Source organism: Papio anubis, chromosome 4 (genome assembly GCF_008728515.1).
Source record: "Papio anubis isolate 15944 chromosome 4, Panubis1.0, whole genome shotgun sequence".
Classification (NCBI taxonomy): Eukaryota; Metazoa; Chordata; class Mammalia; order Primates; family Cercopithecidae; genus Papio; species Papio anubis.
The window spans coordinates 9,666,302-9,728,616 of NC_044979.1; the positions used below are offsets into that span (position 1 = coordinate 9,666,302).

The 62,315-nt window shown below is 49.5% G+C and overlaps 2 protein-coding genes across 4 annotated transcripts in view; both read right to left on the minus strand.

Annotated features, from left to right (window-relative positions):
* Positions 1-15,120, minus strand: part of LOC101005227 (zinc finger protein 212) — a 16,972-nt gene extending 1,852 nt beyond the window's left edge. The window contains exons 1-5 of one of the 3 annotated variants that reach the window (XM_031665047.1): positions 14,961-15,120; positions 3,794-4,183; positions 3,535-3,661; positions 1,301-1,390; positions 1-203 (exon numbers count right to left, since the gene is read on the minus strand). The exon at positions 1-203 is cut by the window's left edge and continues 1,852 nt beyond it. In XM_031665047.1, the coding sequence (XP_031520907.1) occupies positions 1-203; positions 1,301-1,390; positions 3,535-3,661; positions 3,794-4,183; positions 14,961-14,984 (834 nt within the window). In that variant the 5' untranslated portion in view covers positions 14,985-15,120. Of the gene's footprint in view, positions 207-1,300; positions 1,391-3,534; positions 3,662-3,793; positions 4,184-14,960 lie in introns of all 3 variants that reach the window. The other 2 variants (XM_009204133.4, XM_003896821.4) reach the window with 2 other exon arrangements.
* A 14,921-nt stretch (positions 15,121-30,041) lies between these two features.
* Positions 30,042-60,628, minus strand: LOC101004874 (zinc finger protein 282). Its single transcript, XM_003896820.5, has 8 exons — positions 60,316-60,628; positions 57,320-57,739; positions 49,524-49,650; positions 48,861-48,980; positions 46,128-46,247; positions 43,717-43,830; positions 42,380-42,493; positions 30,042-32,399 (listed from the first exon to the last, which is right to left on the minus strand). Exons 1-8 carry the CDS (start codon positions 60,478-60,480, stop codon positions 31,564-31,566), a joined length of 2,016 nt encoding a protein of 671 aa, XP_003896869.1. The 5' UTR covers positions 60,481-60,628; the 3' UTR covers positions 30,042-31,563.
* Between the last annotated feature and the right edge of the window lie 1,687 nt (positions 60,629-62,315).

Genomic DNA, 62,315 nt, shown 5'->3' on the forward strand with positions numbered 1-62,315 from the left:
AGGATCTCTACCACCAACAGGCTCCCGTAGAGTCGAGTCCCCAGGACCTGTTTCCAGGAGGACAGAACTGCCCTGACCACCCCAGAGCTCAGTCTGCTCCGGGCTCAGGAAAGCCTGCTCTTCAGCAATGCATGAGAACTCTCCAGGAAGATCCGCAGGGCCTTCCTGCGTATACTGTAGCTCCTGTTTGATCATGACCCCACCTGCTGCAAAGTGGAAGAAGACCAACAAAAAAGATCACATTCTAGTACCTTTGGTTTCTTCAGGACCAAACAAACATCTGTCAATTTCAGAAGCACCCCAGGAATAAGTGAATTAGGACAACATGGAGGAGGATGACACTGGCTAGGTTCCAAGACTTGTATAAAACTATTCATGTATAGCTTTTCCAATGTTGATTGGAAATATCAATGTATTACTCTTATAAAATACTGTAAACTATAGTTCTCCAAGCTTGTCTACAAATTTATATTTAATCTCTGGGAAAAATGACAGAATACACCGTAACAACTATACTAAATTAAGAGTGTTAAAATAACACATCTGAAGGATTAAAGACAAACTAAACCTACAGCTTAAAAATTCATGTCCAGCTCTGTTCTTCCTCCATAACCTCCCAAATTACCTAGTGACAAGTGCTTTTCCTGCACTGCCTTCCCTCCTGAAGCTCTGACATGCCCACACTCAATCTCCGGCAGGTTTTGACTACCGCCTAGTATGGTACTCTATTCTGTAGGGCATGAAGAAGAGTGATTGATGTGGCCGCTAGTCTTTTTTTTTTTTTTTTTTTTTTTTTTTTTTTTTGAAGCCAGTCTGGCGCTGTGTCACCAGGCTGGAGTGCAGTGGCAGCGATCTCGGCTCACTGCAAGCTCGCCTCCCAGGTTCAAGCCATTCTCCTGCCTCAGCCTCCGAGTAGCTGGGACTGCAAAGAGCCGCCACCTGCGCAGCCGGCTAGTTTTTTGTATTTTGGTAGAGCTGAGGGGTTTCACCATGTGTTAGCCAGGATGGTCTCGATCTCTGACCTGCGTGATCCAGCCGCCTCTCGGCCTCCCAAAGTGCTGGGATTACAGGCTTGAGCCACCGCGCCTGGCCTGATGTGGCTGCTAGTCTTAAAGACCCCACAGGATGGTAGGAGTTGAGGCACATGTAACAGCTGAACTAACAACAATCATAAAGGAGTCTAGAACAAGCAAAGCCAGATGAGTTTACCAAGTCAGCACCTGGCAGGTCAGCCATGGGAAAGCTCACTCTAGGCTGCAGAGGGCTATGGAAGGGAACAGAATATTCCAGAGCCACTCACCTGGGTGGGCACCACCAGGACCTTCCTCTTCCAAGTCACCCAGCATCTCTGTACCCAACTCCGCTTCTCCCTCTGTCTGGCCAAGGACCTCTGGGTGGGGAAACAGCACGGTGTGAGTCCAGGAGAGAGCAAAAGCTCACTGCACACTGATCAGCTGCCAATGACCAAGGTGACCAATGGCAGGGAGAAAACACTAAAGCTTCAACAGATTCAAAGGCTACTGCTCATGTCAGTTTCCCCTAGCAGTTTGGGACAATTATAAAATTCTGGCCAATCCTAACGACTGACTTGGCTAGCTGCTACCTCCAGTGCTCCTCCATCAGAGGGCCTGTGGCTCAGGCAGGCAGGTTACAGAGCTACCACTGCCCCTGATGGCACCACCACCCACCTCTGCCTCTCCAAGTGTGTGCAGTTTAAGTCTTGCCAATGCTTCCTTTTGGGGGATCTAATTTCATCCTTGCTAAGGCACTGCAAGGTAAGATGGACACTGGGACAGACAAGGAAACAGTCCCAATGAGAGCATGTGACCCAACCAAGCTTACAAGGTCACTTTTCTGGCCCATTTTCTATTTTCTTTACCTCTTACTCTGCTCCAGGCACTTGACACTCCTCCACGTACCTAGGTTTTAAAAGACTTTGTCTACCAAACAAAACGCATTTATTATGTAATAGGTAACATTTTGCATATAAAGACTTATACCTATTAAGTAGCACTTCTAATCAACAAGCAAAAATCATTGAGACCACAATGACCAGCTATAATTCTGGCCAAACACCAAGAAAATGCTTTTGGTCAGCCTGTGCTGCCTGCCTCATCCAAGGTAACATAGGGTTGTCAAATCATCTTTTTTCTTTTCTTTTAAGCAAAGGAGATTTCACTATGTTGCCCAGGCTGGTTTCAAACTCCTAGCCTCAAGCTATCCTCCCACCTTGGCTTCCCAGTGTTGGGATTACAGATGTGAGCTACCATACCCATCTCAAATAGTCTTAAATATTTTTTTTTTTTTTTTTTGAGACGGAGTCTCGCTCTGTCGCCCAGGCTGGAGTGCAGTGGCGCGATCTCGGCTCATTGCAAGCTCCACCTCCCGGGCTCACGCCATTCTCCCGCCTCAGCCTCTGAGTAGCTGGGACTACAGGCGCCCGCCACTACGCCCGGCTAGTTTTTTGTATTTTTAGTAGAGACGGGGTTTCACCATGTTAGCCAGGATGGTCTCGATCTCCTGACCTCGTGATCCACCCGCCTCGGCCTCCCAAAGTGCTGGGATTACAGGCTTGAGCCACCGCGCCCGGCCAAATAGTCTTAAATATTAAAAACAGCATGGGAGGCCACGTGCGGAGGCTCACGCCTGTAATCCCTTTGGGAGGCCGATGCAGGTGGATCACTTAAGCCCAAGAGTTCAAGACCAACCTGGGCAATATAGTAAGACCCACGTCTCTAAATAAAATTTAAAAATTAGCCAGGCGCAGTGGCATGTGCCTGTAATCCCAGCTACTTGGAAAACTGAGGTGGGAGAATCATTTGAGCCCAAGCTGTCAAGGCTGCAGTGAACCGACATCATACCACTGCACTCCAGCGTAGGTGACAGAGTCTCAAAAAAAAAAAAAAAAAAAAAAAAAAGATAAAACAGGCCTGGCACAGTGGCTTACACCTGTAATACCAGCACTTGGCAGGGCCAAGGCGGGCAGATCACGAGGTCAGGAGTTCAAGAGCAGCCTGGCCAACACGGTAAAACCCTGTTTCTACTAAAAATACAAAAATTAACTGGGCATGGTGGTGGGCACCTGTAATCTCAGCTACTTGGGAGGCTGAAGCAGGAGAATCACTTGTACCCGGGAGGCAGTGAGCCAAGATCGCGCCACTGCACTCCAGCCTGGGCAACAGAGCTAGACTCTATCTCAAAAAAAAAAAAAAAAAAGATAAAACAAAACAAATCAAAAAACAACATGAGGAACCCTAGCCATATCACACTGTAGGGTATGAGACATTTTATTTATTAGAAAATACTATCAAGAACAGACCATGTGACCACAGAAAAGAAACACGAAAGGCACAACGCCGAGAGCTTTCCAAAAGTCTCTGTAAATGGGAGGACCTAGAGACTTGCATTTCTCCACCCGCGCAAGCCAACAGACCCACAGCCACAAGAGCCACAGGTGTAGTCTGAATTACAAGCTACCGGCCAGGAATTGTAGTATGTCTGAGACAGAATTCTAGGGAGAAAACTGCTACTCACTCAGAGAGACCAGTGTCTCATAGTTACTCTCCATCACATTTCTGTAGAGCTCCTTCTGCCAGTCCTCCAGATTCTCCCATTCCTGCTCGGTGAAACAGACGCCATCATTCTCCAGTGACCTGGACACCTGGAATCACCAATGGCACACCGTGAGTGCCTCTACTCACAGCTATGACAGAAAAGCCAGCAACTGAGGTGCTTACATATTAAAGGGCTGGCTCCCCCTTCTCTTCTAACTTTTAATCCTCAATGAGACTACCTTGGGGGCCTCCCCCTTGCTGCCCGGGGGCAGCCGCAGGATCCAGAAGTTCCTGTTGCGCAGCAGGTTCTCCACGTTCTCCAGCCGCCTCTGCAGCAGCCCGTACTCCTGCAGCAGGGTCCCTAGCACGGCCCACTTGCCCTCTAGCTGGTTCCCAAACTCCACGGCCATCTTCTCACAGTCAGCCAGCTTCTTCTCAGCTGTCCCCGTGCGTCCCTCCAGGCTCTGTAGCCGGGCAGCCTGGGACTCCATCTTCTTCTCCACAGCCTGAATAGCAGCCACCACCGTCCAGAGTGAGATCTCGGTGGTCTGAAAATAGGAGCTTTTCTCTGTTGCTTGTGAAGAAAGTGTGGAAGAAGTTAAAGGTGTGGAGCGTCGTTTTCTCCTGTGCTGAAAGATCAAAGACACAGAGTCAGAAAATGTCACTTCCAAACATCAAATAAAGAAAGCAATGTTCAAGTCTATCAGTGCTTAGAGTTACCTAGTTTCTTTTAATTTAAAAAAAAAAAAAAAAAGGCCGGGCGTGGTGGCTCTCGCCTGTAATCCCAGCACTTTGGGAGGCCGAGGCAGGTGGATCACGAGGTCAGCAGATGGAGACCATCCTCGCTAACATGGTGAAACCCCATCTCTACTAAAAACACAAAAAAATTAGCTGGGCGTTGTGGCAGGCACCTGTAGTCCCAGCTACTCAGGAGACTGAGGCAGGAGAATGGCATGAGCCCGGGAGGCAGAGTTTGCAGTGCACCAAGATCACGCCACTGCACTCCAGCCTGGATGATAGAGCGAGACCCCGTCTCAAAAAAAAAAAAAAAAAAGTCTTTTATTGATACTAAAAATTATATGTAGATATTGCATTAATAATGTTGGGAAATGCTGAAGAATAGAAAGAAAATATTACACAAAATATTCTCACACAGAAATAAGCTGTTAGGGCTGGCCGCAGTGGCTCACAACTATAATCCCAACACTTTGGGAGGCCAAGGCAGCTGAATCACTTTAGCTCAGGAGTTTGACACCAGCCTGGCCAACAAGGCAAACCCTGTCTCTAAGAAAAAGTTCAAAAAATTAGCCGGGCGTGGGCCAGGAGCAGGCCGGGCGCGGTGGCTCACGACTGTAATCCCAGCACTTTGGGAGGCCGAGGCAGGCAGATCACAAGGTCAGGAGATCAAGATCAGCCCGGCTAACAAGGTGAAACCTTGTCTCTACTAAAAATACAAAAAATTAGCCGGGCGTGGTGGCAGGCGCCTATAGTCCCAGCTACTCGGGAGGCTGAGGCATGAGAATGGCATGAACCCAGGAGGCAGAGCTTGCAGCTTGCAGTGAGCTGACATCGTGCCACTGCACTCCAGCCTGGGCAACAGAGCAAGACTCCGTCTCAAAAAAAAAAAAAAAAAAAAATTAGCCGGGCATGGTGATGCATGGCTGTAGTCCCAGGTACTTGGGGCACTGAGGTGGGAGGATGGCTTGAGCCCAGGAGGTTGAGGCTACAGTGAGCCAAGATCGTGCCACTGCACTCCAGCCTGAGTAACAGAGTGAGACCCTGTCTCAAAACAGGAAGGAAAGAAGGGAGGGAGAGAGAAAGGGAGGGAAGGAAGCTGTTTGAATTTTGGTGTATTTCCTGTAGGCTTTTTTTCATCTTTTATTTTTTTCAACAAAAGTGAAATTACAGTGTGCATGTTTTGTTACCTATGTTTTACGCTTAGCATATTCGCTGAGACTCCTGTATCGGTGTTCATTTTAAACCTATTTTTATTTAACGTTTTGGACTATATGATAAAAGATGTCATTTACATCTTATCTTGCCTCCACATCCCTGCCAGACTTCATAGTTGATCATGTCACCCCTGTTTGAAAACTTTCAATGGCTCCCCACAAGAAAGACAAAATTCCTTAGCAGGACCTACGAGATCTAATCCATTCATCTTTGCACTCTAGCAGCTGGGATGGTGAATAAATCCTTAAAAAATATTTACTGAAATGATGTGACTAAGTCTACTGACATTTTCCCTATAATTTTCACTTTAATGAGCTGTCTCTGACAGTAGGAAAATCGCTGTCGTAGAAGCTAAAATTACTGAAATCAACATTCGGGAAGTCTTCCCCAAGCTGTCCCTCTACTGTCTCCCTGCACGTTCGCTTCAGTCCTAACTCCCTCTGCAAACTTCATGTTCTTTCATGGCTGCTTTTCAAACCACAGTGAGTCCACCAAGACACTGAGAGGAAGTATCTCGGAAAGAACTGCTGGGGCCAGGGTTCGTGGTCCAGAGAACATGGGACAAAAGGAAACTGGCGCAGAACTGAACATTTAAGTTTGGCCATGACCTACTCTAGTTACTCAAGTCAGTTAATTCATCATGGAACACAAGAGACAAAAGCTTAAATACATCCTCCCGCAAAAGATTAAAAGAAAAGTTCAAGGTAAAAACAACTACAAGTGAAACAAAACAAAATATTAAACTAGATATATACATGCCATCATGTTTGTTTTGCTTCTACTTTAAGTCTATGAGTCTCCTCTTTCTGTGGCCCAGCATTCTGTGCTTAGTAGCACGTTTTCCAGACAGGAACATAGGTGAGAATCTGTGCAAAGGAATACGCCCCCTCCTCTTCCACATAGTAAGAGGTTGAAAAGAATGATTAAACTAAGTTTCTTCTTGTCTTCTGTTTTGAATTATCTAACATGATGGGAACAATTCACATGTTCACGAACCAGTGAATGGATGAAAAAATTGTGATCCATCCAATGTCATGGGTTGAACTGTGTCTCCTCAAAATAATATAGTAAAGCCCTAATCCTCAGCACCTCAGGATGTGATCTTACTTGGAAATAAGGTATTTTCAAGGGTAATCAGGTTAAAATGAGGTCATTGGGATGGGCCTTAATCCAATGACTGATGTCCCTAAAACAGAGGACCTTTAGACACAGAGAGACACACACACAGGGAGAAGATGTCTACTATGGTTTGTCCTCACCAAAACCCATGCTGAAATTTTATTCCCAATGTGGCAGTGTTGGGAGGTGAAGTCTCGTGGGAGGTGTTTGGATCATGAGGGCACATCCCTCATAAATAAATTAATGCGCTCCCACAGGGGTGAGTTGTCATTGGCAGGGATGGATTAGTTCCCACTAGAGTGGGTTGTTGAACAGTCTGACTTCTTCGGTCTCTCCCTTGCCTCCTCTGTCACCATGTGATCTCTACACACACCTGCTGCCCTTCCACTTTCTGCCACGAGTTTAAGCAGCTTGAGGCCCAGCTGCCCAGTCTTGAACTTTCCAGCCACCAGAATTATGAGCCAACTAAACCTCTTTTCTTCATGAATTACCTAACTTCATGTATTCTGTTACACCAATACATAATGGGCCATGTCAAGATTAAGGCAGAGACTGGAGTTATGCTGCCACAAACCAAGAAAACACATGGGACCACCAGAAGCCAGGAGAGAAACACAAACCTCTTAAGGAACCAACCCTGCAAACATCTTGATTTCAGACTCCTAACCTCCAGAACTGTGAGACAATACATTTCTGTTATTTAAGCTTCCCAGTTTGTTATACCAGCCCTACGAAACAAATACACTATATAAGACACTTCATTATATACCGTATTAGATATTTAGTGTATTTTTCCTATATAGCTTAGTAGACTACTAAGCCTGCTACTTAGTAGTAGACTACCACTTCGACTACTAAGTCTACTACTATGTAATAAAAAGGAACCAAAATCACTGACATGTGTTACAACATGCTAAGTGATGGGAATCAGACACAGGTCAGGCATGGTGGCTCATACCTACAATCCCAACACTTTGGGAGGCTAAGGTAGATCACTTGAGCCCAGGAGTTCGAGATCAGCCTGGGCAACAAAGTGAGACCCCACCTCCACAAATTTTTTAAAATGACCAGGCGTGGTGGCATGTGCCTGTACTCCCAGCTACTTGGGAGGCTGAGGATGGGAGGATCACTTGAGCCCTGGAGTTCAAGGTTGCAGTGAACCATGATTGCACTATTGCACTGCAGCCTGAGTGGCAGAGTGAGACCACCTAAAAAAAAAAAAAAAAAAAAAGAAGGGCCGGGCACCGTGGCTCACACCTATAATCCCAACACTTTGGGAGGCCGAAGCGGCCGGATCACCTGAGGTTGGAAGTTTGAGACCAGCCTGACCAACATGGAGAAACCCTATGTCTACTAAAAATACAAAATGACCCAGGCAGGGTGGCGCATGCCTGTAATCCCAGCTTCTCGGGAGGCTGAGGCAGGAGAATCACTTGAACCTGGGAGGTGGAGGTTACGGTGAGTCGAGATCGCACCATTGCACTACAGCCTGGGCAACAAGAGCAAAACTACAAAAAAAAAAAAAAAAAAAAAAGAATTCAGACACAAAAGGCTACATCTGTGTTTCATTTACATGTTTGGAAAAAAGCAAATTATAAGGATAGAAATCAGATCAGTGGCTGCCAAGGGCTAGGGATTGTAGCCTATTAGAATGTCAAAGCAGGAGAATATTATATACATATTTCCATCATCCAAGAAAGTTCCCTCATATCCCTTTATAATCAGTCTTTTTTTTTTTTTTTGAGATGGAGTCTCGCTGTCGCCCAGGCTGGAGAGCAGTGGCGCTATCTCGGCTCACTGCAAGCTCCGCCTCCCGGGTTCATGCCACTCTCCTGCCTCAGCCTCTTGAGTAGCTGGGACTACAGGTGCCCGCCACCACGCCTGGCTAATTTTTTGTGTTTTTAGTAGAGATGGGGTTTCACCGTGTTAGCCAGGATGGTCTCGATCTGCTGACCTCGTGATCTGCCCAACTCAGCCTCCCAAAGTGCTGGGATTATAGGCGTGAGCCACTGCACCCGGCCAATGAATTTCAATTCATAAACATAGTATGCAAATCCTTTTTTTTTTTTTTCCTGAGATGGAGTCTCTCGCTCTGTCACCCAGGCTGCAGGCTGGAGTGCAGTGGCATGATCTCAGCTTACTGCAACCTCCGTCTCAGGTTCAAGTGATTCTCCTGCCTCAGCCTCCCAAGTAGCTGGGAATACAAGTGTGAGCCACCACATCTGGTTAATTTTTCTGTATTTTTAGTAGAGACAGGGTTTCACCATGTTGCCCAGGCTAGTCTCGAGCTCCTGACCTCAAATGATCCACCCCGCCTCAGCCTCCCAAAGTGCTAGGATTATAGGAATGGGCCACCATGCCCAATCTTTTGAGACTCCATTTTAATATCTTTCAATGTTTTAACATATTCCCTAGGTATCTATTCCAATCATCAACTCCTGTATGAAAAATAATCCCCAAATTTAGTGGCTTAAGACATCATCATCTACTTTACACATGAATCTGCAACAAAAGGAGGGTGGCACATGGATGTTTGTCTCTGCTCCACTCTCTGTCTCTTGGGGCAAATCACAGGCAGCCAGGTGCTAGAATCCCTTGAGAAATCCCAAGCCACATGAAGACGGTGCATGAAGTGTTCTGTGCCATGGTCTCACCTGCGATCTCAGTCTACACACCAGCATCAACCAACAGACATGGAATGCACACATTTTCATTCCCAACAGGTTTTTATGTTTGCCTCCTCTCTTTTGTTTTGTCTCTACACTTTGATATTACATACTGATAGATATATGGATAAAAAAATGATCATTTCTGGCCAGGCACAGTGGCTCACACCTGTAATTCCAGCCTCTTGGGAGGCCGAGGTGGGCGGATCACGAGGCCAGGAGATAGAGACCATCCTGGCTAACATGGTGAAACCCCATCTCTACTAAAAATACAAAAAAATTAGACAGGCGTGGTGGTGGGCGCCTGTAGTCCCAGCTACTTGGGAGGCTGAGGCAGGAGAATGGCGTGAACCCGGGAGGTGGAGCTTGCAGTGAGCCGAGATCACACCACTGCACTCCAGCCTGGGAAACAGAGTGAGGCTCTGTCTCAGAAAAAAGGTAAAAATAAAAATAATCATTTCTGTACCTGTGCTTCCAATATAATAGCCACTAGTCACACGTGGCTGGTTAAGATTAAATAAAATTAGCCGGGCACAGTGGCTCATGACTGTAAGTCCAACCCTTTGGGAAGCCAAAACAGCCAGATGACTTGAGGTCAGGAGTTCGAGACCAGCCTGGCCAATATGATGAAACCCTGTCTCTACTAAAAATACAAAAATTAGCCGGGTGTGGTGGCACATAACTGTAATCCCAGCTACTCGGGAAGCTGAGGCAGAAGAATCACTTGAACCTGGGAGGCAGAGGTTGCAGTGAGCCGAGATCGCACCACTCTACTCCTGTCTGGGTGACAGAGTGAGAGTCTGTCTCAAAAAAAAAATTAAATTAAATTAATAAATAAAATTTAAAACTCAGTTCCTCAATCATACTAGCTAACATTTCAAGTGTTCAAAAGCCACATGTGACTAGTGGCTACTGTATTAAACAGTGCAGAACAGAACATTTCTATCATCTTGGAAAGTTCTACTGGATACACTACACCTTTATAATTCTTTTCTATTTGATAAAATACTAAGGTTGTATTAAAATCTCCTATTATAACAGTGAATCTTTCTTGTAGTTCTGTCAGTTTCGTTTTATATATTTTTAGGCTATGTAATTAGGTGCATACAGGTTTAGCAATTTTGTATCTAGCTGGTAAATTGAGTCTTTTACCATTACAAAAGTAGTAGTAGCCTTCTATCTCTAGAGATACTAAATATATTTAAGTCAACTTTCTTTTTTTTTTTTTTGAGACAGAGTTTCGCTCTTGTTGCCCAGGCTGGAGTGCAATGGCAAGATCTCGGCTCACCGCAACCTCTGCCACCCGGGTTCAAGCGATTCTCCTGCTTCAGCCTCCCGAGGAGCTGGGATTACAGGCCACGCCTGGCTAATTTTTTTGTATTTTTAGTAGAGACGAGGTTTCTCCATGCTGGTCAGGCTGCTCTCAAACTCCCGACCACAGGTGATCCGCCCACCTCAGCCTCCCAAAGTGCTGGGATTAAGGCGTGAGCCACCACGCCCAGCCAACTTTCTTTTGACTAGTATTTGCTTGGCATATTTTTTCAAGTCCTTTTATATTTATTTCTATATCCTTATCTTTTAGGGTTTTTTTGAGACACAGTCTCACTCTGTCACCCAGGCTGGAGTGCAGTGGTGAGATCTCAGCTCACTGCAACCTTCGCCTCCCAGGTTCAAGCGATTCTCCTGCCTCAGCCTCCTCAGTAGCTGGGATTACAGGCGCGAGTCACTATGCCCAGCTAATTTTTTTTTTTTTTGGAGACCGAGTCTCGCACTGTCGCCCAGGCTGGAGTGCAGTGGCACAATCTCAGCTCACTGCAACCTTCACCTCCCAGGTTCAAGTGATTCTCCTGCCTCAGCAACCTCCGCCTCCTGGGTTCATGCCATTCTCCTGCCTCAGTCTCCCGAGAAGCTGAGACTACAGGCACCCACCACCATGCCCGGCTAATTTTTTGTATTTTTAGTAGAGATGGGATTTCACTGTGTTAACCAGGATGGTCTCAATCTCCTGACCTCATGATCCACCCACCTTGGCCTCCCAAAGTGCTGGGATTACAGACGTGAGCCACCGTGCCCGGCCAGTTGTATCTCTTTTAAACCATCTAGTTGGATTTTTCCCCCATCCTGACAATCTATGCCTTTTAACTTGAACATTTCATTCATTTACATTTATTGTAATTGTTCATTAGTTTTTATTATCTTTTTTGTGCTGTGTATCCCATCTTTCTTCTCTATTTTCTTGTCTTCTTTTAATTTTTTCTTATTCTATTATCACCCTTGCTAATCTGTAAATTATACAACCAATTTCTAGTTGCTTAGCAAGTATCCTAGAAATTCTGGGAAATATACATAGAAGGCCCTTTAACAAAGCCCTTTAAACAGTTTAATTCTGATCATCTCTTCCTCACATTTACACCAATGCCATCATGTATTTTAATTGTTTTTAACACAACAAGAAACTGTTACTGTTTTATTAAGTCACCATTTGTTTAGGTTTAACCATTTCCATGCATCATCACATCTTCTTACATTTTCAGACTTTCTATTTGGGATAATTTTCATTTTACCTGAGGTATGTATTTTAGAATTTACTAAGAGTGCATTGGTAGCAAATTGTCATTTTTAATTTGTCTAAAAATGTCTTCATTATATCTTTGTTTCTGAAATATATTTTTGCTGCATATAAAACTATGGGATTATAGTTATTTTCTTTCAGCCTACTGACATCATTTTCCTGTTGTCTGGCTTCCATGGTTGCTCTTGAGAAGCTGGCCCCCATTAATTTTGCTGTACTTCATTTCAAGGTAGGTTTTTTTTTTTTTTTTTGGTTGCTTTTAAGAAATTCCTCTGCCTTAGGCTGGGTGCAGTGGCTCATGCCTGTAATCCCAGCACTTTGGGAGGCTGAGACAGGTGGATCACCCGAAGTCAGGAGTTCAGAGACCAGCCTGGCCAACATGGTGAAATCCCATCTCTATAAAAATACAAAATTAGCCAGGCACGGTGACGCCTGCCGTAATCCCAGCTACTCTTGAGGCTGAGGCAGGAAAATCGCTTAGAACCTGGGAGGCAGAGGTTTCAGGGAGCTGAGATTGCTCCACTGCATGCCAGCCAGAGCGAGAGAGCAAGACTCTCTCAAATAAAAAAAAGAAAAAGAAAAAAAGAAAAGAAAAGAAACTACGGACGGGCATGGTGGTTCACGCCTGTAATCTCAGTGCCAAGGTTTAACAATTTTCTTTGCAATCATCTGAAGGTCAGACCTTACTTTCAGTTCACCCTTACACAGAATGTTGCCCTTTGAAGTCTCTGTTTCATGGGACTGGGTTAGGGAGCGTCTCAGACTTTCCACCTTAGGCTCTGAGATTTGTGTTCTATTTTGCAGGTCCCTTGAATCATAAACACCAAAGATGAATGTTCAGCCAATGCCCTCAAAGTTGGCTTCAGAACTCTTAATCACTTTCCATTTCCCTCTTTCGCTTAAGTTTTGGGGCTCCAAGTATTCTTTACTAAAATACATTTCAAATGCATTTATGTGCAGGGTTTTCCAGCATTTTTAGTTGTTTCATCAGGGCACCTATAATTGGTCTGTCAAACGACAGACACAGAATCCTCACCTGAAGAGATGTCTGAGAAGAGAAACAGGCTCAAGAACAATTTGAATAAGTTCTACAACGACAAATTCATGTTATTTAAGGCATAGTTTGGGATTGTGGTGGATTTTTTTTTTTTTTTTTTTTTTTTTGGAGACCGAGTCTCCCTCTGTCACCCAGGCTGGAATGCAGTGGCGCGATCTCGGCTCACTGCAAGCTCCGCTCCCCCGGTTCACGCCATTCTCGTGCCTCAGCCTCTCGAGTAGCTGGGACTACAGGCGCCCGCCACCACGCCCGGCTAATTTTTTGTGTTTTTAGTGGAGACGGGGTTTCACCGTGTGAGCCAGGATGCTCTCGATCTCCTGACCTCGTGATCTACCCGCCTCGGCCTCCCAAAATGCTGGGATTACAGGCGTGAGCCACTGCGCCCGGCCTTTTTTTTTTTTTTTGAGACGGAGTCTCGCTCTGTCACCCAGGTTGCAGTGCAGTAGCACGATCTCAGCTCACTGCAACCTCCACGCCTCCCGGGTTCAAGCGATTCTTCTGCCTCAGCCTCCCAAGTAGCTGGGTCCACTGGCACGCACCACCACGCCCGGCTAATTTTTGTATTTTTAGTACAGATGGGGTTTCACCCTATTGGCCAGGCTGGTCTTGAACTCCTGACCTCGTGATCCTCCCGCCTCGGCCTCCCGAAGTGCTGGGATTACAGGCGTGAGCCACTGTGCCTGGCCTGTGGTTTCTTTAAGGCTTCTTCCTAACAAGGTCTACTGATGACATGTAAGTAACTGTGGAGTGACCTGGCAAGAAGAACTGTGGCAGAGTCCTCTTGCCGGACTCAAACACTAACTAGATCTTGTGGAAAAGCCGAGTCTTTGACTGGCTCAGCCTAGCTTACAGAAGTCAGACGAGGTTAATAATGTAAACATTTGTGTCTTGTCTTCCCAATTCAACTGTTAACTTCCTTGAAAGCAAATACTGTGTTCTCTAAGTCTTCCAATCCCTCCCTTCTTAGTTCTTAACGCACTTTCTACAAGAATCAAATATAGTGCACCCTGCTCATGGTCAAATTTTCCCACAGAATCTCCTTAGCCCTCCATTCTCACAAAGATCTAACATGATTCTCAAAGTGTTTCTGGACCAAGGAACACTTCATTAAAAATCAATTCAATTCCAGCTGCCCTTTCCGTTGCAAACCCTCCAGTGTTGTTAAATTAACCACTACTTTGGAATAGTATGAGAATGTCGGAGCTGGAAGGAACCTTAGAGCCTTAAAGATTATCTAGCAACTACTCCTACACTCTCGATTTACAGTTAAGAAAACGAAAGAGACCCAGAGAGGTGAACACAGTTGCCTAAAATTACCCAAATGGATAGCTGAGAGCTAAGTTACGGCTGAACTCGTTTCGTGACTCCACACAAATAGGATTTTCCTCACACCAAGCTCCATATCTTGACATTCCCAGAATGGGGATGGTCGATGGGGGGCGGGGGGACGGTGAAGGAGAGAGTTTGGATAGCTCTACAAACTAAACACAAAATGCAGCAACTACACTGTAGATAACACCTGTCCCCAAGAAGCAGCAGCCCAGGCTGACTTCAACCTGTGGCTGCAACCCCAAGACAGAAATCTGCAGCACGGGAGAAACGGGCAACACACAGGACCAAGGAGGAGGTGGTCGCAGACAGGCAAGTCCTGGGGTCTCCGGGGCAGTGGGAGAGCTCACTCGTAGCGACGGAGACCGTTTCCATCCTGCGTTTCCGCTCCAACCTGGGAACAGGCTCTTTTAGCACGAAAGAGAAAATGTGTGGGCAGGGTCACACATCCACCAACCTAAAACAACCTTCGGAGAAGTTTCTAGGCAAGGGCGCACGGCGCCAAGGCTCCGACCCCGCTGCAGAAGGAAGCGGAGGGAAAAAAGGGCAGAGCACTGGGGTCGCGAGGAGGAGGGTTCCCGTTCACCCGCGCGAGGTGCAGCCCCGGGAAACCAAGACCCCGGCGGCGTCCAAACCGCGAAGCCCCGCCCCGGGCAGGGGACTCCGCCATCCCCAACGCGCCCTGGAGCCCGCGCGCCGGGGCCTCTTACCCGAGCAGGCGCCGACTCCGCCATGGCTCCAGTCGCCCCTCAACACCTGGACCAAGCCTCAGAGCCCCCGGCTGCGTTCCTGTCTGCACAGCGCCCCGGAGCCTGCTGGAAACCGCCGCCGCCGCCGTGTTGATGCCAGGTGCATTCTGGGAGCGTCGACCTCCCTGGCGCAAGACAGGCTCCAGCCGCTCTTCCTCACTGCGCAGGCTTTCCATAGTGCCCCCGTGCGGCGGGAGGGAGAACGCCGCTTGGCACTCTCGGCCAGAGTGTGGGCACCAGGAGAGCTCGGTTACTCAAAAGTCAAGACCGGGCCGGGCGCGGTGGCTCAAGCCTGTAATCCCAGCACTTTGGGAGGCCGAGACGGGCAGATCACGAGGTCAGGAGATCGAGACCATCCTGGCTAAAACGGTGAAACCCCGTCTCTACTAAAAAAAAAAATACAAAAATAAAAACTAGCCGGGCGAGGCGGCGGGCGCCTGTAGTCCCAGCTACCCGGGAGGCTGAGTCAGGAGAATGGCCTGAACCCAGGAGGCGGAGCTTGCAGTGAGCTGAGATCCCACCACTGCACTCCAGCCTGGGCGGCAGAGCAAGACTCCGTCTCAAAAAAAAAAAAAAAAAAGATCAAGACTGGGTTCCGCGTTTCAGGCATAAGCCACGGGACCCTGCTGTCTTCTGTATGTCCAGCTCTCTGCTAAATGTTTTGAGGGATTCAAAAATGTGTAAAAGTCAGACTTTTTGCTGAGGAAAGAACATGTAACGTTGTTGGAGAAAAGAAATATGGTTCAAAAAGGCAAGTGATTTTATTCCAAAAGTTCGCCTGTTATTGGGCTTTTTAGAAACTGGGAACAGTTTCCACAGCAACAGTGTGGAGTGTGGAGTCAGGCCCAGGCCAGCCCTCTGTAGCCTGTTAATTATGGTAACCATGTGCCTTGGAAAGTCCAAGACAACCCTGATTTCAAATATTTTCAGTCCTCATACTATATGTAAGACGATGTGTTCGGAATTTTTGTTAGAAAGTACAGCCATATTACCATTTCATCGCCAGGTACTTTATCGCCAATACCAGCAACACTACTGCAACCATACCTGCCTAATTTATACCATTGTCTCTCTGGAGACAAGCAATGAACTTCCACTTCACGTGATAGGCGTGAAGTTGTTTCCTCTGAGAACGAAACTCTTTTTTGAGATGGAATTTAGCTCCTGTTGCCCACGTTGGAGTGCAATGGCACAATCTCGGCTCACTGCAACCTCCACCTCCCGGGTTCAAGCAATTCTCCTGCCTCAGCTTCCTGAGTAGCTGGGATTACAGGCATGTGCCACCACGCCTAGCTAATTTTGTATTTTTAGTAGAGACAGGGTTTCTCCATGTTGGCCAGGCTGGTCTCAAACTCCCGACCTCAGGTGATCCGCCCACCTCAGCCTCCCAAAGCGCTGGGATTACAGGTGTGAGCCACCACACCCAGCGGAGAACAAAACTTTTAAGATCATGACTAGCTCCTTCCTCACATGCAGGGCTCAGTTCAGATTCTACATCCTCAGAGAGACATCTCCAGACCCCCCTTTCTACAGCCCCACGCCATCCTCCATCTCAATACTCAGTCTCATTACCCTGCTGGAAATTGTTCATACTATTTATCACCATCTGAAGTAATCTCATTTTTTCACTCATTTATATATTAATTATCTATATCTCTTCCACTGAAATGTCTCTCTGCTATATCCTCCATTTGTTGTAGATAGAAGTATTCGTATTTGTAAATGATTGAATGATGAATCAGAGTGGAAGGATATGAAATGTCATCTCAAACACAGGCATTATTTCCAGGGCAACTAGATCGACAGGCACTTCATTGGATCATTAATAAATCTAGAGAAAGAATGGGCCAGGCTGAAGAAACCAATCAGTCAGGGAGATTCTGTCCAGAGGGTCTGACCTGATCTCTCAGACCAACAAACTCTTGGTGTCAGATACAGAAAAAAAAAATGTGTCATGGGTGAGGTGGCTCATGCCTGTAATCCCAGCATTTTGGGAGGGCGAGGCAGGAGGATCACTGGAGTTTGAGACCAACCTGAGCGACATAGGCAGACCCTGTCTCTACAAAATTAAAATCAAAATTAAAATGAGCCAGGAGTAGTGGTACACACCTGTAGTCGCAGCTACTCAAGAGGCTGAGGTGGAAGGATCGTTTGAACCCAGTAGTTTGAGGCTGCAGTGAGCCATGATTGCACCACTGCACTCCAGCGTAGGCAACAGACCAAGACCTTGTCTTTAAAAATAAAATAAAAATGTTATCCTCCACAGGCACAATATCAGGACATAGGATGCTGAGGTCATTAAACAGTTCAGTCGTAGAACTCATTCCCTCTACTCTGTTTCTATACTCACGAGGCAACCTTCTGACAATGCATGTTGCCAGGTAGCTTCTGGGAGGCAACATGCAGGTGAGGCTAATGCTTATGTCCACACTGCAGCTTATACGTCAGTCTCTTGAAACTGAGCATGATTCAGCATCCCAGACTCTGAGCCTGCAAGTCTGGAAAAAGGCTCAGTTCAAATTTCCAGCCTGCAAAGGAGGCAGCACCAGGCACCAGGGTTGCAATGCCCTGGGCTGGTGGAGATGGTGTGGCGCCTGCAGTCCCCTGGGCTGGTGAAGACAGTGGGGTACAGCAATTTGCTAAGTGGGGCTGGGGAGTGAGACCGTCTGGGTCCCTAGCCCAGCACTGCCACTATATTAGTCAGGGTTCTCTAGAGAGACTAATAGGATATATATATATATATATAAAATATATATATATAAAATATTTTATAAAGGGGAGTTTATTAAGTATTAACTCACATGCTCACAAGGCTCCACAACAGACCGACCGTCTGGAAACTGAGGAGCAAGGAGAGCCAGTCCGAGTCCCAAAACTGAAGAACCTGGAGTCTGATGTTTGTTGATGTTTGAGGGTGGGAAGGGTCCAGCACCGGAGAAAGATGTAGGCTGGGAGCCTAGGCCAGTCTATTCTTTTTACATTTTTCTGCCTACTTTATATTCTAGCTGTGCTGGCAGCTGATTAGATGGTGCCCACCCAGATTAAGGATGGGTCTGCCTTTCCCAGCCCACGGACTCAAATGTTAATCTTTGAGTAACACCCTCACAGACACACCCAGGATCAATGCTTTGCATCTTTCAATCCAACCAAGTTGATTCAGTATTCACGATCACAGCCACTTACTAGATACGAACTTTGGTCAGGTCTTTAACTTCTTAGTACTTGTTTCCTCATTATTATTGGTGAATAGAAAACAGTACTTAGCTCACAGAGTTGTGTGAATTAAATGAGTGAATTCAAGTCAAGTACTTAGAACAGTACCTGGCACAGAGGAAGAGATCAAGAAGTACTCATGATCGTTATTGTTGTTTAGTCCCAGATCCTTCATTTACTAAGTGCTGTGGCTCATGCTCACTCTGCCCTAGTATCCTTGTCTTCCGCTGAGAATGTGAACACCTCATCCTAAGGTTGTTGATGGAACAACAACCTTGTTATGTAAAGTGCTTATGTAGTCAAGTGCCCGGCATACAGCAAGCACTTGATAACAGGCAATTTCTTCTCTCTGCTTTACTTTTGCAAGGCCTAAGCCTTGTATTGCAATGAATTCAGCAGGATAAATGTGGCTTTGTTGTGTCTCTTAGAAGCTACCCGTTAGTTTTTTCCCACTGACATTCAAATCTTGACATATGCTGTTTTAAAAAACTTTTTTTTTTTGAGACAGAATCTTGCTCTCTCCGAGGCTAGAGTGTAATGCCGCAATCTCGACTCACTGCAACCTCCGCCTCCCAGGTCAAGCAATTCTCCTGCCTCAGCCTCCCAAGTAGCCAGGATTACAGGTGTGTGCCACCACGCCAACCTAATTGTTGTATTTTTAGTAGAGAAGGGGTTTCATCATGTTGGCCAGGCTGATCTCAAACTCCTGACCTCAAGTGATCTGCCCACCTTGGCCTCCCAAAGTGCTGGGATTATAGGTGTGAGCCACTGCGCCCAGTCCGTTTTAAAAAACTGTGTGTGTGTGTGTGTGTGTGTGTGTGTGTGTGTGTGTGTGTGTGTGTGTGTTTTGAGACAAAGTCTCGCTCTGTTACCCAGGCTGGAGTGCAGTAGCACGATCTCAGCTTACTGCAAGCTCCACCTCCTGGGTTCACGCCATTCTCCTGCCTCAGCCTCTTGAGTAGCTGGGACTACAGGCACCTGCCAGGCACCTGCCACCATGCCCGGCTAAGTTTTTTTTGTTTGTTTGTTTGTTTGTATTTTTAGTAGAGATAGGGTTTCACCGTGTTAGCCCGGATGGTCTTGATCTCCTGACCTCGTGATCCACCTGCCTCAGCCTCCCAAAGTGTTGGGATTACAGGTGTGAGCCACCATGCCCTGCTTAAAAAACTTTTAAATGAAGTTCACCGTTATTCCCATTAGTGGCAGTGGTATCTCAAGAATCAAGAAAACAGACATTTAGTACTTGTAGCTTATGATCTCTACATTTGTAGAATATGAATGCAACATGCAGAGCTGAAAATTACCTTAGACATCATCTCACCCCCAGACCCTCATTTTTAGTGAAAGAAAAAAGTATTATCTGAACAAATAACATACACTGTTAAAATAATGTTTTAATAATATTTATCTTGGCCAGGTGCAGTGGCTCATGCCTGTAATCCCAGCACTTTGGAAGGCTGAGGTGGGAGGATTGTTTGAAGCCAGGAGTTGGAGACCAGCCTGGGCAACATAATGGGACCCCATCTCTACAAAAAATTAAAAAAAAAAAATAGCTAGGCATGGTGGCACGTGCCTGCAGTCCCAGCTACTCTGGAGGCTGAGGTAAGAGCATCACTTGAGCCCAGGAGGTCGAGGTTGCAGTGAGTTGTGATCACGTCACTGCATTCCAGCCTGAGTGACAGAATGAGGTTCTGTTTCATAAAAAAAAAAAAAAAAATTATCTTATCCTTTAAATTTGTATCATGTGTATGATTTATAGCATACATATTAGCCTATATAAGTACATATATGTATGCCTGTTTTTTTCTCAAAAAAGTTTATAATCCATGGCTTCATTCCACTCATTAAGACTCTTTCTGGGCCGGGCATGGTGGCTCATGCCTGTAATCCCAGCACTTTGGGAGGCCGAGGGGGGCGGATCATGAGGTCAGGAGATCGAGACCATCCTGGCTAACACGGTGAAACTCCATCTCTACTAAAAATACAAAATAATTAGCCAGGTGTGGTGGTGGGCGCCTGTAGTCCCAGCTACTAGGGAGGCAAAGGCAGGAGAATGTTGTGAACCCAGGAGGCGGAGCTTGCAGTGAGCCGAGATCGGGCCACTGCACCTCCAGCCTGGGCAACAAAGCAAGACTCTGTCTCAAAAAAAAAAAAAGGCTCTTTCTGTCCCACTGCCATTACCATCCTGCAAGTCCCTACATGGCGTGAACCATGTGGTTTTTTTTTGGGTTTTTTTGGGGTTTTTTTTTTTTTTTTTTTTTTTTGAGACTGAGTCTCGCTGTGTTGCCTGGGCTGGAATGCAGTGGTGCAATCTCGGCTCACTGCAACCTCTGCCTCTAGGGTTCAAGCAATTCTCCTGTCTTAGCCTCCCGAGTAGCTGGGGTTACAGGCATGCCCCACCACACCTGGCTAATTTTTGTATTTTTAGTAGAGACAGGGTTTCACCATGTGGGCCAGGCTGGTCACAAACTCCTGACCTCAAGTGGTCCAACCGCCTCAGCCTCCCAAAGTGCTGGGATTACAGGCGTGAGCCACCGCGCCCGGCCAAACCATGTCTTTTGTATTCCTTCCCTCACACTGATAATCCTATGGAGAGCATGCCCTGCTAGACTGCAGGTCAGTGAGAATCCTGGAACAAACACGCCTTGGCTCAAGGTGCCTCCCCTGCTGTTTATGTGTCCGTGGTGCGAACCCACGAACTTCTTCAGCCCAGCATGTCTCCTTTCTTCCTTGAGCATCGCACCTCCTGCACTTTGGGAAATGCGCCTTCCTAGGTCCTACCCATGTAATTCAAATGTGTGTTGCCATCTTCTTGCATAGCAACTCCAGCCTGGTCTCAGTAACTGCTTGAAGGGTGAGCACTTGACTCAAGCCAGCCCAATCATAGCACCCTGTGGGCCCAGTCATAGCACAGTCATTAAGCCAGGGTGGGATGTGTCTTGAGCTGGACCAATCCAAGTTTTCCCCTGGGATCCTTCTAACTGAGTTGAGGGAAAAAGCTAATTTCCTCTCTGGTGAATTATAACTATATGAGTCAGGAATAATCTTGTCCTCCATTTTTTTCTTTATAAATTTTTTTGAGACAGAGTCTCACTCCATCACTCAGGTTGGAGTGCGGTAGCGCGATCTTGGCTCACTGCAACCTCTGTGTCCCGGTTTCAAGTGATTCTTGTGCCTCAGCCTGCCGAGTAGCTGGGATTACAGGCATGCGCCACCATGCCTGGCTAATTTTTGTATTTTTAGTAGAGATGGGGTTTCACCATGTTAGCTATGCTGGTCTCAAATTCCTGACCTCAAGTGATCCACCTACCTTAGCCTCCCAAAGTGCTGGGATTATAGGCATGAGCCACCGCGCCCAGCCATCCTCCATTTTTTTAGAGTAAGTTGGTTTGAAAGAATGATCCCAATACAGTGAAAGGAGCAGAAATGACAGACACATTTTTGTCAGTATCCAAGACTTGTTCTTCATCAGTTCCTTTGAGTCTGTGAATGATTCCAGGTTCCTTCCAGAATATTCCCTTTTCTTCCTGGTTGGTCAGTCAGCTTCTGTTGATTGCAACCAGAAGCACACTGACTAGTGAAGGAATGGTGGCTCTCTGTATACCCAAACCGAATGGGAAGTCCCAGAGGGCAAGGAGTGCCTCCCATCCTGTCTTTGTGTCTTTCTCAGCCGGACAGTTTCTTGGACTTAGAGATACTTCTAAAAGCTCTGTGGGAAGTCAGGGGAGGGTGTGGCCTAGAGTGGTGAAGCAGTCTTCAGGGACAAAGTGGGACCAGAGCTGGGGCTTGAGAGACCAGGACTTGGACACAGATCCCCTGGCCCAGGACCCCTGGAGAACAAAACTGGGAAAAAACAGGGCATGGCTTGGAAGTGGTCAGGAGACAAGCCTGTAATATCAGCACCTTGGGAGGCTGACATAGGAGGATCCCTTGAGCCCAGGAGTTAGAGGCCAGTCTGGGCAACATAGGGAGACCTCCTCTCTACGTAAAATTTAAAAATTTGCCAGGCATGGTGGCACACACCTGTGGTCCCAGTTACTTGGGAGGCTGAGGTGGGAGGCTTGCTTGGGCCTGGAAGGTCGAGGCTGCAGTGAGCTGTGATTGCACCACTGCAGCCCTCCAGCCTGGGTGACAGAGCAAAACCCTATAGATACATAGATAGTAGATAGATAGATGGATAGATAGATACATACATACATACATACATAGAGCAAAACCCTATACAGAAAGAGAAAGAAAAGAAAGAAAAGAAAAGAAAGAAAGAAAGAATAAATGAAGGAAAAAGAAGGAAAGAAAAGAAAGAAAAAACAGAAAGAGGAAGGAAGGGAGGGAGGGAGGGAGGAGGGAGAGAGGGAGGGAGGAGGGAGAGAGGGAAGGAGGGAGGAAGGGCTGAGCACAGCCGGGCAAGTTTGGGTAGCAGGCAATAGAGCAGACAGAGCTTCCACTGACAGGCTAAATGTCTGTATTGCTATCATGGGGCAGTGTAAAGAAAGAAATGCTCCTTTAAAAACTAAAGGCAGTCACCAGGTGCGGTGGCTCATGCCTATAATCCCAGCACTTTGGGAGGTCGAGGCAGGTGGATCACAAGGTCAGGAGATCAAGACCATCCTGGCTAACATGGTGAAACCCCGTCTCTACTAAAAGTACCAAAAAAATAATAATAATAATAATTAGCTGGGCATGGTGGCGGGCGCCTGTAGTCCCAGCTACTTGGGAGGCTGAGGCAGGAGAATGCCATGAACCCAGGAGGCAGAGCTTGTAGTGAGCCGAGATCGCGCCACTGCACTCCAGCCTGGGCGACAGAGCAAGACTCCGTCTCAAAAAAATAAATAAATAAATAAAAACTAAAGGCGGTCATTAGGGACCTAATGAAATAAATTAGGTTCAGTCAATGAAAACTACAAAGCTGGCAGCTGGGCACGGTGGCTCACGCCTGTAATCCCAGCACTTTAGGAGGCCAAGGCGGGTGGATCACAAGGTCAGGAGATCGAGACCATCCTGGCTAACACAGTGAAACCCTGTCTCTACTAAAAATACAAAAATTAGCTGGGCATGGTGGCGGGTGCCTGTAATCCCAGCTACTTGAGAGACTGAGACAGGAGAATCGCTTGAACCTGAGAGGCAGAGGTTGCAGTGAGCTGAGATTGTGCCATTGCACTCCAGCCTGAGTGATAAGGCAAGAAAAAAAAATAAAAATAAAATAGGGTGGCAGCCGGGCGCAATGACTCACGCCTGTAATCCCAGCACTTTGGGATGCCGAGGCAGCCTGATTGCTTGAGCTCAGGAGTTCGAGACCAGCCTGGCCGACATGGTGAAACCCCATCTCTACTAAAAATACAAAAAACTAGCTGGGTGTGATGGCGGGCACCTGTAATCCCAGCTATGTGGGAGGCTGAGGCAGGAGAATCACTTGAACCCAGGAGATGGAGGTTACAGTGAGCTGAGATTGCATCATTGGACTTCAGCCTGGGCAACAGCGAAACTCCGTCTCGAATATATATATATATATATACGCGTGTGTGTGTGTGTCTATATATACACATATATATATATATATATACACACACAAAAATTAGCCAGGCGTGGTGGCACACTCTTGTAGTCCCAGCTACTTGGGAGGCTGAGGCAGGAGAATTGCTTGAACCTGGGCGACGTAGGTTGCAGTGAGCTGAGATCATACCACTCCACTCCAGCCTGGGCGACAGAGTGAAACTCCATCTCAAAAGAAAAAAGAGAACCACTTCTCATCCCCAAATCCTTGAAGTGTGGGGCAGGGGCACTGGCTTTGACACTATATGTAGGATGGGGTCTGAAGCAGCCATTTTTCAGTTAAAGGATATTGACACCATTGGAATGAAAGGTGTGGGGACACCCAGATAGTCAACACTGGCTTACACCTCTAATACCAGATACAGGACTTGAATCTTGAATGGGAGACATCAAGGTAGTCTTTTTTTTTTTTTTTGAGACAGAGTTTCACTCTTGTTGCCCAGGCTAGAGTGCAATGGCATGATCTGGGCTCACCACAACCTCCACCTCCCAGCTGCAAGCTATTCTCCAGCCTCAGCCTCCCGAGTGGCTGAGATTATAGGCATGCACCACCATACCTGGCTAATTTTGTATTTGTAGTAGAGACAGGATTTCTCCATGTCGATTAGGCTGGTCTCGAACTCCTGACCTCAGGTGATCCACCCACCTTGGCCTCCCAAAGTGCTGGAATTATAGGTGTGAGCCACCGCACTCAGCCCAAAGGTAGTCTTTTATAACAGAGAGTCTTATGATAAACCTATAGAAATTATCATGCTTTATTATTTGAGGGGTATATAATTATCTGAGGGGTGATGTGGATTTAAAATATGTCTAGGCCAGGCACAGTGGCTCACACCTGTAATCCCAGCACTTTGAGAGGCCAAGGCAGGAGGATCGCTTGAGCCCAGGAGCTCAAGGCTGCAATGGCTCATGATCCCACCATTGCCCTCCAGAGTGAGCAGCAGAGCGAGACCCTATCTCAAAAAATAACACATTAAATTAAATTAAATTATGTCTAAAGAAGTTTGAACAGAGGTTCCCAACCTTTGGGATACAGTGCCAGCATCTCACGAGCAGAGTGATTCTTCTGGAAGGAGACATCTGGAACCCTTATCAGGGTGGGCTAGGGGCTGTGTATGATTCTGAACAGATATTTAGGATCTCTCATCTCAAGAATTACCAGTTTAGAGATATGCCTCCCTAGCCAGGCGCCGTGGCTCATACCTGTAATCTCAGCACTGTAGGAGGCTGAGGTGAGTAGACCACACGAGGCCAGGAGTTCGAGACCAGCCTGGCCAATATGGAGGAAACTCCATCTCTACTAAAAATACAAAAAGTAGCCGAGCTGGGTGGTGCACATCTGTAATCCCAGCTACTCAGGAGGCTGAGTCAGGAGAATCGCTTGAATCTGGGGGCAGAGGTTGCAGTGAGCCAAGATCGTGCCACTGCGCTCCACCCTGGGCGACAGAGAAAGAGCCTGCCTCAAAAAGAAAGAAAGAAAGAAAAAGAATATGCCTCCCTAATGACTCCCTAGGAGTCAGTGGGGGGTGGAATGACAGCCACACCTCCCCCAAACTGTCCTGTGCTCTTCCAAAACAGGGTTCTGGGCCTCTAGGATGCTCTATTCCATGTTTTTACAGTAACAGCTGGATGGACCAATGCTGTGAAATTATAGGCACAGGCTGGCTCATCCTGAGCCTGGTATGAAGTTTCCTACTTTTCCCCTTTACTCCCTGCCAACACCCAATACCCAGGGCCCAGATGTCAGAGAGCCGGTCATGGTGCCCAAATCCTTGATCATAACTGCCTTTACCTGTGTGTTTTCGGGTGTTTTTCATTTTTGATGGTGTCTGACTTAAACCAACCTTCTCGAGACTTCCATTTCATCCTCTCTGGCCTCCTTTCAGCGCTATGCATTCCTGTTCCTGAGGAGTTCCAAAGGGGCTGCAGCTCTGTGGGGCCCAGACCACCAGCAGCTGGTCCACGGCCTCTGGCTATGCCAGTCTCCTGCCTTACAATCCCAATTCCTGTCTCCCCAGTGTATTTCACCTTCGTCCCACATTGCCTCCTCCCTCCTTTCCTTCTGCCCCATCCAATTCATCCTCCAATCCCTGACTTCTCCATGAAGTCTCATCTCATGCTTATCGTATCAGGAGCTCCGACTCCTCCCATCAACTCTGCTGTCAAGCAAATTGTACTGCCTTAGGTTGCCAGTTTCCTGTTCATGTCTGTCGCTCAACTCCAATCACTTGTACCCCCTATGGTGCCCATCCTGGCTAGACATGTGCTAAATACTAAAGAGGTAATTAAGTGAACAAAATGCAGAGGACAGCATCCTGAGTGTCACTATCTTTGATCAGCTCTGGGGTTAGAGCTCCCTATGGGACTCTCCTAGGGCCTGTGCTAGTGGCCGGGGTGACTCATAGCATAGCTAAGGGGCACTAGTGCAGTAGGATCCCCCAGCCCAGGATCCAGGAAACCAGAGACTTAGCCTTGGCCATCACTAGCTCAGTATGGCTTCTATAGACCAGTATTTTCCCAACTTCTCAGTGGGATGTCCTGTGGCGAGTCTTCCGGAAGATCAGGCGTGTATTTCTCAAGCCCCCACCCTCATGTAGTCATATGCTTTCTAGTAGTGCTGTTCTCACAAATACCTTCTCTCCTGTTAGACGTTGGGCTCCGAGAGGGCAAGGACTAGGTCTTACACTTCTTTATTCCCTAATAGGTGTTCATGAAACAATAACAACGCAGCCACCCATCCATCCTCAATCTCATTCTCCTAACACCCTGCCTTCCCCTTTCCATAAAGTAAGGCACAAACTGAAGCCATGAGCATGAAGGTACCTGAGCTGTCCACCCACCTCAGGATCTGTTCCACCTCTCTGAACTTTTTGGAGCAGCAACCTTTGCAGAGCACTGCTTGTACCCGATCATCTGGTACAGTGCTGAGGAAGGAATGCTACAATCCAGATGTCCCTGTTAGAACTTCCTAGGCTGATGGGGACAGAGAGCCCAGAAAAGCATATCCTGAAATGAGGAAGGAATTTGAATGCCTGAGAAGTTGAACACAGGTCTGTAAGGGCACAGATGCAGCTCTCATACTTCCAGGAAGTCTGTTGGGAAAGAGTTTCACTCTTTATTGGGTCCTCTTTTCTTTTTCTTTTTTTTTTTAACTATTCGAATTTTTATTGCATGTATTGTGTTTTTTGTTTTTTGGTTTTTTTTTGGAGACAGAGTCTCACTCTGTCACCCAGGCTGGAGTGCAGTGGCACAATCTTGGCTCACTGCAAACCCTATCTCCCAGGTTCAAGCGATTCTCCTGCCTCAGCCTCCTGAGTAGTTGGGATTACAGTTGTGTGCCATCACACCTGGCTAATCTTTGTGTTTTTAGTAGAGACGGAGTTTCACCATGTTGGCCAGCCTGGTATCGAACTCCTGACCTCAAGTGATCCACCTGCCTCGGCCTCCCAAAGTGCTGGGATTACAGGCGTGAGCCCCCATGTCCAGCCTGCATTGATTTTTAAATTAAAAGTCAATTTAAAAAACAGGCTGGGCTGGGCGAAGTGGTTCACACCTGTAATCCCAGCACTTTGGGAGGCCAAGGCAGACAGATTGCCTGAGCTCAGGAGTTCGAGACCAGCCTGGGCAACTCAGTGAAGCCCCATCTCTACTAAAAACACAAAAGTTAGCCGGGCATGGGAGGCTGAGGCAGGAGAATCACTTGAACCCGGGAAGCGGAGGTTGCAGTGAGCTGAAATGGCATCACTGCACTCCAGCCTGGGCAACAGAGTGAGACTCCATCTAAAAAATAAATAAACAAAAGACAGACCGAGTGCAGCAGTTCACACCTATAATCTCAGCACTTTGGGAGGCTGAGGAGAGAGGGTTGCTTGAGCTCAGGAGTTCAAGCCCAGCCTGGGCAACATAGCAAAACCCTATCTCTACAAAAAGTAAAATAAATAAACAAATAAATAAAGCCAGGTGTGGTGATGCATGCATGCCTATAGTCCCAGCTACCCGGGAGGCTGAGGCAACAGACTGCTTGAGCCCAGCAGTTCATGGCTGCAGTGAGACATGATTGAATCACTGCACTTCAGCCTGGACAACAGAGTGAAATCCCGTCTCTCTCTGTCACCCAGGCTGGAGTACAGTGCTGCCATTTGGGCTCACTGCAACCTGCACCTCCCGGGTTCAAATGATTCTCCTGCCTCAACCTCCCAAGTAGCTAGGACTACAGGCGCACGCCACCACGCCCGGGTAATTTTTTGTATTTTAGCAGAGATGGGGCTTCACTGAGTTGCCCAGGCTGGTCTCGAACTCCTGAGCTCAGGCAATCTGTCTGCCTTGGCCTCCCAAAGTGCTGGGATTACAGGCGTGAGCCACCACACCCGGCCTTTCTGTTTTTAAAAATTGTTTCTTGGCCGGGCGCGGTGGCTCAAGCCTGTAATCCCAGCATTTTGGGAGGCCGAGACGGGCAGATCACAAGGTCAGGAGATTGAGACCATTCTGGCTAACACGGTGAAACCCCGTCTCTACTAAAAAATACAAAAAACGGCCGGGCGCGGTGGCTCAAGCCTGTAATCCCAGCACTTTGGGAGGCCGAGACGGGTGGATCACGAGGTCAGGAGATCGAGACCATTCTGGCTAACATGGTGAAACCCCGTCTCTACTAAAAACAATACAAAAAACTAGCCGGGCGAGGTGGCGGGCGCCTGTAGTCCCATCTACTCGGGAGGCTGAGGCAGGAGAATGGCGTAAACCCGGAAGGCGGAGCCTGCAGTGAGCTGAGATCCGGCCACTGCACTCCAGCCTGGGCGACAGAGCGAGACTCCGTCTCAAAAAACAAAACAAAACAAAACAAAAAACAAAAAACTAGCCGGGCAAGGTGGCGGGCGCCTGTAGTCCCAGCTACTCGGGAGGCTGAGGCAGGAGTATGGTGTAAACCCAGGAGGCGGAGCTTGCAGTGAGCTGAGATGGCACCACTGCACTCCAGCCTGGGCGACAGAGCGAGACTCCGTCTCAAAAAAAAAAAAAAAAATTGTTTCTTTATTCTAGAGACAGGGGTCTCGCTATGTTGGCAGGGTGGTCTCAAACTCCTGGTCTCAAGCAATCCTCCCACCTCAGCCTCCCAAAGTGCTTGGATTACATGAATGAGCCAGCACGCCCAACCAGATTGCTTCGGCTCTGGAGGTCCAGACTGCAGTAAGCCAATATTGCACCACTGCACTCAGCCTGAATGGCAGAGAAAGACCTTGTCTCTAAATACATACATAAACTACATTTCCTCAGAAGGAAAATAAAAATCCACCCCCAAAGCAAGGCCCCAGTCCTGCTTCAGGATGTGGACTCCAGAGTCTTCACTGAGGATCTTTGCTGCCTGGGAGCCAGCAGAGGCCAACATCCTGAGTGTCACCATCTCCAATCAGTTCTGGGGATGAGGCTCACTATAGGGCTCTCCAGCAACCTGTGCCAGGGCTTGGGGCGACTCATGGTGTAGCTGAGGAGTACCTGGTGACGTGGCATCCACCAACCTAGGATACAGGAAAGCAGAGAGGCTTGGCTTTCACTAGTTCAGTCACTAGGCCTCCTTGGGAATCTGCCCCTTGAAGGTAAAATAAAGGGGTCAGACAGCCTCGTGCTCAGGTGTTTTTGTTTTGTTTTCGAGACGGAGTCTTGCTCTGTCGCCCAGGTGGGAGTGCAGTGGTGCGATCTCAGCTCACTGCAACCTCTGCCTCCTGGGTTCAAGCGATTCTCCTGCCTCAGTTTCCTGAGTAGCTGGGATTACAGGCACGCACCATCACGCCCGGCTAATTTTTGTATTTTTGGTAGAGACGGGGTTTCACCATTTGGGTCAGGCTGGTCTCAAATACCTGACCTCGTGATCCGCCCGCCACGGCCTCCCAAGGTGCTGGGATTACAGGTGTGAGCCACCGCGCCCGGCCAGATGTTTTAAACCCATATCTCAACAATGACGCCTCCCCTCTCCTCACACTCCTGGCAACCAAAAAGCATTCTGACCTTTCCATGATCTAGATTAGGAAAATCCTTTCTGCATATGCTTTTGAAAAGTGGCACACTACCCCATCCCCCAGCAACTGATCACTGGAGGGTCCCCTTCTACTCTAAAAAAACTCTACTGAACCCTGTCTAATTTCTCGTCTCAATTTGCTTTCTTAATATTTGTCTCCTTCTAAAAGCAGAATGAAGACCAAAAAAAATACCCCATTGAATTGGATTCCAGTTCATTGAGGCTTTACTGTAGGCAAGCTGGAGAACCCCCAGCTCTGTGAACATGCAGTCTGCAATCTGGATACCTTTTATTTAATGTCAAGAATTCCCTTTGCACGGCAAAAAGGGGTCTGAGGAAAGCGGAGCAGCGTAGATGAGGGTGAGGGCGGAAGCAGGGCGCTCACCAAAGTGGTGCTGGGTGCCGGCTGCCCACTGTGCTCCCGGCTGGGAAGAATGCCAGACTCACGGCAGGGGCAGGGAAAGTCATTTTTGACACAAACAAGGGTCCTGGGGCATGCCACCCCACCCGGTGCCAGGCCATGCAAGACGCTGAAATGGAGACTGTGGCCCCTCGGGACACTGCCCAGAGCCATGGAGCAGGTGCACCAACGTGAAGGGGAGTCCTCTGGGCGCTTCCCGAGGCGCCTGCAGGGTATGGAGCATAGCAGGGTCTGTATCCATGTCCGTGAACACGGGCAGTAACAGATAGCACCAATTGGGAGGCCCAGGGCAGGAGAGCCTGAGGCTCAGACTCTAGCACCCACTTGCCCGGCGCTCCTGGGAAGAGGCTCTTGGCTGCTCTCTCAGCAAAAGCCTCTCCTTCGCCTCTCTGCCCTGGGAAAACTGAACGAATCATCACGGTGAGGTCTGACCTGGGGCCCTAGCTGCCTCTGGGGGACCAGGCCACTGTTGTGCAGTGACAAGATGCTGCTGCACGAGATTGAGGGGCTGGGGGCGGGAGGGACAGGTTGGGGCCGAGGGGGCACCAGGAGCTCCCATGGAGAAAGAACCCTCTGGATGCACAACCTGGGGCGTTTCGTAGCCAATCTGTTCCCCGCTCCCAGGAACCCCAGGAGCTGGCCTCCCGTCGCTTCTGGTTTTGTCTGTGGGTGAGAGAGAGGAACGGAAGAGAGACCAGGAGGGCCAGGCCGGCAGCTTACTGGGCAGTGGAGGTAGGCAGTGAGCGTGGCGGGGCCACGCACGCCCCTTCCCGTGTGATTGGGTGAACCGTCTCACCTGCCTCTTACTTTCCTCAGTCACCAGGAAAATCCTACCCCGCTTATCTTAGAGGGATAGGCCAAGGGTGAAATGGATAACGGATAGAAAACACTTAAAAAACTATAAAGCGCTATTGAAACGCGAGGCAGTGTTGTCATCATGGTGTTACCCTTAGCACATCCCTCGGCCTTCGCTTTTTTTCAGGGTGTCTCCTAACCTTGGGACCTGATTTCCTGATCTCGGAAGGGCTTCGGGACTCCCTGGTGGCTTCCCCTGATGACCATCTGTGGCCCAGTGGTCCCAGGGCACCCGAGGGGGTGTGAGGGCGGTGCCCGAGGACGCTTGGCTCCTCGCGGTCCCCCTGGCCCTTCCCCGGCCACTGGGTCCACCCTAGAGACGAGCTGGGCGTCCATTCAGACCAGATAGATCTGGAGGACCCCTGCCCCACCCCGGGGGACCCCCAACCGGAGTGCAATGCCTGTTGCCGATTTCCAGACGGTGGCCAAGGACACCGGGCAGGGTGATTGGTGCTCAGACCGCCCTCGGGTCGCCTCCCAGCCCACTCTGTCCGGCCCTGCCCTCCCCCAGCCGGGCCCTAGTCTCGCTCGGGTGGCGGCGGGAGTGGCCGTGGGGCGCCTGGGCCCGGGCCGCCGCTGTGCACGCGCAGGTGGTCCTTGAGCGACTCCTTGTAGCGGAAGCTCTTGCCGCACTCGCCGCACGTGTAGGGACGCTCGCCCGTGTGGATGCGCTGGTGCTTGAGCAGGTTCTGCTTGCGGATGAAGCTCTTGCCACACAGTGCACACTGGAAAGGCCGCTCGCCCGTGTGCAGCCGCTGGTGGTTCTGCAGGTGCTCCTTGCGGCTGTAGGTCTTCTCGCACTCGGAGCACTTGTAGGGCCGCTCGCCGCGGTGCGTCATCTGGTGGCGGATGAGGCCCGAGTGGCAGTTGAAGCTCTTCTCGCACTCGGCGCACTCATAGGGCCGCTCCTTGGTGTGGCTGCGGTGGTGGATGATGAGGCTCTTGCGCACGCCAAAGCTCTTGCCGCACTCGGGGCACGAGTAGGGCTTGCTGCGGGCACCATGCAGGAGGAGGCTCCGCCGCAGCCCGCCAGGGCAGCAGCTGCCGCAGCCGCCGCCTACCCCCGTCCCCACCTCCGCGCCGCCGCCCCCACCGCCCCCATCGCCCCCGCCACCCCCAGTGCTGCGGTCCCCACCCAGCGGCGCCTCGCCCGAGCCACGCTCCCCAGGCAGCGCCTGGAAGCCGTCGTCTAGCAGCCCTCGGCTCGGGGGGCCACCCGGGTTCTCGGCCACCGCGATCGGGGGCAGGCTCTGCGGCTGTGGCTGCGACTGCGGCTGTGGCTGCGGTGGCTGGGGCTGGGGCTGGGGCTGTGGCGGGGCTGGGGGTGGGTTCTTCACCATCAGCAGGCTGTCACCTGGGGAGAGAGGAAGAAGTAACATGCTGACAGGGGCTCTCGACCAGGACCCCACACTGCTCCCCAACAGGGTCCAGGGAGCGTGCTATCTGAGCCTCAGTTCCACTAACTATGAGGGATTGCACAGGGTGCTGGGCCACGATCTACATGGCCCTTCGACCTTCCCGAAGCCACCCTGCTGTGGAGCCCAGAAACGGGTCAAGCAGGTGGCACACGGCAAGGACAGGAAGTCCCTCCAGAACGCTGAGGACTAAGGGGTAGGGACCTGCTGTCCAGAAATCATTTTGGAAGATAGAATTGCTCAGAAAAAACAAGGCTTACTTGCAGTCTGGTGGACGATGTTTTTTGTTTTTTTTTCCAGACAGGGTCTGGCTCTGTCGCCCAGGCTGTAGTGCACTGGAGAGATCATGGCTCACTGCAGCCTTGGCCTCCTGCGCTCAACTGATCCTCCCACCTCAGCCTCCCAAGGAGCTGGGACCATAAGCATGTGCCACCAGGCCCAGCTAATTAAAAAAACAATTTTTTTCCACCAGGCGCAGTGGCTCATGCCTATAATCCCAGCATTTTGGGAGACCAAGGTGGGCAGATCACCTGAGTTTGGGAGTTGGAGACCAGCCTGACCAACATGGAGAAACCTTGTCTCTACTAAAAATACGAAATTAGCTGGGAGTGGTGGCGCATGCATGTAATCCCAGCTGAGGCTGAGGCAGGAGAAACGCTTGAAGCAGGGAGGCGGAGGTTGCGGGGAGCCTAGATCTTGCCATGCACTCCAGCCTGGGCAACAAGAGCGAAACTCCATCTCTCAAAAAAGTAAATAAAATAACATAAAATAACATAAAATAAAATAAAATAACATAAAATAAAATAAAGTAAAATAAAATAAAATGTTAAAAGGCTCAGGCACGGTGGCTCACACCTGTAATCCCAGCACTTTGGGAGGCTGAGGGGGGTGGATCATGAGGTCAAGAAATCGAGACCATCCTGGCCAATATGGTGAAATGCCGTCTCTACTAAAAATACAAAAATTAGCTGGGTGTGGTGGTACACACCTGTAGTCCCAGCTACTTGGGAGGCTGAGGCAGGAGAATCACTTGAATCCAGGAGGCAGAGGTTGCAGTGAGCTGAGATACCGCCACTGCACTCCAGCCCAGCGACAGAGTGAGACTCTGTCTCAAAAAAAATAAAAATACAAATAAAAAATACAAATTTTTTTGTTGTTGTTGAGACAGGGTCTCACTATGTTGCCCAGGCTGGTCTCCAACTCCTGGGATCAAGCAATCCTCCCACCTTGGCCTCCCAAAATGCTGGGATTACAGATGTGAGCCAGCACAGACACTGACAATGCTCACTTTTATCTCAGGACAATCTCTCAATGGGAAGGAAAGAATTTTATCCAAGGTGAAAACCATCTAGAGACCCACAGAATGGAATGCAGGGAGCTGGAAACATAAGCATCAGACGGGTTGGCAATCATGTTTCCACTAAGCATGCGGGGCATCTGATTTGGGCAGGTGTGGGCAGCTGGGACATGTGAGTCCCACCCTGGCACCTGACCCACCTGGACCTTGGCAGCACAGTGACAGGCCCTCCTTGCACCCATGGCAGTGGCCACCCAGCCTACCACCCCAGGAGATGCGGTTCTTACCCCCTTTCCTCCCAGTGCACAGTTCTTTTTTTTTTTTGAGACGGAGTCTCGCTGTGCTCCCAGGCTGGAGTGCAGTGGCGTGATCTCGGCTCACTGCAAGCTCCGCCTCCCGGGTTCATGCCATTCTCCTGCCTCAGCCTCCCAAGTAGCTGAGACTACAGGCGCCCGCCACCTCGCCCGGCTAGTTTTTTGTATTTTTAGTAGAGACGGGGTTTCACCATGTTAGCCAGGATAGTCTCGATCTCCTGACCTCGTGATCCACCCGCCTCGGCCTCCCAAAGTGCTGGGATTACAGGCTTGAGCCACCGCGCCCGGCCAGTGCACAGTTCTTGTGCCTTGGGGGGCAGTGGGAGACAAAGCCCAGGCTCTGAGCATCAGAATGGTGACGTCAGGCCCAGTCCTTCCCCCTCCCACCACCCCCCACCCTCCCCACCCGGTGGTTCTTATGCCTCACACTCCATCACCTCCCTGGTCTTCAGTTTGAATTCCTTTCTCCCTAGAGGAGCCCTGCTCCCCAATTTAGGGGAAGGCTGTGGAAGATCTCTGAAGAAAGGGATTGTTCCCACCTCTTCTCAGCATTCTTTTCTCTTCTCCGTGCTCACACCCCTCTGCCCAGGGCCCAACTGCTCCCCGGAGGCCGCTTCTCAGGCCGTATCTGCCATGTTTCCATCCAGCCCTCCTGTATTCGTTGGTGTTTGACTGAGATCTGTCCTTACATGATACTCTTAAATAGACTGGGCCCGCCCTCCCTCTCTGTCTCAATCAAAATTGACCTGGCAGAGAACCATCTCTGCAGGACACTGGCCAGGTGCAGAGGCCAAAAGAATTCTCTTCACCTCAGTGCAGGATGCCTGGGAAGGGTCATCCCAGCTCCAGAGCATCCCGGGAGATCGCTGTGGCCTCTGTGGCCATGGCACTGAGGGTCTTTGCTTCTCTGTCTACCCAGTCCTGCTACTCTCACTCCTTCCCAGGTGTTATTCCTAGAGGACTTGCAAAGAAACCATATGCACATAAACTCCCAGGGGCTGTCTCCCAGGAAGCCAACCTAAGACAGTCCTACTCTGACCATTCTTCCAACCCAGTGTGAGCCTCAATCCACGTTCTCACCATCCCGCCATGCCCTCCACCTCCAGCCTTTTTCTGTCTTCCTGACCCAACTTGGCTCTCCAGGCCCAGCAGCCCAGGTACTTGCTAGGGCACCGTGACTGCCTTTGCTCCTCTATTGTGCTTGCCTGGAGAACTCCAGTCCTGTGACTGCACCCAGGCAGCTGAAAAACTGCACAAGCTGGTCAGGCACAGTGGCTCATGCCCGTAATCCTGACACATTGGGAGGCCAAGGCAGGAGGATTGCTTGAGCCCAGGAGTTTGAGAGACAGCCTAGGCAACCTAGGGAGACCCTATCTCTATAAAAAAACATTTAAAAATTAGGCACTGTGACACACGCCTATGGTCCCAACTACTCAGAAGACTGATGCGAGAAGATTATTTAAACCTGGGAGGTCGAGGCTGCGGTGAGCCGTGATCGTGCCACTGTACTCCAGCCTGGGTGACAGAGTGAAACCCTGTCTCAAAAAAAAAAAAAAAAAAAACCTTGAGGGGCCTCCACACAGCCCAGCATCCTGGCCCACATCTCTAGTGGGTTTTACTTTTCCACTGTGAAACGATTACATCATCCTTCCTCCTCTACCCCACCCCACCCCCACTCCCCGCCCCATGCATGGCCATGAGGGCTTTTCCTTTCCAGTCACTGGCTGGTAAGTGATTCACATGAAAGCATGTAACCTAGTTATGGTCAGTGGGGTATGGGAAGTTTGCTGGGAGGCTTCTGGAAGGATTTCCTCACTCCTTAGAGTGTGCAGGAAAAGATGGGCTTTCCTGTGCACTCATGTCTGGATGTGACGCTTGGGACAGCGGCAGCTGCCATGCTACCAGCCTGGGGATGAAGCCACACCGAGGATGGTCAGGCAAGGAGTTGGAAAGAACCTAGGTCCTTGAAAACATGCTGAGTCTTTGAATCAACTAAGCCTGAACCTGACCTACCTTAGGACTTCTAGTTACGTAACAGAAGACATTTCTTTATTATTTAAGGCAGTTTGAATCAGGGTTCTAAAGTAGTTGGGAGCATCTGACCTGAGACAATGGTCTAGTTATCTCCCACCTTAAAAGAACCCCCTCCCTAGACCCACATGGCCCCTGCCCTAGCTCCTCACATGTCATTTCCGTTCCTTTTTATAGCAAGACTCATCAAGAGTCACTGTGCTTGCCCTTACCACTTCTTCACCTCCCATTCTTTTAAATGATTCCAATCAGGCACACACCCTTGCCATTCCACTGAAAAACTTTTTCGTTTTTGAGACCAAGTCTTGTTCTGTTGCCAAGGCTGGAGTGCAGTGATATAATCTCTGCTCACTGCAACCTCCGCCTCCCAGGTTCAAGCAATTCTCCTGCCTCAGCCTCCCAAGTAGCTGGGATTACAGGTGGCTGCCACCATGCCTCGCTAATTTTTGCATTTTTAGTAGAGACAGGGTCTCTCCATGTTGGCCAGGCTGGTCTCGAACTCCCGACCTCAAATGATCCACCTGCCTCGGCCTCCCAAAGTGCTAAAATTACAGGTGTGAGCCACCACACCCAAAAACTTCTGTGACAATCACCAACAATTTCCAAGCTGCCAAATCCACCAGCCTCTTCCCTGTCCTGCATACGCAGCCACTCATGGGCGTCTCACGGAGTTAACCCGCCCTGAGAGATTCTCTTCTCCCAGCCTCTGTAACACCTTGCTCCTCTGGTTTTCTGCCAGGCTCAGAGCTAAGATCTCTTTAATTCTTTGCTTACACTGTCCCTAGAACTCATACAGTCCTCAACAACTTAAGCGTAATAACTTGACTGGCCTTTGTCCCCGGTTCCTGGGAAAAAGCCTCTAAATCTTTGGGTTTCCCGAGTGACAGGGGTGTCTTTGTTATTCATGGTGGTCTCTTAGAGAGTTTAAGCTTAGGAGATGACAAAGGATGGGGCTGCCATGCCAAAAAGACCAAGCATGTGATTAAAGGGTTAGGATTTGAGGCCCAACCTCTGGGGAGGGAAAGGGGCTGGAGACTGAGCTGAACCTCATGGCTAATGAGTCAATCAATCATGCCTATATAAAGAAGCTCCAACAGGAACTCGGAACGCCACAGTTCAGTGAACTTCCCTGGTTGGCAATGCTCTGCATATTTTCACACATTGACATGCTGGGAGGGTGACACATCCTGACTCTACAGGGAGGGAACAATTGAAAATTCATGCTTAGGACCATCCCAGACCTTGCCTTATGGGTCTCCTTTTGGCTAGTTCTGATTTGAAACCTTTTGCTGTAATAAAACTATAATGATATATATAGCACTTTCCTGAGTTCTATGAGCCATTCTAGCAAATTATGAGGGGGTGATGGGAAACCCAGAATTTATAGCCAGCTGGTCAGAAGTGAGGGTGGCCTAGAACCCCCAAATTTATGCCTGGTATGTGAAGAGAGAACAGTCTTGTGGAGGCCTGAGCCCTCAACCTGTGAGGTTTGGCCAACTCCAGGTCGCTGATGTTGGAAGTCACTGCAACCTGTAACTCCCAAATCAGTCTACCCCCAAGCTCTCTCTTAAACTTCAGACTCCTATATTCACCTACTTCATCTGCTACTTGAGTGTCACCTCAAATTTTAATAGGTCCAAACTAGAACTCTTGACTCCAAACTAGAACCAGCAACACAGGTTCTCTTCCAGGGCTTGGCACTTGAGCAAACAGCACTACCGTTCACTCACTTCTGTAGGACCCAGACGCAGGAGTCATTCTTGATTCCGCAGCCCCCACACGCAACCCATGAGTGACACTCTCAAAGTGCATCTGAATCTGTCCTTTCTCTCCCTGTGCACTGCTGCTACCCCAGCTCTGACCACCTGCATCTCCCCACCTGGTCTGCATCAAACGCGTAAGCCTCAGACATGGCTCTGCACCCCACTCCAATCCATCCCTGAAACCTATAAAAATGTAAACCAGATCATGTCCGATTTCATACCCTTTATTAGTCTCTCTTTTTTTTTTTTTTTTTTTTTGAGACAGGGTCTCGCTCTGTTGCCTAGGCTGGAGTGCAGTGGCATGATGATCTCTGCTCACTGAAACCTCCGTCTGCTGGGTTCAAGGGATTCTCATGCCCCAGCCTCCCGAGCAGCTGGGATTACAGGTGCCCGCCATGACACCTGGCCTAGTCTCCTTTCTTATAAGAATAAAATCCAAACTCTAACTTGGCCCATAGGTCATACATGCTCAGGTGCCTCAGTCTACAGCTCCATCCTCCTCCCCAAAGCCTCCATGGCCTCTGCCCTCACTTCCCTCTTCTTGGTCTTCTCTTCCCCCCGCAGCCCCATGGCCGGCTCCTTCCCGCTGCCAAGGGCACACTCAGTCAGGCACCGCTTCCCCTTGGAGGTCTTTCCTGACCACTCTGCCCTTGCTCTGCCTCATGTCTGCACTCCTTCCTGTTCTCCCTGCCATTGTTTTCACAGCATTGCTGCACCCTGGCTTTACCTTGCCTGCTTGGTGGCCTGCTTATTCATCCTCTTTCCACAAAAGGTCTTTCTTTACTGCCAATTTTTTTTTCTTTTTTTTTTTTGAGACAGAGCCTCACTCTGCCACCCAGGCTGTAGTGCAGGGGTGCAATCTTGCTCACTGCAACCTCCGCCTCCCGGGTTCAAGCAATTCTTCTGCCTCAGCCTCCCAAGTAGCTGGGGTTACAGGCACCCACCACCACGCCTGGCTAGTTTTTTTTTTTTTTTGTATTTTTAGTAGAGATGGAGTTTCACTATGTTGGCCAGGCTGGTCTCAAACTCCTGACCTCAGGTGATCCACCTGCCTCGGCCTCCCAAAGTGCTGGATTACAGGCCTAAGCCACCACACCTGGCCCTTCACTGCCGATTCTAAGTGCTTACAATATTGTGTAACACATGGCAGGCACTAAGTAAATACCTGCTGAAAAAAATAGAAACTATGAAAGGTTGGAACCACTGTTTTAACCCAATGCAGTGAATAATGTGGGAATTTCAAGAGGGTGCTTTCATGTCATATTCTGTGGGTGTTGGCATCTGGGAATGGTGGCCCGGCTTCCGGATCCTGACCACCTCTCACTCCAGAAGCACCTGTTAGCCACTGGACTCCAGAGTCCTAGCTACGCTTCCTGCTTCAGTGGAGGCACTGATGCACATTAACTTTGGGCAAACTGAATCTTCTTCTTGTCTTACACTAACTGGCTGAGAGCAGTCTCAGTACACACTCATTAATAAATAAATTCAGGAGTCCCTTTTACAAGAATGTAATATCCAATTGGGTTGAGGTCTGCCTTTGAGTCAAACGGATACCAGTTCTTTCCCTCTTACATATCCCAGGGCTGGAGAAGGAAGTTGGCAGGGACAGGTATCCCGTGTCTGCACTGTGTTCTCTACCCCGACTCTTCTCCCCTCCATCCCCTTTCCAGAAGACTCTTCCCCATAATAGCATGTCTACCATCTGGCTGTCCCTGGCAACCACAGTATTAGGTTGGTTTTAAACCTCAAAGAAACCACAGATGAGATGCCAGTGTCAAATTCCAACACTGATGAATAGGAAGCAGGCTCACTTTGGGAGAAAGAACAGAGGTTCTGGTAAGAGGCTGTCGTGACTAGGAAGGCAAGAGAACCATTTCCAGATACTCCTATCTTCCAAATTCTGTGCATTTCCTCCCAAATGCTAGGGTTCAAAGGTGTCTCAAATATAAAATAACATAGGCTGGGCCTGGTGGCTCCTGCCTGTAATCCCAGAGCTTTGGGAGGCCCAGGTGGGAGGACTGCTTGAGGCCAGAAGTTCAGACCAGCGTGGGTAATATAGCAAGACCCTATCTCTACAAAACATTTTAAAAAATTAGTGAGGCACAGTGGTGCATGCCTGTAGTCCCAGCTATTTGGGAGGCTGAGGCAGGAGCATCACTTGAGCCCAGGAGATCGAGGCTGCAGTGAGCCATGATCACACCACTGCACTCCAGCCTGAGCAGTAGAGTGAGACCCTGTCTTTAAACAAACAAAAAAAAGGTAAAACAACATGAGGCAAATCATTCTATGATATCCAAACTTAAGTAGGAAAATGGTTGGGTCCTTTGCAAATCCTTGCAAATTCTCCATGGGCCTTCCTAGACTGCTTTCCCCACAGTACAGGTCCCCAAGAACAGGCTCCTCAAGGCCCACATGCTCCTAGCCAACTGGGAAGAATCAGAATATAGCATTGAGGGATAAAGAAGGGTTTGGGCAGAATTTGCTGGCCCCAGGTCACATGCACTAGTTCCTATGCCTTCAGGGCCAGAGCTAGCAATGGTAGCCTACAGCTGTGGAGGAAGCGGTGGAGCTGGATTTCTTCCGGTGCTCAGCACCAGTGTCCTGGCTTCCCCCATCTCATCCCACCAAGCCAGCCGTTATAAAGAGGATCGCTTTCAATTCTATTTGAAATAAGGACATACGTTGTTCCTATCTCGTTCCTGCCAATTCCTCCAGGCCCACACTGGCTCTTCTAGAACTAAGTTTGTCTTATAGAGAGTGTGATCTGCTCGCCTGAGTTTGAAATGGCTGTTCAGAACCAGAAACAACTCATGTCCTCCGCTCTTATGTGGAGTTTAAGCTCTTTCAAGATGTCAGCTGTGGGCACAGTGGCTCATGTCTGTAATCCCAGCACTTTGAGAGGCCAAGGCAGGAGGATCACCTGAGGTCAGGAGTTCGAGACCAGCCTGGCCAACATGGTGCAACCCCGTCTCTACTAAAAATACAAAAATTAGCCGGGCATAGTGGCGGGCGCCTGTAATCCCAGCTACCGAGGAGGCTGAGGTGGAAGAATTGCTTGAACCCGGTAGGCGGAGGTTGCAGTGAGCCGAGATCGCACCACTGTGCTCCAGCCTGGGCGACAGAGCGAGAGACTATCCCAAATAAATAAAAAAAAAAGATGTCAGGAATATGGACAGGGAACACACATTCAGCTATTCTGTTAACACTTCGACCAGCCAAAAGACACTAGGTCAGCCATGTTGAGGGCAAGAGGATGGTACTGGGTTTTAGCGAGGAATATTAGCCTGAGCTAAGAGTGTTCAATAATCCATAAACATACGCTTAGGGTCATAGCTCAATAAGCAGAGCTTCAGAAAGACCCAAGAGACCCAAGTCTGGTGAGACATTCGGTTCCATAGCTGTTGGGGAAAACAATCCTCGCTTTCTCTTTGAGCTTCAGTGTGTTCATCAGTGACTCCGGGATGGTAGCTCAGGGATGCCTGGGGTACTTCGGCTACTGTTGTTTGGCTTTTTTGAGACAGGATCTCGCTCTCTCCCAGGCTGGAGTCCAGTGGTGCAAGCATGGCTCACTGCAGCTATGACCTCCCAGGCTCAAGCGATCCTCTCACCTCAGCCTCCAGAGTAGCTGGGACCACAGGCATAAGTCACCACGCCTGGCTAATTTATTACTTTTTTTGTAGACTCTGTGGGTCTCACTATGTTGCCCAGGCTAGTTTCAAACTCCTGAGCTCAAGAGATCCTTCTGCCTCAGCCTCTCAAAGTGCTGGGATCTTGGGTATGAGCCGCCATGAGCAGCCTGGCTAGTGTCTTCCAGCATGTGAGCCACTTGCTGCTGTCGACTGCCTCAGGCACACTGGCTCAGCTCTCTCCCGGCCCCTCTCCCTTCCTCCCCTCCCTGCCATGAAGGGTTAAATTGTGCCCTCCCCCTCACCCTGCCAACTATGTTGAAGTCCTAACCCCCAGGACTTCAGAATGCGAGCTTATTTGGAAACAGGGTCATTGCAGATGTAGTTAGTTAAGATGAGGTCATACTAGAGTAGGGTGGCCCTGATCCAATATGACTGGTATCTTTATAAGATGGCACGTGAGGACAGACACAAGGGAACGCCATGTGACAAGAGAGGCTTGGAGCAACGCATCTACAAGCCACGGAGCGCCAGAGGTTGCCAGCACCCACCAGAAGCTGGGAGAGGCGAGGGGCCTACGGACTTCAGAGGGAGCAAGGCCCAGCCCACCCTTGATTTTGGACTTTCAACCTGTGGAACTGTGAGAGAATAAATTTCTATTGCTTAAGCTGCCCAGCCTGTGGTACCCTGTTATGACAGCCCCGGGGAACTAATACAATATCACACTCCAAAAAGAATGGGGGCGCTTTGGTGCAGAACTTTGAAAGGCTGCCATCAACAGAACATCGCCCTACGAGGGGTGAGCTGAGAAGAGCAGCAGCCTTCCTCCAGGCCTCAGCTGTACAGCTCCAGAGGAGAAACCCCGGGGCCCAGGTAGGCACTACTCACTAGGGCCAGAGTCTAATCCAAGCTCGCCGTCCATTGAGTCACGTGGTCCCCATGGGTATGGCTGCTCCTCCTGCTTGATCCATGACAAAATGTCATGTGCTGAGATGAGAGACTCTGTTGTCATGGAAAGAAGGCAGTCTTAGATTTTGTTCATTTCCACTCGGCCTCCCATCAAAGGTTTGAAAACCATCCCACGCGGCGGCTGCAGCCTGCAGGGCATGTTTTGGTATCGGTGTTGCATTTCCAGGCCATCATCCTTACCCTCGTAAGCCCCTTCCTAAAGGGACTCTCTCTGCTCACTGCATTTCAAGTTGGCCAGAAAGAGGCTTAGCCCAAGGTCTGTGCAGAGGCAGGGCCAGGATTAAAACTCAGACCTCCCAGCTCTACCGCTTAGCCCCAGAGGAACTCATGGGGCCAGGACAGGCCAGAAGAAAGCCCCAGATAATGGCCCACAGGGCCATAGCTAACAGGTATGACTTAGAAACCAGCGATGGCAGAGGCTGCAACCAGAGGTTCTGATAAGAACCACAGTGAAGCAGGAAGGCCCCGCTTTCCCTCTGCCCTGGGTCCCCTCAATTTCTGCTGTGAAGGTGACAAAGCACAAGGAATCCTAGATTCAACTTCTCATCCTCTCTCCCTGGGACGGTGGGTAGGATGAGACTTGTGTCCTAACTACCAGGCGATGACACTGGACTTAGCTCTGCAAACACACGGACACACACATAGGTCGTGGGCAGGTGGGGCTTCCATTGTTCTTTTATGCCTCCCTGAATGCCTAGACCCTCCCTACAAGTTTCTTGGGAAACTTCTAACTAGTATTCACTCAAGAGAAATTCCAGAAAATGTAAACAATTTTCTGACACAGAACTATATGCAGCTTTTAGATGCTTTTTGGTTGTTTTTATTGTTCAAAAATCAGTGCTGAATAGCTGGACGCGGTGGCTCATGCCCTTAATCCCAGCACTTTGGGAGGCTGAGGCGGGCAGATCATTTGAGGCCAGGAGTTCAAGACCAGCCTGACCAACATGGTGAAACCCCATCTCTACTAAAAATACAAAAAATGAGCCGGGTGTGGTGGCACATGCCTGTAATCTCAGCTACTCAGGAGGCTGAGGCAGGAGAATTGCTTAAACCCGGGAAACAGAGGTTGCGGTGAGCTGAGATCACACCACTGCACTCCAGCCTGAACGACAGAGCAAGACTCCATCTCAAAAAACAAAAAATCAGTGCTGAAGTAATTTTAGTATCGGTTGCATAGACACAATAAATTATTAATTTAATGATTCCTTTGGAAAAGCGCTGGTTGCCCTCAATATTCATTCTGGCCCTGTTCTCACCTGAATTGGGATCCGTGGGAATATCTCTGTCTGCCAAATCCTGCTGATCCCACACGCACTGATGCTCCTCCTGTTTAATCCGGGACAAGAGGTCCTGGGCAGAAATTGGGGAGTCTACTCTCGGGAACAAGAGCGGCAAAGGTGTTAGAAGATGAGAAATTGCCTGCAAGTTTGTGTTTTGAGTAAATCTCTGATTTCATGCAATTATCTATTTCCCCTAAACATCAGGTACAATTACGTAAGTCTCATTAACTAAAGGTTGAAGTCAACTTGGCCCCAGTTAACGGAGCTTTTGCTGCAAATAAGAGGATGCTGTAGGGGAGTGACACTACAGTCTCTAAGAAAGAGTCTTTCTGTGCTGCAGGAACTTAAATCTCCTTAGAATAAGGTTCCTATTGCTGGGCGCGGTGCCTCACGCCTTTAGTCCCAGCACTTTGGGAGGCCGAGGCAGGTGGATCACGGGGTCAGGAGATCAAGACCATCCTGGCTAACACGGTGAAACCCCGTCTCTACTAAAAATACAAAAAATTAGCCGGGCGTGGTGGTGGGCACCTGTAGTCCCAGCTACTCGGGAGGCTGAGGCAGGAGAATGGCGTGAACCCGGGAGGCGGAGCTTGCAGTGAGCCGAGATCGCGCCACTGCTCTCCAGCCTGGGTGACAGAGCGAGACTCTGTCTCTACAACAACAAAAAAAAATTTAAAAATTTTTAAAAAAAGAATACGGTTCCTATTCTGGTGCTGAGACCACCATGGAAAGAGGTATTTCCTCTGGAAAGATGACAACTTCCAGAAAGCCTTTTTTTAAAAAAATTATATATTGACAAATTATAGTTGTATATATTTATAGGCTATAAAGTAATGTTACGAGAAGCCTTTAAAGCTGTTGAATGGGATTTTTCTAAGATGTAAGAAAAAGACCCTAGGCCGGGCGCGGTGGCTCAAGCCTGTAATCCCAGCACTTTGGGAGGCCGAGATGGGCGGATCACGAGGTCAGGAGATCGAGACCATCCTGGCTAACACGGTGAAACCCTGTCTCTACTAAAAATACAAAAACTTAGCCGGGCGAGGTGGCGGGCGCCTGTAGTCCCAGCTACTCGGGAGGCTGAGGCAGGAGAATGGCGTGAACCCGGGAGGCAGAGCTTGCAGTGAGCTGAGATCTGGCCACTGCACTCCAGCCTGGGTGACAGAGCGAGACTCCGTCTCAAACAAAAAAAAAAAAAAAAAAAAAAGAAAAAGACCCTATATTTTCTTTCTTCTACAGAGTCTCAAACCTAATTTACCCTTATTGCCTTCTTATCTCTTAAAGATCTCCTTAAAGATCCTAATACTGTGATGCTTTCAAGGGTCATGCCTGATGACAAGTGAACAGGCTTTCCTCTACCCAGACACTGAGAGCACTTACCTATGGGTGTTAGGCTCTGACTAAGGGGGGAATGAGGTTTGTGGAGCTCTAACCTGCGAATAAGTAAAGGGCTACAGTATGTTAATATGTCTCATGATTGTTGATTTTATGTGTCAACTTGGCTTGGTCATGGTACCCAGAGATTTGGTCAAACATTATTTAGCTGTTTCTATGAAGGTATTTCTTTAGATGAGATTTGAAATGTAAGTCAGCAGACTTGAGTCAAGCAGATTGCCCTCTATGATGTGGGCGGGCCTCATCAACCAGCTGAAGGCCTAAGGAAAACGCAGACCTCCCCCAAGGAAGAGGCAATTCTCCCTGCAGGCTCGAGCAGCCACATCAGCGCTTCCCTGGGTCTCTAACCTGCTGGCCTGCCCCGTAAATTTTGGACTTGCCAGCCTCCACAATCACAAGCCAATTCCTTAAAATAAAATAAATCTCTTTTCCACACACACCCTTACGGGTCCTGTTTCTCTGGAGAACTCTGATTGATACATACATCTGCTCTAACAGAGTTCTCACCTACGACAGAGTCCAGCTGCAATGCCAGCTAAGAGGAGGTCCCTCACAGGACCGCAGGTATGTGGGTGCCTGGCACAGAGGCAGCAGCCCATAAACACTTGTTTAAAACAATGAAAGGCCTTCCTGGTCAGGGAACAACAGGTCTTCCTGACCTGCCTGTTCCCCCACCCATGAAGCCTTACACTTAGTACTTCTGCCAGGATATTGTTTCTAAAGGGGAAGATGGAATCGTTAAAAACAGATAATATGAGGAAGAGAGGAAACAGAACACGCTGAGCCCAGGTGTACCAGCAAATTGTCAATGCTGTTTGCCACGTCTGTGTCCCCTGGAGGAATCCTGGCTCAGCCCAGCCCTGGATGCACAGCCCTTCCATTTCGAGCTCAGCCCTCTGGCCTGGCACACACGACAGCTAATTCTGGGGGCTGGCAGACCATGCTAACCCTGTCCCCTCCCCTCTCTGGCGTGGACGGCTGCTTGGCTCGCTCACCAGTAATGGATTCCGTGGGGATGGCTCTTTCCTCCAGGCCCCGCTGACCCCGGACACATAGGGCATCCTCACGCTTCACCTGGGAAGACGCATCCTGCGCAGGCACCAGGGGCTCTGCTCCTGGGGACAGAGAATGACATTGCTTTGTGTCTTTTTTTCTGCGTGCTGGTCACCAGGACATTTTGGGCTCAGAAGCATGGCTGACAGCACTTGCCAGGGGAGAAGACAGGGGTCTTGGGTTCCTGTCGGAGCCATGGGGGACCCTGAGAAGCAGAAGGTCTCAGGAGCAGAGGGAATCAACATTCAAGAAAAAGGGCTAGGCAAGCAGCAAAACGAGGGGTGATGAGGCTGAAGAGAGAATTCAGAAATACCCTAGAGCTACGTAACTGGCTGGGTCCTAATCAGGACTGGGCCACAAGTTGGACCTTTCTGTGGGAGTCATTTGTCCTTGTTTGTCACCCCAATCAGAAAGAGCTGGCTAGGCTGAGGCCAGATGCACACACACTGTATATATATGATTTGTAAGAAGCCGGGCTGGGCAAAAAGGCACAACTAAGCTCTATTGTTGGACAACCTCCTTATAGAGTCAGTCGCACTGTCATCAACAGGTTCTTGGAAACAGTGAGTTCAAGTGAAATGACACAGCAGATCCTCGAATAACGTCACTTCCTCCCATGGTGTTTAGTTATAACATTGATGAGAAAGAAAAATTGGTTGTGTTATATGTCATTTTAAAGCCACAGTTTCTGAGACCCTATCAGTGACATTAAGTGAGGACTCGCTGTGCATAAAAGACAATGACACAGCCTCTACATAGAAGCCCAGCATGAAACAAACAGGGCCTTTTCTTCTGATGGCGCCCCCTGTGCAAGAGGAGGCTCAGGCACCAGGAAAGAGAGAAGACAAAGAATCTGAAGACTAGGATCCTGGCTTCAACTCTGCACCAACTCAGCGGATGAGTCATTTAGCCTCTCTGGGTTCCGGTCTACCTTTTTCATCTACAAAAGGGACACAGTGATCCCTGTTCTATCTCATGCTCAGTGGTGGTTTGATAACCAACTGAAACTGTTGAGATTACAGTGCTTCAAATGTAAAAAGCTACCTCATAAGAATAGGTGCTGTTACTACCACTGCTGACCTCAAACTTCTGCAGTGCTTGATGAAGACAGGGAAGGAGTCATTTAGAGGAAATGTCCAGGACAGGCAAATCCATAGACATGGACAGTCGATTAGTGGTTCCCAGGGGCTGGGGGTAAAAGGGAGCAGGGAGGGACTGCTTGTGGGTGTGAGGTTCCAGTGATTCTCCTGCCTCAGCCTCCCAAGTAGCTGGAATTACAGGTGCACGCCACTGCACTCGGCTAATTTTTTGTATTTTTTTAGTAGGGACGGGGTTTCTCTTTGTTGGCCAGGATGGTCTTGAACTCCTGACCTCAGCTAATCCGCCCGCCTCGACCTCCCAAAGTGCTAGGATTACAGGCGTGAGCCACTGTGCCCTGCCAGGTGCAGGGTTTCTTATGGTAGAAATGTTCTGGAATTCGATAATGATTTTGGTTGCATGACTTTGTGAGCCACGGAATTGCAGTCTTTAAAACAGTAAATTTTATGGTCTGTAAATCACATCTCAATAAAAAGGAAAGATTGGGAATGGGAGGAGGGGAGAGAGTGACCTTGAGAGCTGCCTTCTAAGGTGAGTTTCAGGAAAACGTTCTCCACTTAAAAACAAGGGAGGACACGGCCGGGCGCGGTGGCTCACGCCTGTAATCCTAGCATTTTGGGAGGCTGAGGCGGGTGGATCATTTGAGGTCAGGAGTTCAAGACCAGCCTGGCCAACATGGCGAAACCCCGTCTCTACTAAAAATACAAAAATTAGCTGGGCATGGTGGCGTATGCCTGTAGTCCCAGCTACTCAGGAGGCTGAGGTTGCAGTGAGCTGAGATTGCACCACTGCATTCTAGCCTGACCCACAGAGTGAGACTCCGTCTCAAAGAAACAAAAAACAAAAAACAAAAAAACAAGAGAGGACAGAGGGCCCAGACTGGCAAAAGTTCCTCCAATGAAGTAGAGAACACAGTTTGAGCTCCAGATTTCACCTAGTCCAACAATGCTCAGAAAAGCTGGCCCTGAGGAAGGATTTCCAAGGCAGAGGCAGGCCTAGAACCCTAGGCCTTCCACCCCAGCAAGAGCTCATCAAGTGTGATGTGTTCAACAGGCCCAATTTCCTCAGGCTTAAGATTCCTTCTTGAGTGAGTCAAGTGCCTTGCAGGGCAAGCCTGCAGGTAAGCCGCGTGTGTTGGCCGAAGAATGAGGTGATGACGCTGCACATTAGGCTGAGCAATAAGCGACGGGTCGGGCCGGGGCAAAACCCCGCATGTGCCGCAGACTCCTTTTTCTCTCCTCTGTCAGCGTCTCTGAGCCCAGGCCTGGGGCCTCTCTCTGTAGTTCCACGTCAGGCCCGGGCAGTAGCGTAAGCCTAAGCCCTTCCTCATCACTCCACCAAGCTTACCTGTGAGTCCAGAGCTATGCGGCTTTAACAAACCAAACGGCAAATATCCAGGGTGCTATTCTGAGTCCTGAGATCTCTTCCTGTATGTGATCGCCAAATTTCCACTGTGGCTGAATTGGCCCCTGAGAGCCACCCAAGAGCCTCGCCCCATGGTGCATACACAGTGGTGCAGGCTGCCGGCTGTCCTCTCTTGCCCTTCCCTGGACCCTGCACTCTTCTGCTGCCATCACCTGCATCAGGATCCATTGAGATTTCTCTCTCTTCAGGGTGGCGCTGCTCCCACACACAAGGCTCTTCCCTGGGCTCAGGCTGGGTCGGAGCATCTGGCTTCGGGACTGGGCCCTCGGCGTCTGGAAGTGAGAAGGAGGGAGGGAAAGAGTGAGTGAAGTTGACTAACGCATCCAGCAAGGGGACAGGAGAACTCTCTGCTACCCCATCTCCCCCTCTCCACCTGGGTGTCCCTCTTTGGCAGCAGTTATGCGAGTTAGGCAGGTAATCTCTTATGAAGAACCTTGAAAACGAGTCGATAGATTCCCAAATTTCTACTGCAGGAAGAGCTGGCCTCTGAAAGCCAACATGAGACCAGCTATGGCTCACCCCGGACTGCTGGGATGTGGGGCGTGGTGAGGTGTGAATGGCGCTGTTTTACTGTAATCCAGCGTGGTGGTGGTGTAACGTTGAGTTCTATGGTAATGGGCCCTGTTACTGGGTTTTAAATTTTTATCCTATTGTAAACTGTTCTATTTTACTAGCATTATAAGCAAATGGTCTCCTGAGTTTCCATTACATAAAAACATGAAACAACCTGCCTAGGCGGTGCTAACGTGGACGAATAAGCATTTCACAACCCTCTGCAGAGATGGCTCACCAAAGAGGAGAGAAGGCGTCCTTACCCAGGGACATGAGGGTTTTGTAGTTCTCCTTCACAAGGTTGTTATAAAGCTCCTTCTGCCATTCATCCAAGTTCTTCCACTCGTCCTCGGAGAAGTACACAGCAATGTCGACAAAAGTCACTGGAACCTGAGCCAACAAGCGGTTAATCTAGCGCCTCCTGCCTGCTCCTCCCCACCACCTCCCCATTCCTGCGGGCCACAGGACCCACTCCCCACCAAAGCCTGGCCTTTGCTCTCCGTGGTTCCCCAGTCCCCAACATCCATCTCAGTGGAGTCAGTCTTCTCTGTCCCAGACCTTCTCATGCTTTCAGTAACACAGATGGTCAACCCTGCCTTTTTAGAAATAGCATTTAGCTACATCTATTGTTATTTCACTTTTAGGTCAACTGGATACCTGAGGGTAAAGAGCGGTCAATATGCTTCTTTTGGTATTCAGGGTGACAGAGGGGTGGCAGGTTCTCAGAGTGGGTATCCATGAGCCAAGTAGAGTAAAACCTGGTTACCAAACCTGTATTTCAGGTCAGGTCACCTCTGTGTACACAGTTACCTCTTTGTCAGCAAAGCATGTAAAATCTGAGGCCTGTGCTAAGGTTCAGAACCTTGGTCCACTTCGTTCACTACTCTATCTTGATCATCCAGGAGCATACAGTAGGGAATCAATAAATACTTGAGTGTGCTGCACAGTGGGTGCCAATACCAGGAAGCTCCACTGCAGCCCGAGTCATCGCGTGGTGTCAGTCACTTGTCAGACTGATGACAAGTATGTTCGGATCTGTTACAGAAAGCTGATTTCAGTTTGCAATCACTCACTTCGGCCACTCACCAGCACGACCTCAGCTTGGACCGATTGTCCAAAATCGTTTCACTTCCATGACTTTGATAACTGAACTTCCTTCTCTGGACACATAGCCTTCCCTGTTACCACTTTCACATTCAGACTGAACCAGCCTTTCAGTCTGAAATCTAACCCCTCGATCCTCCCCCCATCCCGTGATTACAGTCCATTCGTCTACATATCTCATTTACAGGGCCAAAACTGGCCTGTATGGCACCTTGGGGTGAGTTAGAAAAAGACACCAAAGTCAACAGCACAGCTACTGCTACTCAGCGTGGTGAGTGGGCAGCACCTTTATGTAAGTTAGAAATGTCAGCCCTTTTACCAGGTGCTTGTAACTCTGAGAATGCCACGTGTAGGTGTGATGTCTACACCTCAGTGCCATGCTCCATCCCTATGGACTGACAACTTACTGTCCATCTTTACAATCAGAACTAGAACCTTTAACTCCTGGACCTTCCACCAGATGCAGGAAAAGCCCCAACCTGGGAAAATTAATACAGATCCCTTTCTTCATTTTATATTTATTTATTTATTTATTGAGAAGGAGTCTTACTATCGCCCAGACTGGAGTGCAATGACATGGTATCACTGCAACCTCTGCTTCCCGAGCTCAAGTGATTCTCCTGTCTCAGCCTCCCGAGTAGCTGGGATTATAGGCACTTGCCACTACGCCCGGCTAATTTTTGTATTTTTAATAGAGACGGGGTTTCACCATACTGGCCAGGCTGGTCTCGAACTCCTGAGCTTGTGATCTGCCTGCCTCAGCCTTTCAAAATGCTGGGATTACAAGCATGAGCCACTGTACCGGCTTCTTCGTTTTATTTTTTTATTTTTACTTACTTATTTAATTAATTTATTTATTTTTTGAGACGGAGTCTCGCTCCGTCTCCAGGCTGGAGTGCAGTGGCACGATCTCAGCTCACTGCAAACTCCACCTCCCAGTTTCAAGCGATTCCCCTGCCTCAGCCTCCCCAGTAGCTGAGATTACAGGCACGCACCACCACACCGGGCTAATTTTTTTTTTTTTTTTTGTATTTTAGTAGAGACGGGGTTTCACCATGTTAGCCAGGATGGTCTTGATCTCCTGACCTCATAATCTGCCTGCCTTGGCCTCCCGAAGTGTTGGGATTACAGGTGTGAGCCACTGCACCCAGTCCCCTTTCTTCATTTTAATTCTCTGTTACTAGAACTCCACAGAAGACATCCACCACCAATTCATACTGCTGTCTCATGGTTGCTTCAGAAGCTTCTTGTTTGTCTCTTGCTGACACCTTGCTATGTTCCCCGGGAGGCTTGTTTCAAACATTTCATTCTCCTAGACCTTTAAGTGACCTCCCACATCTGTCTGTCTTTGATCTCAGGTAGGCGCCGGCAGGCTCCTTCCTTGCCCCTCTCCTTGCCAATCCAAGGCCACCAGCATGTGCCCTTCACCTCTTCCTCCACCTCCTGCCTGTGAAGCTTAATCCAAATAATCCTTCTCATCGACATCATCAGTTTCTCCCTCTCCACTGGCTCCGTCCCTTCAGGGTCATTCCAACCTCAGAAAAAACTTCCCGCAAAATGCTGCTCGCTCAGGTCACTCTGCCCTCTCCGTTCACTGGGAACTTCCCAAGAGACACATTCTGTTTTTCCCTCTTTACCATCTACGCATTCTTCACCCCCTTAGACTCTGTCTGCCTCTGTTCCCTCCCTTCTCTGAAGCCACACTCTGGAAGATCACCAGCGACCTTCTGTTGAAATTCTCAACATTTTTGACCTCTTTGAAAGGTCAGATCGTCTTTCTAGAATTTTGTCCTGCTTGGTTCCTGTAACTATGTTGCCTCCCGTCCATCTGGCACATGTCTTCTTTACTTTTTCCTTCCTCCCCCAAGACCACGTGCCTCCCCCAAACAGCTAAGTGAGTGAGCCACGCTGGAATCAGGCCCTTCAGCCCCAGTCAAACCTTCAGATAACTGCTGCCCCATTCAACAGCTTGACCGTAAGCTCATGGGACTCTGAGCCAGAACCACTCACCTACGCTGCTCCCCAGTTCCTGACCCACAGAAATGGTGAGATGATAAATAATTATTTTTTTAGGCTGCGCTGCTATGTTTTGGGGTAATCTGTTATACAGCAACAGGTAACTAACACAACAATCTATACACAGTGTCGTCCCACAAATAAAGTTAATTAATCCTCACAACTCCATGAAGTAAGCATATTATCATCTTCATTTTATTGACAATAACCCTGAAACTCAGAGAAACCAGCTGGGAATTTACTGAATTGTTTATATTTCACTTCCTTCAAAAGAGGAATTGAGGAGGCTCAGAAACAACAAAAAACACTTTTGACCAATGACAGGAAAATCAGTACAAGCAGGCCTCATGCAGTGGCTCAAGCCTATAATCCCAACATTTTAGGAAGCCAAGGCAGGAGGACAGCTTGAGCCCAGAAGTTCAAGACCAGCCTCAGCAACATAGCAAGACCCTGTCACTACAAAGAATAAAAGTAAATAAAAAACTTAACTGGGTGTGGTGGCATGTGCCTGTAGTCCTAATTAATTGAGAGACTGAGGTGGAAGGATTGCTTGAGCCCAGGAGTTCAAAGTTACATGAACTATGATTGTATAACTGTACTCCAGCCTGGATGACAATGTGAGACCGTACCAGAAAAATAAAAAGCAAAACCAGTATGTGGGGAAGTCAGGATTTAAACGCAAGTCCTTTGATTCCAGACCCCAAAACCATTTCATTATTCTGTAAGAGCCCTTGTCAAGTCAAGTCTACTCTAATGCCCAATCCAACGCACAGAACACATCACAGTGCCACACAAGGCTATGCGCTGAGACACACAGTACAGACAAAAGAAAAGGGCAGTGTGTACGTAGATGCTGATTGTGCTAGACAAGCGACGTATGCAAAACCATACTGAAAACCAGCCTCTGTGGCTGCAGTGCCAGGAAATGTTTTGCAGAGGAACCAGAGCCACTATTACAACTCAGTTCTGTGAAGCCTCAATGAGTAACGTCAGACAACTCCTCTGGCAAAGTCACTGGGTTGGTTGCCTCAGCAGACACGGAGACATACAAGACCCGGTCCCTGCCAGGAAGCTGTGAGCTCTCCAGCTGGAGAGAGGCACTCCACAAACATTTTTTGCATACCAGCCTAAGCCAGGTACCATTCCAGGCACAGGGATACAGCAGGCAACCGAGCAGAATTTACACTCTGGTTGGGGAAAACCAACCAAGAAGACAAAAAAAGGAATATTATGCTGAAGAATAATATCTTAAGGCCAGGTGCAGTGGTTCACGCCTGTAATCCCAGCACTTTGGGAGGCTGAGGAGGATGGATCACTTGAGGTCAGGGGTTCGAGACCAGCCTGGACAACATGGTGAAACCCTGTCTCTACTAAAAAATACAAAAATTAGCCAGGTCTGGTGGCACGTGCCTGTAATCCCAGCTACTTGGGAGACTGAGGCAGGAGAATCGCTTGAACCCGGGAGGCAGAAGTTGCAGTGAGCCAAGACTGCGCCACTGCACTCTAGCCTGGGCGACAGAGCAAGACTCTGTCTCAAAAAAAAAAAAAGAAGAAGAAGAATATCTTAAATATTTAAGATGTCAATGGCAAAAGTGCTTTGGAGAAAATTCGAGTAAGGGCAGAGAGAAGAGCGTGCTGAGGGGACGTAGTTCTTTTATATAGGATGGTTGTGGAAGGGCCCGCTGATCAAGTGGCACCTGAGCAGACCCTGATGGAAGAGGAGGTGAGGACAGCCATGCAGATATTCAGGGCAGGAGCTTCTCAGCAGAGTCCCTGAGCTGGGGGCGCACGTGGTGTGCTGGCAGAACAGCACAGATGGGAGGGGGCAGGAGGGAGTGGATGGAAAGGTCAGAGAGGCAGGGAGAGCGTGGGCCGTAAACAGACATGCGCTTTTATTCTAATCAGATGGGAAGCCATTTGGGAGGTGATTTTTGTTTTTTTTGAGACAGATTCTTACTTTGTCACCCAGGCTGGAGTGCAGTGGTAAGATCTCAGCTCACTGCAGCCTCTGCCTCCCAGGTTCAAGCAATTCTTCTGCCTCAGCCTCCTGAGTAGCTGGAATGACAGGCGCCTGCCACCACGCCCAGCAAATTTTTGTATTTTTTAGTAGAGGTGGGGTTTCATCATGTTGGCTGGGCTGGTCTTGAACTCCTGACCTCACATGAGCCACCTGCCTCGGCCTTCCAAAGTGCTGGATTACGGGCGTGAGCCAAAACCGTGCCCGGCCATTTGGGAGGTTTAAGCAGAGGTGTGAGGTGACTGCTTCACATTTTCAAAGGATCGCTCTGGCTGCTATGTTAAGATAGACTGTATGGGTTGGGGGGACAAGGATGAAGACAATGAGACCCACCAGGAGGCCATGGCAAAAATCAGATGAAAGACCTTGGGGCCTGGGACCAGACGATGGCGACGGGAGTGGAGTGGTGAGGAGTGGCCAGGTTGCGGATATATTCTGAAGAAAACTCAGGGTATTTACTAATAGACTGGAAGCAGGGTGTGAGAAAGACAGGAGACAAGTATGACTCCAAGGATTTGGCCTGAGCACTTGAAAGGATGGAACCATCCGTCATCAACGGAGATGAGGACAACTGCAGGTAGAATAGGTCCCAGGCAGGTGGCCCACAGTTCACTTTGGACATGTTAAATCTAAGACTTACTGACATTCAAATGAATTAACAGGTAGGAATGTGAATCTGGCATTCCAGAAAGAAAGCTGGGCAACATATAGAAAGAAAGGGGGCAGGGGAGAGAAAGCATCTGTTTGGGAGGTGACAGCATACAGATTGCTTTTAATCCTGTGAAACTAGCTGGGCGCGGTGGCTGACGCCTGTAATCTCAGCACTTTGGGAGGCCGAGGCAGGTGGATCACCTGAGGTCAGGAGTTCAAGACCTGCCTGGCCAACATGGTGAAACCCCATCTCCACTAAAAATACAAAAAATTAGCCCGGCATGGTGGCAGGTGCCTATAATCCCACCTACTAGGGAGGCTGAGGCAGGAGAATCACTTGAACCCCGGAGGCGGAGGTTGCAGTGAGCCGAGATCATGCCACTGCACTCCAGTCTGGGTGACAGAGTAGGACTGTGTCTCAAACATAAATAAATAAATAAATAAATAATAAAGACTGTGAGACGGGATGCAGTCATGAGGGAGGAGAGTGAATAAAGAGCAAAAGGCCAAGACAGAGGTCTGGCCCACTCCATGCATTAGAAAGCTGGCCAAAGGAGGCAAAATTGGCAAATAGTGAGACAGAGCAGCTGGTGAGGTAGGAAAAGAATCAACAGAGAGAGGTGTCCCAGAAGCCACAGCAAGGGGTTTCAAGGAGAGACTGGTCACCTACACACAATGCTGCTGATGGGGCAGGGAGGATGAAGACTGAGAAGTGACCACTGGCTGTAACACCACAGACATCATTAGTGTGCAAAAGCCTGATCAGAGTGCATTCCAGAAAGATCCAGTTACCAATCAACTGGAATACTGAGAATAGAGGAACATGTGAAACGAGACCACAGGGGACGCAATCAATGGAATCCAGACAATGAGATGCAAAACAGGACAGATGGCCCAATTCCTTCCAGATAAACTGAAAGGAAAAATAATAGATGGAAGAGATGCCTGCAGATTAAAAAAGACTTAAGAGACATCTCAAACATAATGTGTGGACATTACTTGAATCCTAATTCAAACTAAAAAAAAAAATTTTTTTTAATTGAAACAACTGAAAATCTAATCACTGACTAGATAGTGATCTAGGCTGAAGCTTTTACTATGGTGGTGGTGGTAATAACATTGAGGTTATCACTTAAAAAAAAAAAGGGTCCTTACTTTTTGAGCTAATACTGACGTATTTGCAAAGGAAATGATTGATGTCTGGGGTTTGCTTCAAAATAAAATGCGAGTGGGGAAGTGGGCAGGGATTTAGAGGAAACAAGACTGGCCAAGAGTTGGCAGCTAATGAAGCTGGAAGTTGGGTACATGGGGACCCATTATACTATTCTATCTACTTTTATTTGAATATTCTATAATAAAGAGAAGCGGAAAAGGGAAGGAAGGAGAGAAAATGGGGAAGAAAGAATTGGAGATAACAAGTATAGACAATTCTTTCAAGGGATTCTGCTCTAAAGAGGAGTGGAGAAATGAGGCACCAATGCAGGTAGATGCAGGGCCCAGGGAGGTTTTCTGTAAAAGATGGAGAGCAGGACAGAACAGTCACATGCTGGTGGGAACAGCCCAGCAGAGAGGGGAGAGCTGATGACTCAGAGGAGAAAGGAGAGAGACGCCGGGGTGACCTCCTGGGTGGGCAGGGGACGTCAAGCCACAGGAACAAGGGAAAGCAGAGCCTGTGGCCACCGAGCAGCAGACGGAAGAACAAGCTGGCTGAATGTGGACGCCTCTTCTGAGTGACCGTTCTCTCAGTGAAAAGAAAAGCAGTGTTGAGGATCCGGGAGGAAAGCAGGAGAGGGAATGGAATAAGAAACAGAGTGTGCGTTCTGAACTTTAAGAAGGGCCCCCCTGAGGTCAGTGACCATGACTTGAAAGCAATTCCAGGCAGCCTGGTTTGAGGTGCAACTCCAGCCACATTCCGGTGAGCATATACCAAGGCAGCCAATGACACATGGTCACTGGTAGGTGTCAAGCGGGAAAACCCAGGAGTGAAGAGCTGCAGGAACTTGCAATCAGACAACTCAGAGGAGTCCAGGAACAGCAAGAGCAAACACTCCCAGACAGAAATGCAGACTATGGGGAATGAATGGAGTGAGCCTTGCTGGGGTAGAATGTTCAAGACCAGGTTGTTTCAGTGGAAACTGGCTTTAAGAACATTGAAATTGGAAAACAGGGAGCCAGAGAAGTTTATGAGAAGGGCTGACAAAATGAAACCAAGGATTTTATTCACCTGTGCTGTTCCTCACCTCCATCCCTGCCCTGGGGACCACCACATACCTTGGGGGCCTCCCCCTTGCTGCCCGGGGGCAGCCGCAGGACCCAGAAGTTCCTGTTGCGCAGCAGGTTCTCCAAGTTCTCCAGCCGCCTCTGCAGCAGCCCGTACTCCTGCAGCAGGGTCCCCAGCACGGCCCACTTGCTCTCCATGTGGTTCCCAAATTCCACGGCCGTCTTTTCGCAGTCAGCCAGCTTCTTCTCGGCTGTCCCCGTGCGCCCCTCCAGGTTCAGCAGCTGGCTGGCCTGGGCATCCACCTTCCTCTCCACAGCCTGAATGGCAGCCACCACAGTCCAGAGTGAGATCTCTGCTGTGGGCAACTGGGGCTCTCGCATCATGCGGTCGGGGAAGACAGGTGCCCTATCTGGAAAGGGTGGGAACTGAAAAGGCATCGGCCGCCGGGCGTCCATGTCCCATTCTTGAGCCTGTATGCGGAGGGAGAAAGTGACAACCCAGGATGAGACCTTGTGTGAGTGGGGGAAGTCAGCTGGGAACACGGGTCAACTAATCAAATGCTACATGTTGTCTTTCTTCTGCCAAGCCCCCGTAATTCAGGATACACTAATTCTCCCAGCAATAGATATCCACCCACCCACCCACCCAACTCACCACTCTCCCATTTCCTGCCTAGTTGAGTCAGGCTGGTCACTAGTTCACCCACATTGACCCTTAGCAAGTTAAGGCTGTGACCCCTGCCTAAAATGTCACAGGCCACTTTCTCTGAATAGACCAACTGATTTCTTCAAGAGCTAGGCTTAATGACGAACTTCGTATTTGCCTAGTGTTTTATGTTTCCAAGAACTTTGATGTAAGTTATCTGACGCTAATCTTCCCAGCAATCTCTCAGCAGGTTAGGGCAAGAATGATGATCTCTGCCTTAAAGATGATGAAACTGAAGCACAAGGAGGCAGCTGGTCACTCCGCAGCACCTCCCTGCACTGCCAGCTGGGGCAGCTCTAGGTGCTGCAGGTAACAAAAAACACATTCCTGGCCAGGCGTAGTGGCTCACACCTTCCCAGCACTTTGGGAGGCCAAGGCAGGCAGCTCACTTGAGGTCAGGAGTTCAAGACCAGCCTGGCCAACATAGCGAAACCCTGTCTCTACTAAAAACACAAAAATTAGCCGGGCGTGGTGGTGGGCTCCTGTAATCCCAGCTATTCGGGAGGCTGAGGCAGGAGAATCGCTTGAACCTGGGAAGTGGAGGTTGCAGTGAGCCAAGATGGTGCCACTGCACTGCAGCCTGGGTAACAGAGCAAGACTCCCAATCGGAACAAACAAACGAACAACCAAAAAACCCACCAGATTCCTACCAGGGCTGTGGTCAAGGGAAAGACCGGAGAGCCTAAGCTAGGGCAGAAAAGCAGCTTCCCCCCTCCATATACAACTATTGTTTCATAAATATTTTCCAAATTGAAAATAGGTTCACTAAAAAAGGTCACTCATTAAAGGTGAAGAGGCGATGTCCCTCACACCCAAGAGGACCAAGAGAAAGAAAAACTCCTCTGGGACCCCTCCTTGCTTCCTGGGGAAGGGGTGCCCCATGGCCTGGGGACTCCCCCTTTTATCTTCCAGCACAGAGCCCTCACCCCAGAAGGGTAGACTAATTGGTGCAGTTGAGGGCTGAGACCTATGGCTAAGAGGGGCCGGTTGCGGCTGGTGACAGTTCACTGGTCATCTGGGACCTGGTGTCAGACTCAGGGCTCACTGGACCGCATGGGCTGGCAGCCGACTCTCCTTCACACCTGGGACAGGAGGAGGTGTCATTTTCTGTCCTCCTGATGGCTGCTGAAGAGGCCCTCAGGCTAGGAAAAGGGGAGGCCTGCTGCTTGGGGCAATCTGGGCAGACCAGCCCCCCTCTCTGACTCAGAGCAGCCCCAGCTTCCTGAGACCTGCTCTGGGACAGGGCAGAGTGGAGAGCAGGGCCCTAGGATTGCCAGGCGCTGCTGAGTAAGAGGTGCTGGTATTTCCATCAAAAGCACCCATTCCTCCATCACGGAGGCTCCACTCCGCCCTAGCCCACAGAAGGGGACAGAGTCCACAGTAGAAGTTAAGAAAGTCCCGGGGCCCAGTTTAGTTTTCTCAGGTTTGAAGCCCTAACTCTGAAAATGATCAAACACAGCACAGCAGCTCCTGGCTCCCTCGTTAGCACCCGGCTCTGCTCACCCGGTGGTGAGCAGAGGCGCCCCTGAGGAGCCCAGCCCCAGGGTCGGCCCAGAGACTCTTCCCTGAAGAAGCTCTCAGGCCTCTCTGAGATCCACCTCCCCTGGTTTTATACCCAATTCTGGAGCACTGGTTCTGCCCACGGAGATCATCGATGAAGCCTGAAGAAATGCCTGGTGCTACTCTCACCCGGCAAAGACCCTGAGCTCTGCGACGAGGCAAGGGTTCGGGAGTCTTAAAAGCTGCCCAGGCCATTCCAACATGCGGCCAAGTTTGTCAACCGCAGGAAAGACCCCAAAGTCACCTCTCCATGGCCCCTTCCCTGGATCACAGCTGGTGCAGGGGAAGAGTGAATTACTCATTACACTTGGTGAAAGGTGGTAATCAAACATTTTTAAAATCTCTCCGTCAGACTGGCCACCGTGTAAACACCAACGAGGCATTCACTCCAGCGGCCGGGCGGAAGCACTGCCCTCGAAGCCCTCCGCCGGCCGGGCGCAAAGGGAGCCCCGAGCCGGGGCTCAGCCACCGGGTCAGAGCTCCGCCAGGTCCCGGAAAGGACTGTCCCGGCCCCCGCCCCGCGGGGCCTCCGCACTCGGGCCCGGCGATCGCTGCTCCGCGCCGCGCGGGCCAGGCCTGCCGCTCCGGGCCTGCGTCGGGCCCGCTCCGCCCTGCCCGCCGCGCAGCCCGGCCGTGCCCCGCCCGCCTCGGGCCTCGTCTGGGCGCGGGAGCTGGGAGGGCGCCGCAAGGCTCCCGGAGGACGGCGCGGCCCGGTCCCGCGGCCCAGCCCGCGCCCCGCCCCCACGGCAGCGCGGCCATGGCGCCGGCGGGGCTCTCCCACCTGCATGGGCGGCATTCCCTCGGCCATTTCCCCGCGCAACGCCGGCTCCTGATGGCAGACCTCCTCCGGGGGCAGAGCCTGGGCCCAGCTCCAGCTCCCGCTGTCCAGCCCCAGGCCCTGGATGCCCAGCTGCTGAGGCTGCGGCCGTGTTGACACAAACTGCATCCTGGGAGTGCTGTTCCCCGCTCGGGCCGGCCAGGGAGAAGAAGAACGTTTTCCAGGCGCCTTCCCCCTCTCCGGGGCCGGACAGCTCCATCTACAGCCCGTAGGAGCAAACAGTCCCCTTCGGCGGCGCTCCCCGCCCCTCCGCAGCCCGCGCGCCAGCCAATGGCCTCGGAGCTCCTGCCCGCCTGCGGGGACCGGCCGGGGCCACTCCCGGGCTGGGGCCGCCGCCGCCCCAAAGCTGAGAGGCGGCGGCCTGGTCCAGGGGTCAGGCCCCCTCAGTCAGGGATGGCCGACCTTAAAGACCCAAACTGTGCGAGGACCTGGACTCTGGGCTTGATTACTGTTAATTCTGCAAATGTATTGGGCATCCTGGGAAAAAATAGTGCCTGACCCTTTAGAAAATTTTGCAAGAGTAATTCTGTCTTCAGACACTTTCTTCTGGCCGTCTGCCTTCCCTCACTCCTTTGCAGACTTTACCTCCCACTCCCCTTCTTCCCAGTCCAGATTTACCTGGTCCCATCCCAGAGCTTTTGCACTGTTATGGATGATAGAGAAGTGATTCATGCTGAGGTGTCAAAAAAGGGCTGAGCTCTTTCTCCCAGGTAAGGTGCAGTGCATTTTAACACTGGCCTCTTCAAACACCTTGAAATTGGGTTGGCCGCGGTGCCTCACACCTGTAATCTCAGCACTCTGAGAGGCTGAAGCAGGAAGATGGCTTGAGCCCAGGAGTTCGAGACCAGACTGAGCAACATACTGACACCCCATCCCTACAAAAAATAAAAATCAGCCGAGCGCCGTGGCTCACATCTGTAATCCCAGCACATTGGGAGGCTAAGGCAGGCGGATCACCTGAGGTCAGGAGTTCGAGACCAGCATGGCTAACATGGTGAAACCCCGTCTGTACTAAAAATACAAAAAGATAAGCCGGGCATGGTGGCATGGGCCTATAATCCTAGCTACTCGGGAGGCTGAGGCAGGAGAATCGCTTCAACCTGGGAAGCAGATGTTGCAGTGAGCCAAGATCACACCAGTGCACTCCAGCCTGGGCGACAGAGCAAGACTCCATCTCAAAAAATAAATAAATAAAATAAAAAATAAAAATTACCCGGGCATGATGGCTCATGCCTGTACTCCTAGTTACTCAGGAGGCTAAGGTTGGAGGATTGCTTGAGCCCAGGAGTTGGAGGCTGCAGTGAACTGTGATCGTGCCATTGCACTCCAGCTTGGGCGGCATAGAAAACATCCTGTGTCAAATAAATAAATAAACCTTTAAATCGGGCAGGCATGGTGGCTCACACCTGTAATCCCAACACTTTGGAGGCCAAGGCTGAGGCCAGGAGTTTAAGACTAGCCTGGGTGACACAGCGAGACCCCTTCTCTACAAATAAAACTCTTTAAGGGCAGGTCAGTGTCACTTTGAAACATCAGGCCAGGTCAGAGGAGGAACCAAGGAGAGGCCAGTGTAAGCTGACGAAGATGGAGGAGGGGAAAATTCAGTCATTCCAAATGTATTTATTGAACACCTACTGTGTGCCAGGTACTGTTTAGGAAGAGGGTGAGCTTTGCGGTTGCATACACCCGAGTTTAAATCTCGAAATCACCACTCACTAGCTATGACTTTGAGCAACTTATTTAACTTCTCTGAGCCTCACTCTCTTCATATATAAATGAAGAAAATATTGGCAACTCTATTTTAATGTTGTAAAGTTAGATGAGAATCGTGCCTAGCACATAGTGAGCATTCTGCAAAGATAGTTACCCCCCAAAGGTGTTTTTGTAATTATTCTCAAAATAGTATTTACTTTGTTTTCCTAAAGGACCAGTCCCTGTCTTGT

Excerpts from the sequence above, each read along its gene's own strand:
- LOC101004874 (XM_003896820.5), bottom strand. The coding sequence starts at position 60,480 with ATGCAGTTTGTGTCAACACGGCCGCAGCCTCAGCAGCTGGGCATCCAG. Across the intron at positions 57,740-60,315 it reads AGGGAATGCCGCCCATGCAG|GCTCAAGAATGGGACATGGA; the intron begins GTGGGAGAGCCC and ends CTCCGCATACAG. Across the intron at positions 46,248-48,860 it reads CTCAATGGATCCTGATGCAG|GAGCAGAGCCCCTGGTGCCT; the intron begins GTGATGGCAGCA and ends CTCTGTCCCCAG.